The 72,089-nt window shown below is 30.5% G+C and overlaps 2 protein-coding genes across 3 annotated transcripts; one reads left to right on the top strand and one right to left on the bottom strand.

Annotated features, from left to right (window-relative positions):
- The first annotated feature begins 23,635 nt into the window (after positions 1-23,635).
- Positions 23,636-52,571, top strand: MS3_00007221 (uncharacterized protein). Of its 2 annotated transcripts, XM_051215476.1 has the most exons (12): positions 23,636-23,726; positions 23,805-23,972; positions 26,542-26,725; positions 29,068-29,182; positions 32,076-32,277; positions 33,546-33,708; positions 34,678-34,812; positions 42,674-42,813; positions 47,540-47,631; positions 48,737-48,888; positions 51,205-51,322; positions 52,310-52,571. In XM_051215476.1, exons 2-12 carry the CDS (start codon positions 23,897-23,899, stop codon positions 52,445-52,447), a joined length of 1,515 nt encoding a protein of 504 aa, XP_051073677.1. In that variant the 5' UTR covers positions 23,636-23,726; positions 23,805-23,896; the 3' UTR covers positions 52,448-52,571. The 2 variants fall into 2 exon arrangements, with proteins under 2 accessions (XP_051073677.1, XP_051073678.1); XM_051215477.1 differs by lacking the exons at positions 23,636-23,726; positions 23,805-23,972; positions 26,542-26,725; ... (4 more) ...; positions 51,205-51,322; positions 52,310-52,571 and adding exons at positions 29,527-29,700; positions 36,810-36,891.
- Positions 52,572-52,846: 275 nt separating this feature from the next.
- MS3_00010091 (uncharacterized protein) lies at positions 52,847-71,331 on the bottom strand (the record flags this gene model as incomplete). The annotated part of the gene is made up of 12 exons (XM_051218427.1): positions 52,847-53,053; positions 53,692-53,809; positions 55,593-55,744; positions 56,138-56,229; positions 57,730-57,869; positions 58,551-58,685; positions 60,761-60,923; positions 61,522-61,723; positions 62,659-62,773; positions 66,735-66,918; positions 68,803-68,977; positions 71,236-71,331. The coding sequence occupies 12 exons, from the start codon at positions 71,329-71,331 to the stop codon at positions 52,847-52,849; spliced, it is 1,779 nt and encodes a 592-aa protein (XP_051073676.1).
- Positions 71,332-72,089: the final 758 nt, after the last annotated feature.

Genomic DNA, 72,089 nt, shown 5'->3' with positions numbered 1-72,089 from the left:
ACTTTTATCTTATGAAGATCTTAACTGAAATTGGTGTCGGTTTCTTCCTTAACAGTTCAAAACTTCTTCAACTTTGCAAGAATAAACGAGTAAAATGTTTTTTTTATGAAATGCTTGTTGATAAACTTAATGTGAATATTCTTATATTAAACAAATCGACGGGACATCACAAACAGAATGGACAGCATAAGATAATCATATATGCTAGTTATCGTGCTTTGATATGAAAACTAAGGCCCAATCAAGTCTAGGCCGATCTCTGCGTTGATGATAACGTAATAACTGGTTTCATTTTTCAAAAGTGCATTTGATGTTACACTTTACTATGAGTATTAGATTGTAATCTGTAATGAATATACCATTTTCCTCAACCAGTTACATACAAAATATCATTGAGAGTTATACTTGATTACGATAGGCTCATCTTTGAAAAATGCTTTCAGCATAAAAATTACCTTTAAAAGATATCACTCCAGGCAACTTCCTCAGCACGCGTTATCATTGGTAATTAGACCGGTTAAATCTGTATTCTGCAACTACTTGAATCATCAATAAACATTATTGTGTTAGATTAATATAATGAGAATGGGCCGTTTTTCATATCACTGAATAAAATTTTTCGACATAGTTACCCAATAGTTTAAAGGATGTGCTAGAGGAAAGAAAATTAGATTGAAAAGTGCCTGTCAGGATTGATGTACTGATAAAAACGACAGAATCCTTCGATTGAGAGGTAAAAAATGCATGTAGTTATCGTCAGTTTGGGAATATGTCATTTGATAATATAAAATAAATTGTACACACTTAACAAGGTATGCGTTTACGCTCTGGTCGTTGGAATGTATATTCAAGGCTATTGTTACAAACATTAGAGAAATTTTTGAACTTGTATACTGAAGAATTAAAAGTTACTAGTGGCATGAAAATACTGATTTGCAGCTTTGATTTCGCAATAACTAAAAACTGCGTAATAAAAGACCTCATAATATTTTAATCAAGTTCTTCGAACATCCAAATAATCGAACTCAGAATACATTAGCATACAATTTCATATAACATAGAAAGAAATGGCGAACAGCATAAATATTTGGTAAAAGAATACAACGATTAGTTGTGGTTATGTATTAACTATCTAAAATTTGATTAAATTACGAGACGTGATTCATTACTTGATTGAATGCAATATATAGGTCAGCACAAGTTTTGGTGTTAAGAAACCACGTTGGGTTTCTTGGTCACTTCGTTGATAAGTTTTAAAAAAGCTGACATTATTTGAAACCAGGTCATTTCAGAGCACTGTAGATAGTTTCTAAGTATCATATGTTCAATTACGTATTAAATAATATTGATTTCAGATTCTTTAAAGTTTGCAACCTCTTTATAAAGCATAATGAATAAGACTGTGATCTTTGAATGAGTAGAACAATCTCAAAAATCTTGTAATTAATTGAACGATTACAGCAAACGAACCAATATAGTTGCATAAGTGAACTGCAATTTCATTGAAAATCAGTTTGTCTCAAACAACGATTTAAAGATTCAGACCACTAATATTATAGTGTAATCAATTTTGCACGATAAGAAACATTAAGGCTTTGTTTGTTGTAATTTACGTGTTACACTTTCCAGAAAATAGTTGTTCTATAAAATAAAACGAGTTTTTATCAATAGTGTGCGTTACCCATCACTTTCAACATAATATCTTACGATGCAGATTTATTATACAGACTAACTATAAGACATTGAAGTAACCATAAAATATCAGCACGCCTGAGGACTAGATTGGTTTGGGATACTACTGTCAGTATGAATACGATTTCGGTTGCGAATAATCATAAAGCGTATTTCCTGTTAATGAAGAAGACCATAAATAATCTGACATTTATTAATAGATTTAGACACATCACTAGTGTATACGGCTTAAAAAAGAAAGTTAGCTTACACAACTAGAGACAATTCAACTTGAAACATAGATGTTTGTGGTCCATATTGACTTCCACAGTTGTGATAGGTGTATTATTCATCGACAGCCAGTTGTTCCACAATCCATGATCAGCTTACATGAAATCAGGTTAGGCCTTTATATTTGTATGTGCATCGTAGAAAGCTAACTGGTGTTTTAAGTACAAGAAAAAAGGAACAACACCTTATCATCCTTTTAGTCAGACAAATAAATAAACCAGATGAGCTCTCAAACACTATGAGAAGCGATTTTCAAACAAGAGATCATAGAAAGAGGCTTTTGCCTAAAAAATGTTCTGCTATCATGGTGTTGCAGTGTTCATGTACTAACATGACATAGCTAATGAATTATGGGGAATATAAATGTACTTTTTTACACAACCGGTAAATAAAGAATTTCTCTTAGATTCAATAATCTTGCTAGTCTACATCCCAGAAATTCATATAGATATGCCCATATACTTCGGAACAGCATAAAGAGTAGAAACAGGATATTGATGAAACACTACTGCCTGGAAAAATAATATGACTGAAGATCGAATAGTAGATAAATTACATCAAAAACCAATTGATCCATGTAGTAAGTAGCAAGATAATTGGAAAAATTCAAATATGAAGGAGAAAAAACAAGCAACTGAAGTTTGTCTATAGTAGTTCATTATAGTATTCTTAAATGTGTTTTTTTTGCTCAAATTCAATTTATCTGTGCACAATATTTTTAATTGCTCTAATCTATAAATACTTTATTAAAAAAAAGTTTCTGTTCAATTTCTATGCAAATCAAAATGAGAAAGAAATGAACCGATTTGAGCTTGTTTTCCTATATTGAATAGCTCATACGGTAACAATAATATTTTTTTCTTTATAACTTTTGAATTGATTTTTCTAATAATAAGGCTTGATTTCAACGGTTTTTTCTCTGTTGATTTAATGAATGAGGAATGCGTTGAAGTTATTGCTTCATAGTGGATGAACTGTTGTATTACTGAATACATTAAGCAAGTTGATAAATGATTTTCTCATGTTTAAAATCATTTTAGTTTTACGATTTGGTTAAATTTTTAGTTTTTAGTTAAGCCAAAATGAAATTAAAGTTTATCTACATCCTATTGAATGATATAATTTCAGTAGGCTTTCAACTATCTGATCAAGTTCTATTTTATATTAACTGTTTATTCTTATTATTTAAAAAAACATGACTTAAATGTATTCAATCTTAACAACCCACTGGTACTTTCTTGTTGATGACATTCAAAGTTGAATTTTGACCATTTTCTGTTGGAATATATTCTATATGGAAAGGATGTTTCAATAATTTTGGATTCTTACTGTCTGTTTTATAAATTTTCATTCTTTAACAAATAAGATGAATATGTTAGGATTTTGATCATTGGTTAAGAAAAGTAACGTGGAAAGACATACAAACAGATAAGATAATATTGAATTTATCAATAAACATTCACTTATTTAAGCTATTACTTAGAACTAAAATAGAGAAATGTAAGTTACATTAATATACTGAAGAAAAAATTAAGGGTGGATAATGTTTATCACAGTAGACTAGAAATCATTGTTAGAACAGACTAGATATCTGTCTGTAATTAGTTTATTTCATAAATTACAAGTTTTAACATACTACTTCTTGATGTTGAAGAGAAATTCATGAACCTACGATTAGATTCGAGGAATATGTTTGGAAAATCTTGTTTATTATATCATCTTTTTAAGTGATTCTTTTTCATTTCATACATTATACTAAGATTTACCAGTGACATTATTAACTACATAGTTTAATTATGTAGTCATTTCACTGTAGTACAATCTGTTAACTAGTATTTCTGACCTCATATCTTTCTTTATAGGACTTTATTTTCAACATAAAAATACTTATCATTATAAACTAAGAGGTTTTTTTGTATTGTGTCTTCTTCTTGTTTTTATGATTTACTGTCCTGTTTTGTATTCACCTTTATTGAATGAGGACTGTAGAACTGTATTTATAATAACATTAACAATAACATTAGGGAATTCACGGTTGATGAAAAGCTTCAAAATAAAATGAATTCATTTCATTCTGTATAGTTTAACTCGTTTACATTTATTTTAGATTACATTCAAGAGAAATGACTAATCATGAATACAGTGGTATTTAAAACAATATTACATTGAAAAATACAACGTTCTACGGGATTAAAACATTAAATCTCATAGTAATATTGGTTCTATTCACATGGATACGTTTTATAACGAGCCCTTGAATGAATGAAAATATATGACTAATGATCCCGAATGATTTAGGTTGAAGTCAATTCTAATGAGAATAAAGGAGTTAAATTTTCTTATTTTTTCAATTTACAAGAATGTGATCACTTCACTTTATTTTACTAGTCCTGTAAAATGTATTTATTATCTGTTTACTTATCATTTTCTCTGATTATTCTGCTAACAAAGTATACTAGTACGAATCGTTGTAGTTATTCGTTAAATTTCCCATTTGTTATTCTATTCGTTTGATCAATTTATTGATAAAATTCAAAAACGTTTTAGTCATAATATTATTTTCAATGCATCATTAGTAGGAACTGATGTTAATTTGGGAACTGTTGCAAACTAGGTAAGGTATGACTTCTATTTTGTACTTTTCTTGATTCAAGGAAATGTATTTAGAAATTTCACGTGATACACGTTACATAATATTGTTATCTTCAGTAATATTACTGGATATTTAGTGCTTCACTACACTATATAATATTTTATAGACCTCAGTTCTTTATTTTGAGTTTGGAAAATATAGTCACTAGTAAGTATCAATCCGTCTTTTACTGAATATATATGAATTAAATTCAGATATACACCTCAACAAATTACCTATTCTTTCAATTCAATTCACAATCACAATCGCTCTTCTTACGCAATAAAAATCTAGCCTTCAAAATAACTCACCGACATAACAATTTGTTTATATTGATTTGAATGTATCTATGTTTTGGCAAAGTGAATTTGGGATTGGTTGGGGTTAGGCATTAACACTGCCGGATACCGACTCAATGGTCTAGAGGTGAAGCGTTCGCGCATAAAACCGAGGGCCCTGAGTTCGAATCCCGCAAGGCTGGATCTTGGATGTGCACTGCTGAGCAGTCTCACAGTAAAACGAAACGGTCATCCAGGTTTTTAATGATGGTCTGACATCAATCGGTTCATGATCTCAATCAAGAATTTGGGAAACACTGAAATTCGTAGGATCGAAAATACATTTTGTAAACAGTTATTTTATAAATCAAAATGAGCCTAACATATTTTATTTTCATTTATAACTAAGTAATATTCATTAAATGAAGTTAAGAATACTACGTTTTCGCTGTTTGTATTCATAACTGAACAGTCCTGTCTGGATTGATACATGTATGATAGTTAAAAGTGTTACTTTTATATTCCATGTGTCCACAAGATAATTTTATGTATTGTAACGTGAACACCAAGATTTTATTTAAAATATTTGTCTAATACAAATTACATTCTTATCTGATCAAAGCAAAATGATTATATTTCATCTTCTTTAATGTTTCACACAACAATAACTTAATCCGTCCATTATGATTATATAATAAATAGCCTAATCACTGATTTAGAAAAAGACGATGGAAATGGATAGGACATACACTACGCAAATCGTCAAACAACATCACGAGACAAGGCCTAACTTGGAATCCTGAAGGAAGGCGGAAAAGAGGAAGGCCAAAGAACACATTACGTCGGGAAATAAACTCAGATATGGAAAGGATGAATAACAACTGGAAGGAGCTGGAAAAGATTGCCAAGGACAAGGTTGGATGGAGACTGCTAGTGAGCGGCCTATGTTCCTTCACGAGGAGTAAAAGGTGTAAGTAGGTAATTAATCACTAATTAAAAAATGACATTTATTTTCTTGCTAAAATATTAATCGATAAATTATTATAGACGATATCCTTTAAACAAAATTCATGTAAAACATGTTTGTCTTGATCATATTTAATATTCATTCAGCAATTTACAATAATTCTAAAACTATTACTAGACTTTAATATGCTCTTAATCAGTCAGTTTATTAAACCTTATGAAAGATTTATAAAAGTAGGTTTTAATGACTCTGCTGATAGTATTTAAGCCTTGTCTAAAAATTTAGACATTTTGAATGAATTCATTGAGATTTTCGGAATAAATAATCAGAGAATTAAGTTTATAATTTTTATCCTGAATGATGTAGATACATAAATTGATTTTGCTTGGTTAAATTCCAATTTTTCCCTTGTTGTCAAGTAGAAGATTTGAACTAAAGTAATGTTCTACAAAATAATATAATGTCATAAAAAGACCCTGTGCGTTGATTTCCATGCCTAAACGTAGAAGTGTTCTTTGACAAAATAGTAATCCTAAATTGTGATTGCTATTCAACTTCATGAAATGTTTAGTGCTTGGATATTCTTGATTGATTTGCTGAGGACCCTAATGTAATCAGGTCTTGTACTTATAAATTTAATAAAGTAACATTTATTGTATCTCATAATTTTTTAGTAGTTTAATGATGGAATCAATTCCAAAGTCTCAATCAAATATAACTGAATGGAAAGAAATATTTGCCGATTGATTAAGTACATATTAATCAGTATAACTGTTAAGTGTGTACAAAAAATTCAATTGCGATAGTGTGTTCATTAGTTAGCCATCAAATAATAAACCAAAAAGATTCAATTTATCAAGTAGCCTACGTCCGATTCAAAGAACATATTCCGAAAAGTTTAAGGTTAAATGGATTGAACGCATTCAACAGTGCTATCGCAAGACATCTCCTTGATACAGGACATAAAGCTGATATACTGAAGTCCTTCAAGGTGATTAACAAACAATCAAACTCGAACCTTTTGAAATTCGCTAAAGCGTTAGCAATCAAACGCTTAAAACCAGATCTATGTATACAAAAAGAGACAGTAATAAATCTTCCTTTACCCTGGTAACAATAACCCCCACTCTTTCTATTAATTTGCTCCTATTTATTTATTTATTACGTCATTATTCCAACTCTTTCTGAAGTTTAAATTACATCATACATAATTGACTGATTTCAATTCATATTTTCTTTATTACCATTAATCTATTTTCATGAGTTCTAATCACTATTTCAATGTTCCAGAACTTCCCCTCTCTAACTTTATTTATTTATTCGAATCAAACATTTTATGAGCTCATTAACTCTATCTGAATCTTCGCTACATCATCATACACATGTATTGATCCTTAATCACACTCTTATGTATAAATATGTCAATATCTGTAATAATTTGAATTTTCAAATAATTTAGGTTGTAAGCAGCTGATGAGAACCTAACGAAATAAAATGAATTCATATTATTCTGCACCAATCTTTGTTCTTGCTCTATTTAAGATAATAAAGGGAACTATGTGTATGAAATAATGGTAGATGTATCCATCGAATACATTGAAACATTAGGGAGTTCTAACTGTTAATTGTTTCATAAATATTAAAACTTAATTGGAAGTAGTAATTACTTCCTAATTGAATACTTATCGATAATACTTGTTTTGAATAGCCAGTAACACCTTGATTCAAATTCTAATATTTTATAACAATCATGTAAAAAAATAATATACATTAGGATCATTAATTTGTACTAATATTTGTCACTCTTATAGTTAGTAAGGCTCATTTATTCCTTAAACAATTAAATGATTAGAAGAACTAGATATGTATAGGTTTCTAGATTCTTTAACTCTATAATATGTCTAAAATTAACAAACAGAAGAAAAATACCACTACATTCAATTATAGAATATTTTATCTGCCAAATGCAAAAAAAACAACAATCTGAGTAAATGTACTTACTGATAATAAAAACAAAGTAGATACAATTTTTTGTGGATTTGGATTGATTTGTATTGACAATTATTCAGTTGCCAATTTGATTTTTCATATATACATATTTATTACTAAGAATGATTCATTTAAGATTTGTATGAATATAATAGAATCTAAGTGAATTAGAAATCAATAAGACATGAGTTTTTAGTGTTTAACAAAAATTAACTGATATATTCACATGATTCAAAGGTAGTACTTCTTAAAAGTATCCATAGTAGAATCCAATTCACATTTTTCAGAAGAAATGTGAAAAATGAGAAGTTAAAAATGAAATTTTAATACCAAATGGATATTTGGATAATATAAGAAAAAAGACAAAGGGTGAATATAAAAACTTTCGTTCTCATTGGTTGGTTGAGTAGAATCATGGAAGGAACGTTTGGTACTTTTAAAAAAAATCTAATTATTACTGACGTAAAATTCAGTAAGATGGATTTATAAACGTACGTTCGTCAGTTTAATTGTTCTTAAGTGGCTGATTACACAGACAGAACGTAGGAGGATTCATGTTTGAACATTCATATACATGTAATAAATGGCTGGAAACGATGCAATTGTATCCGTAGATAATAATATTCTGTTCTACGGAATTCATGGTTAAAAAAACACATTACATCTAGTTTTATGTAAAGTTCATGACGATTTCCTGAATGCCAGATTATTACTCTTACTTCTCAGAAACCATATACATATTTAAAACACATATATTAACCACTTCGCATCCGTAGTTTACAGCCATTACAATCCTTTCGTTTATTGTACTGATTACTTCAAACTGTTATTACTACTATCACCTTCTACTCAATTTTTTTAAAAATCATTCTTTTGCACTGCCCTCCTGCTTCCTTTATTTTTTCTCTATACTTTTTATTACATACAAATTAATTTTTGTATTATTCAGACAATTCTAACGGTGTTCATTGTAACTTTTGGTCTTGTTTCAATATTTATTTTTGTTTTACAATCAACATCTTTCGAACATGTGGTTTTTATTTTTCAATAGTTACTCCTTTTGCATACATTGAAATCGTCAAACTTTACTTTGTCTCACCTTTGCCAACATAAAAGTGTCTGATTTGACTAGCATCTTACTATGTGACATGAGCAAACTGTTGTAAAACAGTGTACACAGAACTATAACTGTAGAGTCTTTAGTTGACTCAAACGTTCCTATTTTGAAAAATATTTCTATATATAAGCGTTTGGCCGGATATGTATTTACTCATCATCCGTTTTTCAGTGCTTAGTAACTAAGACGTATCTGGTGTTTTTGAATAATTTTCCATTCATTGAGTAGGTACGTGCTGAATCTGTGATTGCCCTCTTAACTGGAGACTTTATTTCAAGCTAGATTTTCAATTACATTTAGGATTTTATCTGTCATTTAGGGATGACCTACACTGACACATCAAAAAAATGAAATAAAACTTTAAGTGAAAATTACATTCTTATATTCAGCAGTCATTGACCTTTTGTCCGGAAAAATGTCTAAAAATGCTAAATGTCACATTTAGTGAACATTGAAAAACAAATAGACGATCTCACATCTGTATATTAAGGAAATCATATTGAAAGCTGTTTCCCTAATGCAGGTATCATTACCAAGGTTTGACTTGATAATCCCAAATAAATTCAACATTGCACTCGTTCAAACTTGTTTTTGATTGGTTGCACCTAATATTCTTGGTTTATTTCTTTGTACTATTTAAACCTGGGTTAATTTAATTTGGTTATTTATTCTCTGAAGAAGTAGCTTACACTGAGTCACGAAAGTCAAAAAATTTAATTTTTCTACTCACTGAGATGTTACAAACATATTTTTATTTATGTTTCCTTAATGTATTTAAAAGCAATAGTAGTGAAATGATTGATATACTGTGAAATTAGAATTTACTTTGCTTTAATGATATGATTCTTAGGTTACATAATATTTTTTTATTAAAGAGGGTTTGATTGGCAGTCTGGAATTAAATGCTAAATATTTTTTGTTTTGCCAAACTCAGTAATCAATATTAAGTATAAACATCTGTCACATGCCTTTACTTACTGAACTAACGTTCGCGAAGATCGAACAGCCCAATCTATGTGTAAACCATTTAATTTAGACGTCTACACGATTCTAATCAGTATCTTTAAGTCAGATGTTAGTGTAATTAGGTTGTATTAACATTAGTTATGTTTTTCCATATTTCTTTGTTTAGATAATTTTAAACATGATATGATTCCAGCTGATGGAATGATGAAACCTAGATAGTGTTGGACGACTATTTCAGTCTTATTTTATGAAGATGCTCATTTAAAACTGAGAATTTCAGGTGTTGGCATGAAAACCTAAGACATAATCAAATGGTTCACGTCTCTAGTATTAGTTAAGTTCTACGAAATCTTAAAACATGGTACCTGATTTAATTTATGTTAAATATTACCTTTAAAAGTAAATCATCCTTAGGGAATTTAAAAATTAATAAACTCAGTTTCAGATAATTAATTATTTATTAGTAAATTTCAATGTTTAATAGAGTATGGTAAAAATTTTGTTTTGACTGGTAGTAAAATGAGTCTACAACTCATTCTATATATTTTTCAAATTTCTATTATTGGAACTAAACAATTTCTATGACCTACAGTTATATCTTTTAACTCACTACATTCATTAGTTTATTACGTAATTAATAATAATAATAGTCTCACCTTATAGACATTTATGGCTAAATCTTCCCTCCATTATATACATTCACTAATTCTATGTAGAATATTTTTTCTTGTAACTAATAAATAATAGATGAAGTTAACATTTGATTCAATTGACAGACAAGCATATATATATATATATCTGACTAGATCTACTGAAGTAGGACAGAGACAACATTTTCAACCAATGTTATAACAACCATTGATTTCATTTTCCTAGCGAAAATAAGCCTATTGTCAGAGAAATACAAATTTGTTACACCCATTATTACGAAAGTAGAGAAGACTATCAGTATGATATTTTCTATTACGTATTATATAAATGCTATTTATTCTGAAATAAAAAGAAATTTCATATTTAATATCTCAAAGAATAGAATAGAATGACTATTGTATTAATATGAAGATTGAATTGGGAAAATGCAGGAAACTAATAATAGTTAGTAATTAAAGTTTGATTGAAGATAATGAATAAAAATCTCTTTAAGTCTGAAATTTTTAATTTTGATGTTTCTCTTAGTGACAAAATTTACATTCAAATTTTATCACGGTCAAACTAAACCTCTTCACTAACATCTAGTTTTAGAAAGAGGGAAATTGAATCGTGAATAAAACGTCATGCTATGCTCACTCAATTATAATAAAATTCAGGCAGTGACTCACCAAGATGTATGGATCGTGACCAGATCTAACTGGCGAACTACCGATATTACTCACTGGTAACATTCTGATAACAAGAACCGAAAGTCCTAAGTTTTATTACATATGATGAAAATAGTTGTAAATACAATACGGTATTAATTAAGTGAACCGACATGATACAAGAATTATTTATTCTACAGTAATAGATAATGAGTTAAATATATTATGCAACAAATCTCATACTTTCGACGCAAAGCACACAAGGTGCATATTGTCTCACTCTTAGCACACTGATACATAAATGACTGGAATAATTTAATTGAAGATGTAGACCACTAAATCTTTAACTAAGTAAAATAAGTGCTCTCTAAAATAAAAGCCAAAAGAAACAAATGCAAACCAGTACAAATATAAATATACACCATCTCGGTTGAATGAGTTGATTGTTATTCTGACTCAATAGCCCAGTGAGATAATGAATAGTGAATAAGAGGTTAGGAACTCCTTGTGAACAACAACAAAGAAATAAAGATAAATTTAAATAAAACTGAGTTCTAGTCTAGGATCACAGTGCTAACCATAATCTAAATGAACCAGAACTTTGCATTGCATTTTGAGACTCCACAAGTGCACAAACGTTTTGGTCTTTTAACACCGAGTTATTGCTGTAAAAAGAAGCATTCTGAAGTCAAATCATGATTCAGAAGGTGAACTGTTGCGTTTCTTATTAGTTCTAAAGATGTTCATTGTGTTTAACTTGATGAATAAATTTTTTCAGTCACCTGGTTACAAGTTAATTATTTTGAAAGGAAACAAATTTTGTTTATATCAACAAACAAAAAATGCTCAACAAGAGCTTGTTGATCTTTAAAAAAATATACTACTCATTATTTATCACTTCATTTTACACAATAAAACCACTGGCTATACCACTGAATACCTACAAGTGAAAATAAACAAAAGTGAATAGTGTAGTTTTATATAGCTACTTAGTTTACAATAACACTTCAACTAAAATCAACTCATGACAAAAATTGCATAGAAATTTTAATAATCTCTATGAAAATCTCAGTGAGACTATAATTTATGGACGACCTTTCGGCGACGTTAAAGTGACCCTGAGAGTGTCAACCTACTTACTAGGGCTAAATGATGGTTATAAAGCAGTTTGAACAATAAGGGTTATAATTTGCAGTTGATGGTTAGGGTTAAGAATTAGATTTATGGTTTTTCATGACGAACTGGCATCAGCTAAAATGCCAAGACGCTATTTGACCGAATGCGTGAAAGAATTTCGCTCCGAAATCCAAGACCTGTTATCCTAAATCTTATTGGTTTGTTCATAAATTATAGTCTCTTCAAAACCTCTTCATCTAACATATTAATCTGTTTGAAATAGACACTCATAATTATGAACTACCTAATAAAAATATGGTTAAGGCAAATAAAATTATAATTTACGTTATATAGATTTGAAATATACTTTTTTGTATTTTTCATACTTTTCATACTTTTTACATTGTCGTTACAATAATAATCATTATTGTATCTTTATAAAATTTTTATTACTTCAGGGTTTAAATATGTCATTCATCTTCAATCTCGAGTTTTATGCTCCATTAGAAAGCACAAAAGCATTAAAAACTAACTAACTAACCGGAGTGTATGTATTCAATATCCTATTATGCCTCTGATTTACAAATACTTAGTAAACACTTTAGAATTAGTGAGACAGAATATCTTTAGTGGATTTTAAACAAATTCACATCAAACAACATATTCGTTAAAATATTTTTAAAAATGTAAATTAGATTATTTCAGTAATTTTATTTATTTTGTAATTTTGAAAAACTAGTATTTGGGTGTATCTTTTACTTCTAAATACACAAAGTCTTTCAATGTGTTCGGGATGGATTTCTTAAGCTTCTGGTGAACTTATTACAAACGGCCTACTACGCCGGTGATTCAAGAACACTGTACACAAAATGATCTTGGATGCGATAATCTGTTGAACAATAAGTGTAGAATGTCAAAAAATTCAATTTCAGACATAATGGACATTCAATGACTCTACACGTGATTACCATTCTTGATGTGGCTAGTTTTCAAATCGTGCTAATATTCATTATCAGGTTTCGACGTTTATTTTCTTTATGTAACAACTTACAAAAATAATCTATTCAGGGGAATATGTATATATATGTCAGCGTATTTTAAGTATGCCGAAGTAGTAAATTGTTTTCTAAGTTCTCATTTGAATTATACTTTTGGAATGGGGGATAATTTTCAGGACAGGTGTTACCTGTATATTTTCCTCTTCTCTCTCTCTTTCTACGTATGAAGCCTATTAGTTTATGTTATTAAGTAAAACTTCTAACTCTTAATAAAATATATTTTCTATCAGTAGTTTGAAAAATCTTTTCATACATAATTGTCATGAATATAAGTTAAATGGTCTCAGTGAATTTGTGTTCATGTCAATCTATTTATTAATTTGTTCGTTGTTTTACAGAAAACTGGGTTTCTTTTTTGAAAAAAAAATTTAATCAGTATCTACATTTCAAACTAATTAAACAAAACTTTTGATAATAAAAATAACCTATAGTGTCATCGAATAAGAAAAAGAGAATTCAGTGAAGAAAATTTTCTTTTCGATGGATTCATTTACTTAATCTGTACATTCGTATATATATAGTTATATGGAATATATGTCTATAGAAGGATAGAAAGGATTGTATCACAAAAATGGATTCGACAATAAATAACAAATGAGGTTAACGTACTAATCAAAACTTTTATTGAATATACATTCACTTTATTTTTCATTCCTTGTTGTTGTTGCAAATGATATTCATTTTGTTTAAATGAAAATACATATACGAAATTCAAATTAGAAATAGTAGGATTATTCAATCGTTTTTTTAAATTAACATGAAAAATAAAAGATTCATTAACATAAATGTTCATTTATTTTTATATAAAACTAAATAAATAAATCATTTTGTATATTATACTTAAACTACAATTTTATAGTGAAATTTAATCAGGATTGTTGTAGAATTAACTTTTACAACAAAAACAAAAGATCCTTGAATGTTTGAACATTTAAATTGGTAATCATTATTACGTAAGTTAATATTCTTCACTGACTAATGAATTTGTACTAGTTTAAATGAAAATGTAATTTTGATAAACTAACATCGTAAAAAAGTAATGTGTTGTGAAATATCTGTGATCATATCAACTTGACTAAGTGATCAGCGTATAGAAGTCAATATTTAAAGTGGCTTGTTTAAATATCTAGGTTACCTGTTTGTGCTATCTAGATATTTTAACAAGTTATCTGTTTCCTTGTTTGTTTTAACAGATCATTATATCAAATAATCGCATAACCTATTCAAGGTGTGTTTGTTAAAATTTTTAAAACTTTTCTCTGTACAAATTACAAAAATTTACAATCGTAGACATCGTGATGGTTGGCAGTGTGGATTGAAAGGAATGATAATTATTCAGATGTCGACTTAGGAAATGGTAATATCTGACTAATCGATTACTGAATATTTATCGTCAACATCGACTAGGAAATAAGAAATAGAAACTCTCTGAAATACTTTGTGTTGCGAATTCTACATTGTACTAAAAATATAAAGTTAATAAAGTTAATAATAAATAAATAATTATAAATAATATCTTAGACAAAGAACATAATTGAAAACTGTAGTATGGTTGTTGAACGTGTGCAATTTAAACAGTTAAAATTTGTACTTAAATATTGCATTGAATTGTTATAAGAAGGTGATAAAAAACTGAAAATATGAAAACTAGTTAACTAAACTTTGAGAAATTAGCTTGCTTATCTTGAATTCTGTGTTCGACTGTACGTGTGACCGTAGTCGTGTGGTTGTTAACTTCTTCCCAGTTCTCATCAGATCTTTATCTAATGTGAAGTTATTTATTCGAATTCATTGATTAGTTTCGTCGAATAAAAATAAAGAGAACTCACAGAAGAAAATCTTTTTTTCGACGAAATTATCTACTTAAGCTGTACATACGTATTTATAGAAAAGATTGCACTCTTAGTATCAAATAAGGTTGCGCAATAATCAAGCGGTGAGAGAAGAATGTAAGGATGGAAATAATTTGACTTTGTCGATTCAGTTAGAAATATCAGTGTAAATGGTAGAACAATAATCTTTTTGAATGTTACTTCACTCTTCACAAATGTTCCTTTCAAAGAAACTATACCTATTTTATGCGACTATAATAAAAATAATAACCTTGATATTTGTATCCAAAAACGTCATCTAAAAGAGCTACTTCTACGAAGTACTCTCAACAGGCAATTCGGATTTAATGATGATTCCCACAGACAAACAGATGGAGTTCCAATGAGTTCATCATTGGATCCCCTCTTGGCCGATTGTTTCATGGCCAATCTGGAAAATACAGTACTTTGATCAATAATTAGGAGATTTCATTTACATAAGAGATACATGGATGATATTTTCATTATTTATGAAGGAGATATAGACCTCAAAGAAATTTTGAATCTTTTCAATAATTGTTAACCCTCAATTCAATCCACGTTAGACAGCAGAGGCGAACGAGGAATTTCGTTTTTTATGTCTGATTGAAAAGAAAGTCAGATGGTTGTTTACAGAGATCTATATATAATAAGCTGACGAATTCCATAGCTGGGTAACACTGAGTAGAAAGAGAAACCTTATTCACTCTTTATCCTCAACGATCAGGCGACTATGTTCTACCGACACAATAGATGATGAACTAGTTTAACTTCGACAGACACTCATCAGAAACGTTTATCCACCTAAATTCGTCTGTAGGAACTTAACACCTAAACAGCATCCAGAAAAAGCACCAACAGTTCAGAAGAAAACGTTTTTATAAATATCGAATTTAAAGGATACACGGTCGCTGAAATCCTGAATAAACAGATTGCAAAATCACTGAATAAACTGTTCTACTCAGCTAAGCTCTGCATTTTTTTCCGAAGTCGGCCTATTATTCACGGATGTGTTAAGGATAAACCCCTCTGGGCCACATCACTATGCATCTATAAACTTACTTGCTCATTTGAGACGGATTACGTTGGCCGCACAAAGAGATCACTTTCTAGACGTATCTCAGAAAGCTACCGTGTATAACTTTTAAAAGGAGAATGCGAAACAATTACTGGTTCAACACAGGAGCATCTAATCAACTATGGACACATCTCTCCAAAGGTATATTCTTTTAAAATAATCTACACAGTCAAAAGAATTTGACCGAAGGGAGGTCGAATCAAAAACACATGCACTACTGAGGCATTTGTAATCCACCGACTCGAGCTTCAACTCTACGTGCGAAAATAGTATGTCCAGCCTCTCATCCTTCCTTGGCTCTAATTCCCTTTTGTTGTATGTTTTTGATTTTTTTGTTACTTTTTTTTGATTTTTTAAAATTACTGTCTTGTAATGTTTAACCGTATTCAGTTATTATTATGCTTTAACAATTTTTCATGCTTATTATTCAGTTTTTATTATTATGACCATTATGTTTTTCGTTTTTCCTCATATATGTCAGATGGACAATTATCTTTCATTGATCTGACCCATAAACTATTTTCATCCTTATATTCTTCAGTTACCCTCCCGATTATTACGTAACCTCATTTCGTAATAAGAGTCTCGAATCAATTTATGATGCAATCTTTTTCATCCTTCTATAAACATATATGCGAATATACAGCTTGAGTAGATAATTTCATCGAAAAGAAAATTTTCTTCTTTGAATTCTCTTTATTTGTTTATGCAATGACACAATGGGTTATTTTAATTATTTAACTAGCATAGAAAAATTTTAATTCTTTTAGTATTGTTCGCTAAACAAACTATGTAATTTGTATAACACTACAAATGCTGACTTATTATTAACCTTATAATCAGTCTCAACCAAATGTTTCACAATGGAGTCACTCAACTGACTAAATATGAAATGCATCATAGTGAAAAAGTTCGTTGAAATATTTCTTTCTTCTTTTTCTAAAACAAAATATTAAAAAGATGGATATTGGCTAGCAGTGGAATACAAGACGTGCGTTTAATCTTATTTGGGACTAGCCAGCTGAAAGTAATTGCATCTCAGAGTTGATTTTCACTCTGAAACTTGAACCCAGTACTGTTCGCTTCAAACGCCATCACGTTATTTAATTAGCTACGGTATCAGGTTCTAGTCCCAGGGTGAAAATCAACTCTGAGATGCAGGTACATCCGGCTGGCGAGTAACAAATAGGACGAAACACAAGTGTTGGATTCCACTGCTAGCCACTATCCATCTTTGCTTAAAAAGACACAAAATACTGTTATAAGTGAAGACTGATTTTTTCGAAAACTCGACGACTCTAGTCAAAAATGCACTCATTTATCAAACTGAGATTGACCTTTATTGGTTGGGTTGTCACGTGAAAGTTTGGATTTTGTCCGGTTCTCCAGAAAACTAATGTTAAATTAGCCTGGCCTACAAGGGTATATTATATTATATAACTTACTGGTCCATTCGGTTATTTATCATATATTATACGGTGGTTTTGATTCAAAGCTTGTCAAAACAAAAGTGGTTTCTTTTCTAATTCCATTTCCTATATAAAACTATTTCGTTGAATCATCTGACATTCCATCTTATGCTGAAATCGCTTTTTGTTTTGCTAAAAGTTGTGAAACAGTTCAAAATAAATTAAAATAAAGCTGTCACAAATCAAGATAATTTCAAATAGTCATAATTTAGCATGTTTCTATTTATTTGGAAGACTGGAAGCGATAGTGAATTCTTTCGTAGTTTAAAACAATAATCCCCAGAATAGATGAGACCTAAATATTTATTATAATAACTCTTCAATTAAAATGTATTAGTAGTAATAATTTTGTTCATTCATTATACAAGTGAACAATAGTTTATTAATAATAATATTTAATCATATTTAAACTGTGATATTCAAAATGCAGAGCTTAGTTTGACTTCATTTTATAATGTTTGTTTGAATCTTCCTATTGATGTTTAGAACTCTAATTGATCAGTTTTAATGGGGGAATTTAAACAAACAATACAATGGAAGTCGAACTTCACCCAATTGCACAAGCAAGTGGCTTTCAGGACTCAATGATGACTTAGTAGATGGCATTTGAAGTAAACGGTACTGGGTTCAAGTCTTGGAGTGAACATCAACTCTGGCATGCGGGCATCTCCAGATGACGAGTCCAAAATAGGACGAAACGCGCGTCCTGGATTCTACTGCTTGTCAACACATGTTTAATTTGATTCCAAGCACGTCTTCAGTTTGTAAAGTATTATTGGACAAGAGTAATTGATCCTTCTTGTCGTTTGAAGGATACTTTAAAGGGATCCTATTATGACTGAATTCAAGAACGATACTCAAAATTAACTTGATCGACTTCACTTTTAACTTATAAACTTGTGCACAAAACTGTATATCGGTTGAAACGCAATTATTTATATATAGCACCAGCCACAAAAATTGTATGCACAATTTCTGGTGATTGTAAAATTGGAATTTTAAATTTTTTTCATATTATAAATTTGATTGTTTTCCCATTTGGGTTAGTTGATAAAATCTTGTGTTTCATATGGTAAAGCTTTTTTACAGGAGTAAAAATATTTGCATAAAATAACAAATAATTTGAAGTTACCTTAACAGATGTGCTTTGGTAATCTAAGTTTTACAAACCATGGTTCACTAATCAATATATGAATAGTTCTTGCTATACACTCAGTATAGTAAGTTTTAATTTACGTGCAAAATTCGAAACTAGCGATGTGACCAAGTAATATCACTTCCCTCCGAACGTTTAAAATAATATTCACCAATATTAGTTTGGAGAACAAAGGGTTAATAGGAAAAATCAACATGAAGAAATAAGCATTAATTTTCTATGGGTTTTTGGGATTACGCAACAACCCACGTGTTGTGCAGTCGGTAGTCTGACCTTTAAAAAAGTATTATACTCTGATAGAGAAATTAAAGCAATTTAGTTTATCACTTATTAAAGCAAACACAAAATTGAAAAAAACTCAGAATGTGAGTAATGCAACAAATTATCAGTAAAGAGTTAAGAAGTTTGAGTTTTGACTAAGATCATGAACCGATCAATAGTGGTGTAACATCTCCAACGCAAAATCATGGACGTGCACTGCTGAAAAGTCCCATACTAAAACGAGATGGCAGTTCAGTGCTTCCAGGTTTTCAATAGTGGTTTAACATTGATCAGTTCACAATCTTAAATAGTACAATGAAGCAATGAAGTAAAACACAAATCAATCATTATACAAAAGAAATCCATCAATTGTTTTTGAAATAACCATATGCTATATTGAAAGAAAAGTAGTATAAAAATTTTTTAATTTAAAGAACCTCACCTAATAGATTGCACAGACAATAAAATAATATTCTGCTCATTCATTTACAAACATATGACAAAAGAGCTTGAATAGAAATTTTATTCACTTAGTATTAAATGTACAGAAAATTTGAGCATGTTGTAGTAAATGGACAAATGTATTAGTAATGGGAAAGATGAAATTAAGTGAATAAAGTTTAAGTATAAAAATTTTATCTATGCAGTGTATATGATTAAAATAACTATTGTTACAAGGTAATTTCGAAATCAATAAAGAAATACAGACTCTAATTATGTAAAACGGAAAAACGTAGCGTAGAACTTTCTTTAGAAATATGTATCCGTTCTAATCGGTGAAAACTAAGGCGAGACTATAATTTATGGACGAACCAATCACGTATGAGGTAACAGGTCTTGGATTTCGGCGCGAAACTTACTCATCCACTTGACTAAATGGAGTTTTGGGACTATAGTTGATGTCACTTCGTGATGAAAATCCTAAATCTAATTTTTAACCTTAATCATCAACTGTAAATCATAATTCTAATTCCTCACACAGAATTATAACCCTCATTTGATACTGGTTATTAGGTGGACACTCTCAAGTTCAGTCTAGCGTCGCTGAAAGGTCGTCCATTAATTATAGTCTCACCAAAATCACATGTATAATACAATTTTTTACATTTGGGGAGAAGACGAACTTAAAAAATTATAGGCCCATCAATGCCACCGCAATTATCTATAGAAAAATGGAAAAAACTGTTAGTCACATAATGCTGAAGAAATCACTTCCCAAGACTCACTAATTTGAGATTTAAACGTAGTATTAGATACATAGTTTTAATGACAAGCTTTATATATTCGAAGGTTTCAACTTAGATAATTAGCACCTTCTCACAGGCAAACTCATATCATTAGGAATCAGAGACATCTTGGTTGTGTGGTTAAACTTCTTCTTAGCCATGACAAAGTTATGTCAAACTTTATTAAATACTCATCCAGTAAAAGTTTCATATTATAAGTTAGTGTCTCAGATTTTATGTAAGTGGTCACCAAAATTGTTTCAGAATTAGTGAATTTTCGCTACATACAAGCAAGCTTAGAGTACTGTGTTCATTTTCACTTTATATTCTTATTGACACAATGAATTTAGTCAATAAAGTGACTAGCAAGGTCTCATTTAGGTTCTTTTCATTGAATTTAGATCTTACTAATGCTAAATATGGTTGCGTTTGATCTGATGATGCGTCTCTCAATTCAATTAGTGATAGACTTAATACCCATATATTTCTAAGGTTTATCTTTTTCAGAGCTGGTCACAATACAGACAGAGAAGTCGGACGAACTTCTGGATTGTTTGTTGTTTGACCCTCACAACAGTGATTTACATATTTTGTTTTACGAAGCATGTATTTAACCATCGCTAGAATGCTTTACTTTAATTCTGAAAACTTTTCAAACCAAAAAAGATTACAGTCTGTTTTACACTTTGTATTCTGAGGAGTAATTGTATTTTAGACTACATATACAAAAGTTCTAAGCCAAAACCTTATTGTGTACAAAACGGAGGATCAAATTAACTCGAGTTTGTTTTCCTTCAAGATATTTAGTTATTTTTTAAATCTAGCTGTGGAGTCTTCTTTAAGGAATTATTGACTAATATAATTCTCAACCCAATATTAAAGGTAAATATTTTTCGTTTTTGATCTAATCTCTATATGAACTGTTGTTTATATTAGATTTTCTAGAGTATGAAACAATTTAATTCAGTCAATCCGTGAAAAAACATAGCCGCTATCATACGTACGATGCGCCAATAATTTCCTTTCATCTTATAATCTATGAAAAACATCTATACACTAATAGTTATACCGTAGTTTACTAAATAAATTGCAGAAACTTCAAATATGTGAACATTATTACTGAGCTAAGTAAGCTAGTGATCAGCCAAACTCTAGCCTTCTGAATTTCTCTGATGCTGTCGCCATCAGGCGTCAAAAACCTGACCTATGTGTTCAAAAGGAGACGGTTGTTAATCTTTCCTTGCTTTGGTGACAAATATTTTTTCGCTGCACCCTAAATTTTTAAAAAAACTCTTTCTTGCATTTATTTTATCATTGATTTTTATTTTTCATCTATCTTTCAAATTAATAATCTCTCAACTGAATTCTACTCACTATATTCCTATCAATGTTTATTCATTATGTAATCAATTGTTTCTAACCCTTTTGAACTGTTGTTACAGTTAATGCTGTAGAATATTCTTTCACATAAGGTATATATTTACAATATTCAGTCTATTAATTTCATTTACACCCATGATATACTTGACGAATATGTCTTCAACTTAAAGGTAGCATTGTCAACCAAAACTCTTTTAGATTTTATTGACCAAATGTATTACAACCATTTCAGACATCACTATATATATAACCAGTAAATTAATTACTTTTCAACTCAAGAGGAAATTTCACAGTATAATACAGTGAAAAAAAGACTATAGTTTAAAAGTTTTATAAATATAATAATAAAAGTCTACAATGTCATGTCACACATTGATCAATTCTACAGTTCGTACTGACGTGTATGCTACTGATGTCGACAGTTATAAGTAGTATGTATCATCAATCAATAGTGGAATGCCTGGTTGCGGAGGGCGTATAAAATCAACAAAAAACAGAACGAGAACAGAAGATGATTGCTACGGAAACAAAGGAATAATGAACTTTGAGAAGATTGATTAACATTTAGTACATGAAGTAATTACTGTATGGTTCACAGATTTTATTAAGAGATTTTTTAATTTTGTGTTCAAATACATTCGATTATCCCTACTTGTTTTGCCCTTCACTACAGTACCACTAAGATGTAATAAAAACTTCGCTCCAATCAATAACTTACCTTTATAAGCATTCTAAACAGTTACCACTGTTACCACTACAACTCGAGATATTCTATTGTTTATGGGGTACATAAAATAATAAAAATCCAAGAGATAAATTTCTCAGAAGGGGTTTTGTGAAGATTTTAGTAGTTTCAATGGTTGAAATCATGAGCTAATTGAAGATAGACCACTATGGAAAGCCTCGAAGCACTGGACAGCCGTTTCGTCTTAGTATGGAACTCCTCAGCAGTGCGTATCCACGATCCCGCCCTCGCAAGATTCAAAACCAAAACCTATCAGTCTCGCGCGCGAGCGCTTAACCATTAGATCACTGAGCCGGTTAATGTCTAATTTGGACCAGTCCACGAAATTTCACCATCGTCCTCCATTGTCTTCAGTGAGATGATAGGTCTGATAGAACTGTCAGGTCCTGGGTTCGAATCTCGGGTTGAGCGGGATCGTAGATGCGAACTTCTGAGTTGTCCCATACTGGGACGAAACGGCCATCCAGTGCTTCCAGGTTTTCCTTGATGATCTAGCTTCAATTGACTCATGATTTCAACGATTGAGATAAATTTCTAATCATTTGATAATTTTGATTTTGATTATTACCCTGAAGAAGTCCAGACAAGTTAGCTGGACGAAACGTTGGAATTAGTTAAATTCCAATCGCTGAGAATATTTCAAATATAATTTTCACATATAATGGCTTCTCTATACTCGGCGCTCAATTACTGTCAAACTATTCGTTCTAATCTTGACGAATATTCGTATAAACATTTATATTATAATTAAAGAATTCACTACTTACATTGTATAAACTTATCAAATCAGAATATGTTATCGATAGTTATAAACATCATAATTTTATTCATACAGAAATGCCTCGAAATTTTCCATAGTTTAATTTACACAACTATATGATATAAAAAAAATATAATTAAATTCATTTTTACACCTTTATATTCTGTGTTATTTGGAAAATATTTAATATTATGCTAATTTACGTTATATCAGCTGTTTATTCTTCACAGTTAAATGGACATAAATGGTGCTTAAAAGAATTGAATAAATTTTCTCAACAATGTATATATATATATTGTTGGAACTATTTATCGCATCTTTCTATCTATCTAATTTCATGTAATTTCTACTTACAATGATATTATCAGAAAAGACAAAACGTTCACTTTCTAATGGAGATTTAGAAATAAGTCGAAAGGTAATGTTGAAGACTAAAACTTTATATTTCTGACAAAACAAAACAAAAAAAATAACTAATTATTTTTTATTAATTTAGGGATTTTCAAATGCCAGTTTACATAAACCAACTGATAATATAAAAGAAGTTGATGAATCAACATTCAATTCAAGTTTTGGTATTGTATTAACATGTTTGGGATGTGTAGTTGGATTTGGAAATATTTGGAGATTTCAAGAATTTTAGCAACTTATAGTTATGATAAAGGTAATATGTTTTATATATATATATATATATATATATATATATATATATATTGTATAAGGATCTAAATTCGCTTACTTAGATTTAAGAGTTTTCTATAAACTAAGATTGTTTAATTCAGTAGTTTTTAATAAAAAAAGAGGTTTCCATGTTATATTTCGATTGATATTGAATAATACAGATTTGTAACGAAACTTTGAAACTGATTATATCAGAGAACATTAGACTGAGATAAATGATACATTTCAAGTAAGAATAAAAGATGTGAATACAATGAATTCAAATAACAAGTAATATCATGTCAGAATATAAATGATTGTTTATTGATTTATAAATTTTCTTAACACTTGTTATTTAGTATTAAAGACTCTTTGTTTTACATGGTAATATAAATTTTAGTATTTTGATGGTGTTTTGTTCTCTGAGCTGGATGGTTTGGTTGTTAAGGTAAGAGACTTCTACCTGAAGTTTTCAGCTGATGATATCGTTCAGAAGAACGATGAAAGCTCCGAAATCAAATCATTCAGCTCAGAGAACAAAATTTCGTCAAGGTCATCCACCTGAGCTACAAATCTTCCCCATCATTTCAAAATTTTAGTATGGTGGAAAACGTTAATATCTCTTTTATGATATTTGTTTATGCGTATTCGGATCATAGAGAGTAACTATGTATATAAGTTTAGTAGAAAATAAAAAAGTAAATCAAAATCTAAACGTGATTATTATTTCATGATTTTTAAAGCTAAGATCATTCAGTACAGCCAAAATGGAACAATTATTCATAATAATATATCTTGTTAACGGAAATTTACCTAAATCCATCAGACTGAAGCAATCGCTATTCGGTGGACCTTTACATTCAGAAGAAATGGGCTCAAACGCTCCTTTTACACTGGCTAACTTCTGGCCTAATTATTTAATAATCATCTTTATGATATGGTGATGTAATTTGAATAATGTTCATTTTTACAGCTTATACTGATCTTGTTCACACACCTTATCATTACCATTATTATTATAACACCTGCCAACGTTTTATTCAGCGTCCACCCTACTTTCTATTTCGTACCCAATTCATACTATCCCATGTTGGAGAAGATTTGAAGTTCGGGTGGATGATTTCGATGGAGTTTTGTTCTCTGAGCTGAATGATTTGGTCACTCAGAGAACAAAACTTCATCAAATTCATATTACTAAATAAATTATGTGATTTCTGATTTGTAATTACATTATTATTAAAATAAAGCCAGAATAAACATGGATGCCGAATGATATAAATTCATTATATTTCGTGGTTTCTCATCAGCTGCCCACAACCAAATATGTGTTAAAATTTCGCATTGAAGTAGGATATAGTGTGAAACAATTGAAATTGAATTGGGATGACGACATTTACCAATAATAACCATATAGATATGTTCAAGAACCGGTTGAAGGTCATTTGGTGTTAGAGTAAAAAATATAAGTGGTAGGTGATGTAATAATTGAGTGAAGTTCAATGACACACAAGATAAATTGTGTGATGATTTTAGAGGTAATGAAGGGTTTGCAAAAGATTCCTGGAATTTAAAACCTGGTAACATGGGTTGTATAGTAACTGAACAGGATTTGTAGAGTTGACATAGTTTAAGAGAACCGAGTGAGTGGAAATGTATGAGTGAATCGGTGGTTTAAATGTACATAAATAAGAATTCGGTAATGAAAGAGAAATATAACAAACTAAACATTAGCAAATACAAACTAATGACCAAAAATTGAATTATCAAGGTAGTAATAGGATTCTTACTGTCTCTTTCTGAATACACAAATCAGGTTTGAGTTCATCAATACTATTAACTACAAACGTTTAAGCAAAATAAATTTATACTAAATGAACTTTACAATCTAATAATCACTAAAAGAAATTATGGCAATACTATAATTTATGGACGAACCAATCAGATTTACGATAACAGGTCTTAGGTTTTGGCGCGAAATTCATTCACCGGTTTGGTTAAATAGAGTCGTGGCATTATAGCTGATGTCATTTCGTCATGAAAACCCTAAATCTAATTTCTAACTCTAACCACCAACTGTAAATCATAAAGCTTATTCTTCAAACTGCTTTATAACGTCTCTTTAGCCCTAGTAAGTAGGTTGACACTCTCAAGGTCACTTTAGTGTCGCTCGGCGGTCGTCCATAAACTATAGTCTCACCGAAAATTAATATAAACATATTACTATGTAATATACACCTAGTATAGCAATATTTATTCTGTATACACTCATAATCATCATAATCATAAACCATTTATTCATTGTTTGTATAAAAAGTCATTTTTATCAGTTAAAACTTTATTCAATTTATTTTTCACAAATTGTTCATTATGGTGCCATCACCTGATATTTAAAAAAATATAATAATACTTTTAATAATTTCCATATTACCTATTTATTTGAAATATGGTTTCCAATTAAAATCATTTTAATTATGACCTTTCTCATAGTTACTGTAATTATTTATCACAATATAAAATTTGGTTTTCACTTTTTTTAAAAAATTTTTTTTATTTATTTATACAATACATTTTAGGTTCATTAACATTTTATATGGTATGGGTAATTGTGCTTTATTTATGGTCTGTTCCAATTGTAATTGTTGAGTATACATTGGGTCGTTTTACACGAAATTCTGTGGCTGCTTCATTTCATAAATTTTTTGGAGATAAATTTGCATGGATTGGTGGATGGATTACATCGGTAACATTTTTTCTAAGGTTAGCTTTATTAATAAATATTGAATTGACCTTATTTTAACTGAAATAGTAATCATAATCAGTAGTGAAGTAATAAATTACTGAAAATAATCAGGCATTTTTGTTAGAGAATTAGATAAGTATACAGTCCGTAAGAGCTTCGAACAGTTCACTCATATGTATTTTCAAAAGTTGGGATCAGTGCTAAATGTTGTTGGAAATAAGAAAGTATTAAAAAGATTAACATTTTTGGTTTACTCAAATAATTACAATGAAAGTAACAAATTGTTACTGCTATCTTGTTTCAGTTCACTGATACCTTTAGCAAGTTACAAATAGTAATAACTTCATGCTATTAAAATAAAAATAATCGGAAATGCTTCACATCATTGTATTCAATAATCCAGTCACCAAATGTTTTGATATAGAAAGGTAAATACCTTTGTAGAATAGTATCAAATAAACAATATTAACTAGCATGAGAATTATTTGTGGTGACTAAGAAATCGAACATAACCAATAAAGTACTACAAATCTGTCAATATTCAACATAGTTTTGTTCGGATTAACAAACACTATGATTGTTATTTAATTAGAAACGTGAATTAGTGAAGATTAAATTCGTACAATTAACATAAATCACTAAGAAAGTGATCAAATCATGTGTTTGTCCAGCTTATCACAATTGAGACTATATGAATCAAAAGAAATGAACAACTTTCAACACTTAAGGAATGAACATAATTATAGTGATAACACAAATGAAGTTTGTTATAACAATATAAGAGAAGAATCTCAGGTTTTGAAAAAATCTAGTTGAGTCATGATTTAAACTGAAGGACAAACATTATGTTCAATAAATAACTCGATGAAGAAGTTTTAAGACAATTTAACATCACCTTTTCATGATATTATCATAAAATAATAATTATCTCATGTGACCTAATTATTTTACTCATAAATTTTTCTCAATAAAATAATATTGAAAAAGATATCTGATGGGTTCCATTTAATGAATAAAGTCTACAATATGTAGTCATAAATTAATCACGTGTTATTTTATGATAGTCTCACCGTAGTTATTCATATTCAGAGAATGTTTGATCAGAAGAAAACAAACGCGATAAAATAACTTTAACAATGTGTTTCATACGTACCATATAAAAGAAAATACAACTACTTTATGATTATGTTTAATTTTCTAATTAAATAGTTTAATGAAATAACTTCTCGCTTATTATTTTCTGTAAAATTGAGATATTGAATCCTTTTTTGTATGAATTTGAAATTACTGATAATAATACTGATACTCTGAGATGTAGGTACATCTAGTTGACGAGTCCCAAATAGGATGGAATGCGCGTCCTGGATTCCACAGCTGACCACTAAATATCTTTGCTTATAATACTTATGAATTAGGGCAATATCGAAGCAATCCGCACAGTAAGTACATATACCAATAAGAGACTGATCAATCGCAGTCCTAAACACCAATGAGTATGTTCAAGTAAACATTACCAAATGAATTTAAATCAAGATCTATTTAAGTAACATTAGGAGTACAGTTAATGGTATTTAATGAATGTGTCATTTTTGTTCTTAATGCTAGAAAGCAGGTGTTGTTTAAACTGAATTGCAAGCCATTTGATAATTATTCAGGAAATTGAAATAAACATTCATTTGAGAATCTGCTGTTTTTAATGTGAGTAGATAAACATAAAATACTTAGCTTAACCAGTTTATCTGATCACTCATTATGAATGTGGTATATAAGATTTTTTATGGAAGTTGAAAATTGTTTTTACAAACATTGATTATCGAGGTTTTCACTGTAGAATGCAGTATACATATAAGTAAATTAATTCAATTTCAGATAGACAGGTTATTTGGAACTAGTTCTTACCATGTGCTAGGATCAACTGGAAAATGACTGAAAACCAGGAAACACTAGGTGACTATTTTATCCTAGTTTGTGTCTTACTAACAGTATCTGCAGACAAAATTAAACGAGTTGACTGAAGTTGGAACTTAAAGCACTGGATGTCAACCTAATGATACATCTATTGTTAGTTTGTTTTGAAACTACATAGTTTTAGGTTATTCGGTTATTGAGTTCGTGGATAACCACTGATGAAGAGTCTGATACAAGACAATTGTTCCCATCTTGTTATTAGTTTAACATTCTCCAACTGGCCTGGGATGAAAACTACATTCAGAGTAAACAAACATCACGAATAGTTTATCTTAATTTACGCATATACGTCATTTTGATATATCTCTGTTCTTGATTCAGTATTAAATAGAATTTTCAGTACCGATTTAACTTATTCATCTAATTCATCTGTTGATTTTTTAAATTTCAGTGCTTATTATCCAGTGATTATTGGTTGGTGTTTATACTACTCATATATGGCTTGCTTCATTGGTTTACCTAAAAGTGAAATGGAAAGCAAAGAAAGATTTAATAATTTTGCCAGGGTGATTATTCTGGAATTTTAAAAAAAAAACAGAAATAAGTGTAATTATGAAGTAATGTTCATTTTTACTCATATAGATTGTGTCATTGTAGGCGCCAACTTTGAATACTTAGAACATCTTAATCTTAAAAATTAACAGTCCACTACAATAGCAGATACAATTTCAAATTGTTTCGAAAATTTAATTCTTGTTCATTTATCACCTGGAAGTTTGACTTACCTGAAATGGTTATCTGTTGTTTGCACCATAAACATCTAAGCAAACAGTACATAATGAGTACAGTGTCTTCAAGCTTTTCGTTATATCTTTTAAAATTATTACTACTGATCACACCAACGGATACAAGCAGACCAGATACATTTCTTCTAATTCTTTCAAAGAAATCACGACTCAATTTTAATAGTTTAATTTCATTTACTCGTACTATTTTTTTCTATTCACAAACCAAAAGCCATTCAAGAAGCTTGTGGTGAGTATTACCTTAATCCACCAGTTATTTTGCGAAAACTGTGAAGAACGTAAGTTTTAAACGAAATCGACATTAAATAAACATACATTACTTAATCTATTCTAAGCGATAGCAATTGAATTTTGTAACAGATATTATCAATAATATCAAGGATAATGTAACAAAAACAACATGATACTGAATGATGTAATCAAAATCTACTGAATTGTTGCATTTTTTAAAGAACTTCTTATGAATTTCTAAATGTAAACATGAATATATAAGGCGAGACTCTAATTTATGGACGAGCCAGTCAGAGGCGTTTGGAGGATTTCAAGTTTACGGCGTCAACTTCAGTGCTTGATGCTAACGTACGATCGGTTCACAGGGAATTTTGTACAAAACGTGATAATTGAGCAGCTCCAACAAATAAAACGGCGAGACTATAAGTTGTGGATGAATCAATCAGGTATAAGATAATAGATCTCGGATTTTAACGCGGAATCCTTCCATCCATTTGGCTAAATAGATCTCTGGCATTATAGCTGATGTCAGTTTGTGATGAAAATCCTATACATAATTCCTGAGGCAAATTATGACAATTATCGCGAACTGGATAATAAAAGCACCTGTAACACTGGCTGCAGCCAGCTACTACAATATATAAGGATGATTCGAGAGCCTACAGACTCCTGCGTAGGCTTGGTTATGTGCATCGTGTCGTTATTCACAAGTGGAATTTTGTGCACTCGACAACCGGAGTGCACACAAACAATATTGAAGCTATGTGGTCGAGGCTGAAAGAGTTTTTGAAACTTTATCATGGCTCCGGAGGCCGACTATTCTGTAGCCGAATGGATGATTTCCTCTACTGCATGCATTACGATTTTAGAACCTCTGAACCTTTTTCTAACTTTGACAAGTTTTTTAACCACGTATAAGAAGTGTATCCACTATATTTTCTTGGTTTTGTATGATATATTTTTACTCTATACCTACTGTTCGTTAATTGACTGATATTCTCAAGGTCAGTTAAAATTCTTTCAAAGGTCGTCTGTAAATTAGAGTTTCGCCACATACTTTCTGAATTATAATTAACATTTTCAACTAACAAATGATTTCGTTAAAGTAACACAAATTCAGGCCTCAACAACACTGTCATTGTAATTAAATGTACATGGGGAAAAATTGTTAGAGCTTTCGAATTTGTCGACTTATCAAACATTTTCCACTTATCTACACATTTATTTGCAATCGTTTTCATTAATAGATAACTACTATTCCTAAAGAAATAAAATTCAAAATCAATTCAGTGATTTATGGAGCACATAAATGAGTAATGGTCAATCAGTGTAAAAATTAATTAGTCAATAAATGTCTCTGTTTCAACTCAATTCACTTAAATATTACGTTAACTAAAAAATAATTTAATATTAGAAGGGGTCTTTGTGGATATTATAGTAATTTTAATAGTTGAGATCATAAGTCAATTGCAGCTAGACCACAATGGAAAACGTGAAAACACCGTCTAGAGGTTAGGGGTTCACGACCGTTCGGAACAGATAGGTCCTGGGTTCGAATCTCTCGAGGCTGTATCGTAGGTGTGTACTACTGATAAGTTCCACAATAGGACGAAACGGACGTCCAGTGCTTCCAAATTTTTCATCGTGGTCTAGTTTCAACTGACTCGATCTCAACTATTAAAAAAAGTGATTGTTACTATGTTCATATTTGTGATGTAAATGCATCATATTATTGGTTGTTTCATGAATATTATATTTTGTTAGATTATTTTAAGGAAATACTGTATAAATAAAAGACAAAATTTCCTAAACAAATAAAGTTGACTAATTCGAACTAGCATGGAGTAATGAATGTGTACTGCTTAGAAATTTCAAAGTAATAATAGAATAGGTTTTCAGCATTTCTTTTATTTTTGAAGATTTCTCAGTTGTTAAAATTAATTCCCGTTGAAGTCGTATTATTTGACAGTTATATCAATGATTTTCATCTTGAAAATTTTCCCATTGAATAAAAGTATATGACTAGAACATAACTTGAACTTCGTTCATTTACAGTTAATGGAAAAACACCAATGAGTATCTGTAGGAATGAAGTCTAGAATAAAATACGATAATTAACTATGGATCCGATATAACTATTAAGTAATATCGAATTCAGTTATAACTATTGATGATCAATTCAATACTCCATGCTAGATTTGACTTCACTAAATATGAAGAATTTTGCTATTTCATTGGTTGTGTTTGTAATAAATTTGTAGATCGAAGTATAATATTCATTGGGTAATCAATGTTGTAGTTAGAGAGGAATCTAATAAAATATCGTATTAACTTCATATTTTTGTAAATAATATAAGCACATTTTCAAGTTTGAAACTATTATTGTAATTGTTCTTATTATCACTTAATGATTTATTTTCAGGATTCATATTGGCCTGTTCTAACACAATGTATGAGCGTAATCATGGCAGCAGCCTGTATATATGGGGGTATAAAATGGATTGAAAAAGCAAACAACATACTTGTTCCTTTCCTATTGATTATTGTGATGTTTACATGTGGGTGGTCATTGACTCGAACTTATGCAGAAGTAGGAATTAAATTTTTATTCACACCTACATGGAGTAAGTTGATCAACTTCAATTAACTAATAATGAAATTTAGAAGATAATCTTATTACTTAAAAAGTCTACGATACACAGAATAATCACTTCTAAATCAGTAAAAACATAATCCATTAAAACAATAGTATAGTTTTAGTTCATTATCTCAATTGTTTTATGATTAATTGCCAAAACGTTGCTTAGTCTCGATGTTTTAAATTCACTTGATGTTGTTTGATTATATATTCCCATTGTTGTTTAGGTCTGCAATTGATCAGTCTCTTATTGGCATATCTTCATACTGTGCGGATTGCCTCGATATTGCTTTAAATCACAAGCATTATAAGCAAAGTTGGATAGTGGTCAGCAGTGAAATCCAGGATGCGCATTTCATCCTATTTGGGATTCGTCAACTAGATGTAACTGCCTCCCAGAGTTGATGTTTCAAGATGTATGAATGAAACAGATAAAAAAATTCTACGGTAAACAGTTAACTTAAAATAAATGTGAGCAAATAAAACAGAATTATCAAAATATCGTCAAGACGGTATACAAAGGTGTGCGTGGAGATCCATTTGATAGACAAATTGATATTTGCAAGAATTATAGACTTGAACTGATTGATCACTTGGCAGTAGCTATTGTCATATAGTCAAGATCATAGTGCTAGTTATCAACGAATGACCAATTTAAGTTAATTACTCGTAATAATTCAAATTAATAGGACGTTTATTATCTACGTACATGTTTAAGTACTAGACAGAACTAATATGATAATAGTTTTTATTCTTGTTTATCATGTACAAGATAACTACAATATCGTAGCAAGATCAATATTTTGGATGATTATCAATTTCATCCTTTTAACTTGTTACTTTTTTACTGATAAATTAAGTTTTTACTTAGCTCATCGAGAGTAAAAAAGTTTTCTTTTTATCCTATAACACAAGTGTCATTTTTTTAACAAACAAGCTGGTGTCTGTTTGTCTGTTCAGACGTCAATCTGAAGTTTATTTATTACTTGTTTAAAATTGTTGCTTATTGCCATGACACGCTTATATGGTAACAGAAATTCCCATATTTATAAAAAAAATATGATTGAGCAATATTCTCGTCGAATAAGATGAAAGATTCATCAGTAATTAATATTTCACCGTTTCATCAAAAACGAGGTAGGTTTTTGTTTTTAGATAAAGTGAATTCACCTCTCACCTTGCTACTCATAGCTTGCTTAAAGCTATTTATTAACCACACCGTTAAATTGATGTTTATATCCATATTTCATTCAGGTAGTTTAAAAGATCCTGAGATGTGGATTGCTGCAGCAAGTCAAAATGCCTTTGATACAGGTGCTGGTATTGGAGCACTAGCTACATTTGCCGCATTTATGAGTAGACAGCGTGGAGCGGTAAGATATGGTACAATTATTCCAATGTTAAATAACTTAGTCAGGTAAGTACATTTTGGCCTTGTATAAAAGTAAATTGAAAAACTAAATTGGTGAAGTGAAATGATTTCTGATGGTTTACTTAGAGTTATTATTATGTATTGCTTGCATTTACTAAATATTCAAATAAAAGTTACATCGCGACAAATCACATGTCGAATAATTTGTGCTAGAAATAAGGCTTTAGAGTCTCAACGGTTTAAGGACTTTCAAGTTTTATTTTCTCGGAATATGATTCTAGGAAAGAATAAATTTTACTCGATAACTTAATTTATTGAGACAAGTGATTTTTCCCTGAAAACACAACATAAGATTGAAGAAATTCACTGAACAAGTATGAATGTAAGCAAAATAATTTGTGGTATTCAACTTTAGGAAACGAAGTTCATAATATATTCTGAATACATAAGTTAACACAAAAAATCGTTATCTTATATAATTTAAAACTAATACTTGTTGTCTTAGAGTATTCTCTTTACTCTTTAATATACGGTTCGATTGCAGTAATCGAAAGTGATAGCTATTAAATATTCTAGGTTCAAATCGATGGTCGCTTATAAAGCGCAAACTAATTCTTTAAACATTTGTGAATCATAATCTTGTCATTTGACGATAAAACAAATATGAACCTAAGTTTTTAGTAGCAGGAAGAACTATTTATAATTTGATAATATACAGTACTAATCATCTGAGCAAATTAATATCTGAAGGACACATTTAGTAGATTTACAGAGTTGTTCTGATGTTGATGACCTAGAATAAAGTTAATTCAGGTTCATACGTAACACAATAAAAAAATAATGAAAAGAACTGTGTAAAACTGCTGCTATAGTGTGGTATGTGTCATTGCATAATTGTATTTTATAGTATTAAAATTTCATATTTGAACCGTATGGTTCTACTTTAATATATCACTGTTTCTAAAAGTTATTTTCTACAAAAAGTATACTAGTTACTTCTTTTATATTTTATAGCTTCATAAGTTCGATTACAGTATTTTCCACTGTTTTTGCAACATTGATACAAAATACACCAACATTAACGCGTTTGGGGATTGTAAAAATCATGCAGCAAACGGGACCTGGCAGTACTGGATTGACATTTATTTGGTAAGTATATTTTTGATTGAAACTGAGTAAATGACTATGCATCAATGACAGTGATGATTGTGTGTAACTCCGTTCCCAAAGACTATACATTTCTACTTCAATAAACAGCCAAAATTTAAATGAATGAAACACATGGCTACTATATAATTATTATTAAGTGTTGGACCAGAAAGGAAGAAAAGTAGATTTATCACTCACTAAGCAGCAGTGTCAGAATTTTTGGGATACGCAAGTTTCTGCTCCAGGACTGGCCTGCGTCAACACCTGAACTAAGGATAGTGAGTTAAGTAGTCAAACGCGTTGGCATATTCACTTATCTTGGAAGTTTGATCAGCCGTAATGGGTTGGTGTCTGACGAAATCTCAGCACGATTCGAAAAGCTCGTCTGGCTTTTACCAAATTGCGTCACCTATGGCAAAGGTGAAATATCCGTCTATCAATTAAGGGATGAGTATACTGCGCAGCAGTTCGCTGTGTTTTACTTTACGGCTGAGAAACGTGGTCATTAAGAGTAGAAGATACTCATAAGTTAATATTATTTGACCACAGATGCCTTAGAAATATTGCTTGCATCTGTTGGGATAACCGGGTAAGTAATAGTGAGGTTAGACGTAGAGTATTAGGGAATGATGGTAAATCAGTTGATGAGGATGTGAATCTTCATCTACTGAGATGTTTATGCCACGTGATGCGTATGCCTGAACACATATTACCATGATGCACAATGCTGACTAGTGTTGGAGATGGTTGGAAGAAAGTAAGGGCAACCAAACTGAAACGTGGCATCAGTGCTTGAAGTCACTAATTTCTAGTCTGAGCCATGTTGGTTGATGCAGACTACTTGGTTGTGGTCCGCGTGACTATTGTAACCAATGGTTGGAGACTCTGTATGACATGATTGAGAATCGATCACAATGGTGTAGGTGTATACACTCTCTATCTTCCCTTAAATTATGAGATAAAAACCGCTTCATATCTTTCTTTCTACCAACTAATTCTTTCTTTCTATACTATGTCCTTACATGAAATCTTCCTTTTATGTATTACATCATTGAGTTCGTCTTGCTGTGCTAATGAGGTATGGCAACTTGGACTGATGCATATATGTGCCTGGTCCTACGTTGTAACTGAATGACATTCCATATTGAATTGGCTGCAAATAAACTAATTAACTCTGAATAAAATATGGGTAACTTAATGTTATAACGTGAAAAATAAATGCTGCTGACTAAGGGTAGCGAATTATTGATCGGACCAAAGACGCGCAAACACGTAGAACGACCTAGGGTTCTGATTGGTCTCGCTTCCCTATCTAACCCAGCCAGTTGAGTCCAGAACACAAGTCACAGCCTCGGAGATATGAATCACTATATTTCAAACATACTTTGTTTATATACCAGTCAAGCAGACCACAACGTCCCACAAAATAGAAAATAACATTGTACAATAATGGCCAGTAGGAAAATGACACGTTAAACAAGTATTGACCAATAAGATGATACCATTTCATGTCCAAGGATAGCATTAGGCTTAACAGGATAATTTTTGGGATATTTTCCTGAATATCCCAACACTTAACGATGTTTTATTGACACATGTTTTTATGCCGTTAGTTTATCAATGCATATATCAAGTAATAGCTTTACAATCAATAAAAGGAATATAAGTTCTTCTATGATAAAAAAAATACAAGATTTCATCATTAGTTCCTATGTTAACCATTTTGAATTATTTGTACTTTTGTTTCACCAGTAAACTTATTGAAATAAGTTTGACAGTTGTATTGTAAACTATTCAAATAAATTCTGACAAAATAATGATTTCTAATTAGTTTATTGTTTATTTATTCTATTACCTTCATATTCAAATATCTTAATAATTTTAATATGATTTTAAAGTAGTTTAGAATTTAATAAAACTAGAAACAACTTTAAGTATTATTAATCATATTTGGTTAATGTATGTATGGAGATTAACTAAAATTGGTCTTTTTAAAGTTTGATATCAACTAGAGAACTATAAGAAATTGGGAAATTGATTAGAATCTTTGTTCTTAGAAGGAACTCATTCCAAGATCACAAACTGTTACATTTTTAAATTTGGTTAAACGAACAAATATATCTCATGCGGTTGTTCCTTAAGATAATGGAAAGTAAACAATAAACGATCACATTTGATAATTATAATACCTTCATTAATCTGTATGTGATATATTTTGTTACGATTCTTTAAATAATGTTTTTGTGAATCAACTACCAGTTAATAATCACTAGTATATAACTGTTTGTAGTGGAGCAATTTATTATTGATAAACAAAATTGGTGACATTAAAATATGTTGTCGTTATATTTGAAACAGTAAATAAATGATGTTGGCTTTCTGTTGACTTTCTGTTCTAAGATTCAGATATTTAAAGCCAAATATTTTAATACTTTTAATTTCAAAGTTATCCCTATGAAAATAAAACGGTCTTTAGGCTCGATTAACGACTGATATTTATAATATTAAATTGTCAATAAAATAGCTAGAAAAAGTACACTGTTCTGTAAGAAACTTAGATGTTTGTATTTTGAATGATAATATATTTAGATATATAGTGTCAACATCTATAAGTAAGGATAATCATCTGCAATTCTGTTCGTGATATGTACACTTGGGCAGCATAGTGTGATAATGAATCATTGTATGTACTCAACATCATGTCATCTGAGCTGCAGTCAGTGGGAGAACAGGCAGAGACGACGAAGAGGCAACGACGAGTGTCCAAATATTTTCGGATCCTTACTGTTCCGTTCAGTCGGACAGCGCACAAACGACTGTCTACTGGGATCCACTCTAAGAGAGCTAGTTCTGCCCTAGGAATCAATGCTATGCCTACGCCGGCGAGGCCACGGGAAGCAGAATCAGGGCTTCCAGATACACGAAGTGTGAGGTCCAATGAATGACGCTACTCGGATTCTGTATGCGCGTTTCGGAGACGCAGCACACATCGATGGCGCGGGATTCTAAAGTCTTAGCTAAGGAAGCCTCCTGTCCTATTTGGCACAGTGTTCATACGTTAAAAGCTCCTACGTGTAGTTTAGAGCGTGGTTTCAGGAGACCAGGAATAGCGTTCCACGTACTCGAGTCGTTTGCCCTAGCGGTGCGAGGTGATAAAGAGACGTGAGGAGGGTTAGTCATGGAGATAAGAGAGGTATTAGGAGGTGTAGGAAGGATTTGAATGTGACCACCTTGGTCTCGTGTGCTGTTACGGGTATGAGGGCTGATATCACTTCCCGGCTGCCCACACCGTGGAAGGGTATTTCTTGGGGAACCTGAAAAGGAATTCGGATTAACGTCGGTCTTAACGGCCTGGGAGCGTGACCGCAGAGCTCAAGGGACAACTGCTTGAGGCCGTTCGCGCACGGCCTTTTCGTGGAAGGTTTTTAATGTGTTAGCTCCGTTCTTCAAAGGGCCTTACCGCCAGAGACGGAAATCCGTGAGGTAAGGTGAGGTGTGACATTTTTAGGATCGACCTTTTCTAACCTCACCCCTCCTTGTGGGAAGGCAGCATCGCTGCAGATGCTGGTCGTCCGAGGGAAAGACCTTACTGCTGTCACACCCCTCTACAGTCAGCAGTACGACTTCGCCCTCAGACCTTGAGTTGCTGCTTTTAGTCTTACCGTTCACCAATCGACCTACCTGGCATGGTAGAACCTACAGGAACATATGTTTCAGCCAATGTATCTCGGTTGGTTCATCACGATAGGCAAGCCCGACCACCGCGTCAAGGTAACAGCTTCGGTCGGGACGTACTCAACATAGTTCTAATTATATTCTAAATTCATCAAATTGATGTCAGTTTTGCGTTCTCTATTTGTTCTCGTGACTTATATCTTGGATATTATCATCCTGCCATCGCATGAATACATGATTTACCAAATACAATATACAAAAAACGAAGCTTTCTGAAGTTGGTCTATTGCTAGCTTAAATATTTTACGACTTTGAATAAGGTAAAATAACATTATCAAGCTTATAACTAAAAACCAGTGATTATTTTGTAATCTGCATTCACTCAACTACAATCTCACTAAAGAAACTAATGGATAATAGGTTACGACACATGAATTGTTTATATATTTAATATGCTTAGGTAACAACTTGGAAATTAGTACATTTGACTATTGCGACTGATTCAGGTTAGTAAACAAAAAACCTCTTAGACAATTGAAATACAAATCAGTACTTTGGTAGAGTATGATACAAAAGATACAGCTTACCTCTGAGCACCAGAAGTTTATAAACACAGAAAGAATACTTGTGAATCACTCATGGTTGTTAAGATAAAAAATGTAGTATTTTGGCATTATGGTTGATAAAACTTGAGTAGTATTTTAATATTGAGATGCTCAATATTTAATGAAAATAAAATAGAAATAAAACCATCTGCTCAATATCATGATAGAATAGGTTTATTGACTATTTAGCCATGAAGACATTAGTTCTAATGTAGAAGAGTTTTTAAAGAATACTTATTTATTCAATAAAATACACTCAATATTGTTTTATTCCCTTGACAATTCACAGACAGAAAAAAAAGAATAATAAAATAGTATATTGGCTATTGGCTTCTTTTCGAATTTAGTACAAAAGTAGTTTAAAAATGCAAATGGTGAAAACGGAATAGATTATGCTTACAGTAAAGCAGACATCACGTTACTGTTTGCGAAAAAAATCACTTAAAAATTCACTACTTAAATATCTAATCGGTAGCTACGCATTTTTCACAGTATGTTGATATTTTCTCATAAATACTTTAGAAGACCTCGTTATAAACAGGCATAGATCTCATATCAAATTGATTCACTTTAATCTGCTTCTCTAATACATATCAATACTCAAACACCAACTGATGATGCAGTGTGAAACAAAAATTACAGAAACATTTATCTTTAGAAGAGCAGACAGACAGAATGAGAAATTTCATACACATAGTTCCCTTTAATATCTCAAAGAGAGCAAGAAAAAAGATTGGTGCAGAATAATATGAATTCATTTTGTTTCGTTAGGTTCTCATCATCTGCTTACAACCTACAAGATTTAAAATTCAACATTATTACAGATATTGACATACTTATACATAAGAGGGTGATTAAGGATGAATAAATGTCTCATGGTGTAGCAAAGATTCCGATAGAGTTAATGAGGTTATAAAATTTTGTCTCGAATAAATAAAGTTTGAGAGGGAAAGTTCCAGACCATTGAAATAGTGATTAGAACTCATGAAAATAGATTAATGGTAGTGAAGAAAATATGAATTGAAATCAGTCAGTTATGTGTGATGTAATTTAATTTTCAGAAAGAGTTGGAATAATGACGCAATAAATAAATAAATAAATAGAACTAACGGAATAAAAGGGGGGTATTGTTACCAGGGCAAAGAAAGATTTATTACTGTCTCTTTTTGTATACATAGATCTGGTTTTAGACATTTGATTGCTAATGCTTCAGCGAATTTCAGAACGTTGGAGCTTGATTGTTTATTAATCAACTTGTAGGACTTCATTGTATCGACTTCGTGTCCTGTGTCAAGGAGATGTGTTGTGATGGCACTGTTGAATGCTTTCAATCCATTTGATGTTAAACTTTTCGGAATATGTTCTTTGAATCGGACGTAGGCTCTCCTTTCTGTCCTACCAACGTAACTGTTTTGGCAGATACATATGATTTTGTATACACAGTTGGTGGTAACATGAAAGGGATACCTGTTGACCTTTGATTGTGTCAAAGAACATGTTGATTTGGACAGGACAATCAATTTTGCTGTAGGATAAGTTCTTGTCAGTTCAGTTTTTAGCCTCATATTGATTGATCCTGTGACATTATCACCTCTAACTTTAAGTCGAATAAAAATAGGCTTTTTATTTGCTGTATTTTCTTTGGGTTTTTTATCTTCAGGTCTGCTATATTTGTTAATAAATTGTCACGAAGTTAAAAGATAATGAAGAGTATGTTATGTTAAACCATGAAACGTGAATGGATATCAAACACAGTTCTTAAAAATCTAGGATGCTTCCAATATAAAGCTAAACTGCTGACTGTATAAATTAATGACATTTTTTATCTTATCTCGTCTAATATAATTTTTCAATTAGTCGCATGAGTTGTTATAAGTAAAAACAAATATTCTAGTTAACTCAGTCAGCAGTCTCGAAGCGCAATGCTGACTAGTGTTGGAGATGGTTGGAAGAAAGTAAGGGCAACCAAACTGAAACGTGGCATCAGTGCTTGAAGTCACTAATTTCTAGTCTGAGCCATGTTGGTTGATGCAGACTACTTGGTTGTGGTCCGCGTGACTATTGTAACCAATGGTTGGAGACTCTGTATGACATGATTGAGAATCGATCACAATGGTGTAGGTGTATACACTCTCTATCTTCCCTTAAATTATGAGATAAAAACCGCTTCATATCTTTCTTTCTACCAACTAATTCTTTCTTTCTGTACTATGTCCTTACATGAAATCTTCCTTTTATGTATTACACCACTGAGTTAACTGCTTCTATGAATCCGGTGTTCATTTTGTTTTGGTAATGATTCACATATGTGCCTGGTCCTACTTTGTAGCTGACTGACCAACTGAGTCATTAGTCTTCTTAGACTTTGTATATTGAACTATGAACTTTTGAATATACATTTGATCGAAATGCTTAGTTTACGATAGATTATAAATACTAAACTTTAGAACTATGTATAAACGTTAATTAAGTCAGATAAACTTTAATTCGAGTAATAAACATAGATTGTTAAGTAGTTTTATAGTGACATTTTGTATCACTATTATAAGTAGTATGATTTATTATAACTCGTGATCATTAATTTACTGTTTGACTGTTGATCATTCTCGTGAAATATTTTTGAAATATCTGAGTTTCCTACCCCCCTATAATAAAATAATAAAATGTTCATAGACAATAAAATATTGGATTCTGTTTCAATGATCACGTATTCTACTAAACACAAATCAAAATATGATTCCATGAATAAGTACATAGATGATATATAAATGAAACATATTTACTGATTCTCTATACTGTTACACTGATGTGTTGTTCATTATCAGTTACCGAATATATAATTTGATATTTCACAATGTAATGTCAATAATTTGCTTTAAATGTGATACATCAAATAGTTATAATGATTAAATGTAATACAAAGTAGTCCTATTGTGGGACTCCTCACCAGTGCTTACAGGTTTTCAATAGTGGTGTAACATCAATCGGTTCATGATCTCAACTAAAAACTTAACAATCTCCACAACCCCTTAACTGACAACATATTTTTATTAAACAATATTCGAAATAAAATATGTTGTATTTATAACTTGCTTTGGTCTTAGTATCTATAATAGTTAAAAAAGTAAATCATAAATTGTTGTATAAATATTCTTAGTGGAGATTAGTAGTGAAATCCAGAACACCTGATATCAGCTCATAAGTTCAAACAAGCTAATCAAATGAAGTACAGCAGACTAAGAAAAGACGGGAATTACAACCGAGTATAAATAACAAGGATTTTTTTAAGTATATTTAAAGTCATTACATCTTATTGTAGGTTCATGTTGTAATTTCTCTGTAAGGTATGTTAGTTTATATCACAAGTCTTATAGAAAGAGACTACATTTATTAATTTCTTGATATAAATACAAAGAGAAATTATTCTCTATTTATTTTGTATTCAAATAGATAGGAGTTGTCTCTTAGAGAATTAAATTATGGCTTTATGATCGATCATAGATTTTTGTGATCACTTTAGATACCTGATGGATATTTGTTTCATACTACTCTATTGTAATTGTAAAATTTATTTTAAACAGGTTTCCAGTTTTATTTGAGAGTTTGGGCGTATTTGGAAGAATAGTTTGTCTATTGTTTTTTATTTGTCTTACTGTTGCTGGATTAAGCACTACAATTTCAGACTTGGAAGTTTATACAATGGTATTGGATGACTGTGGAGGTGAGAAAAAAATATATATTTCAGTGTACGATAGTATTTTTTTTGATGATATATGATTTATTTTTCGTTGTTAAGTTTTCTAGTTGCTTTTGTGTTGTTTAAATGAATAAAATGTTAATTTCTAATTATAGTTTAGCTAATTATAAACTATAACTGATGTACATAGTTACATGTACAAACTATCCAGTAAACGGCAGCTATCTGATGCATATTAATGAGTGGAAACTAATTGCGACCAAATATTTAAAACATATAAGTTATTTGATTTATTTTTGGATTATTAAGTTCCAAGTATTCTGTATAGGCTGGTATAGAAAAGTCTGAAATTTGGAAAGATACTAATTAGCCTGAGATTTCTTAATTATTTATGTGAATAAGAAACAGTCGGTTACTCGCATTTATAATTCTATTTAGCAACTACTACTAATCCTTTGACTACGAAAACATAGAATAGACAGTAAAACATTTGAAGAAAGGTTGAACTCTATGTGTTTGTACATTTTTGTTCTCGTCTTAAAGAAAATCATTCATGTAATAAACTGCAATATCATAAATACGATTTGATTTATATATAATAACAACTCAAGGTTTATTATTCGAAAGAGGATTTATAGACAAAAATTCATAGTCTTCACAAGGAATTACTGAAACAAAACAAATTTTCAGTCGGCATTTAATGTGTTAGTTCTTATTGTCTGATCCAATTGTGATAAATTCCACATATGTTTAGTAGAAGTCTAGAATTTGCTTTTTAATAATCTAATTGACTAGAATGATTAAAGATTTGTTCTTATTTGGTGAGACTAACCATTATGTCGCTTGAGATCAGACTATAATCTTGACTATCAATACATCTATATTGTAGCTAGTTATTTTCAAAGTTAACATTTCGTTAGAACATTCGCGTTCTGAGCTATCTTTTAAAATTTTTATATTAGACGTAAAATATAATACTGTTCCAGATTAAGTGAATGTTTTATACAGTACTCTCAGTGAAAAGATATATAATGAAAATGACAATCAAATATATCGTCACAAAAGTTAATATAAATTATTTTTAAAAGAGGTAATAAGAAAGTATGTAACTGTAAATGATTTATATCTTCTTATATGACGGTAACAATCAGACTAAAAATAAATTATCTAGACTAGACACATATTTGTGTTTCATTACTTCAAATGTTATTTTAAAGCAAGTTGGATTAACCAATGTTCGAGAAAACCACATCTTCATACCTATAAACATCTTCCAGAAAAGGTGTAGATAAGACCGACAACAAATCAGTCTCAGCCTATCTAGTCTTAAATAGAGTAAAAAAGCAAAATGATCACATTTTAATTAGCTAGTAACTTAATTATACCAATCAAACATTGATTCCGTTAAACTATAGAAAAATAACTGTAAAAATATGTAGACAAATTTGAATCGATTCTCGTAATTTCGGCAATCTTAAAGGCAGTAAACCAATCGTCATATTCATTTTGAGGTAACTCTAATATCCATAAACACATAATCACATACTCTCTTGATATTAGCTAATTTTCAACTGCGAAATATAACAAAGTATAATAAACAGAAAAAGTTTCCTGTCTTACAAGTGAAAAGTTTTTCTTAAATCTTAATTATTTCTCGTAACTTTGAGCCAGAAGCATAAAACGGAACAGTTATTTTATGCTCATTTACTACCTTTTGATAGTTGATTAATAAGTTTCAGTGTTATCATCTTTTAGTGGTTTTATGCTGAAAATGTAAAGAGTATTATAAAAAATTCACGAGATCATGCCAAAACGTTGTAATATGCTGTCTGTTATTTGAAAGGAGTTAATCCAATTATCACTTGGTATTTTTATCTGATATTGTTATGACTTTATGTCCGGCTTTTATCACTTGATTTATCCACCAATCAAAATACGACTTATACAATATTAGCACTGTACCAAACCAATGATGTTCGACCGGTATGGGCAGTTTAGCGTCCTTATTGGTCCTATGTCCGCCTAGCCCGTCCACTTGAGTCCAGAACACCAAATACCAGCTTCCAATATGCGAATCGAATCATTTATTGCAGACATACTGGGTTTTTATATCAAACAAACAGACCGCAACGCACCATAAAATAGGAAATAACCTTGTTCACAATGCAGCCAAAAAGTGGCTTTGAACGTGGGAGGCAGTAGTTAATGAACTGAGCATAATTTAGGGACTGTAAATCGTATAATAATAAATAAACAAATAAATAAGGAGGATATAAATATACATAATCTAACTATTGAATAATTATACAATAAGAATATTTATAGAATATTAGTCCATTAATAGTCCTAGAAGTTACCTGTAATTTATTATTCGCTAGGATATAACAGACATTTTTCAAGTTGATCTTTTTTTTCACATAAAACTATTATGATAATTAAATGGGCTAAAATTGTTTGAGATACTTTGAGGAAAAAAGCAACAGTTTTAGATCACCTCCGTCATTTTATTACACCTTTAAATACAGTTATATTTAGATCATCCTATAAGATAGATAACTTTTATTTTAATGAGTGGGTTGTTTACAAATAAGTTAAACATGAATGACTATGAAACGAACTTGAAAAGATATCTGAAAAACCGTAATAATTCACAACTGTTTGCATAAGAAAAATACATTAAACCATGTAATAATTGATTGTCTAGAATGGAGGGATACTAAAATTATCCCCAGAGTTTATCCATTTAAGGGAATAATAATAATTATTATAGTAATGTCATTCAATTTTTTTGTAGTGTTTAAGTAATTGGATCATTAATAAACTGTATAGATAATGTGTTAAAAGAGATTGATAATAGTAGTAATGATATTAAGGGTACATATCAAAACAGTGTTTACAGATGTTTAGATGGTGGTTGGAGGTAGTCAACAGGAAACCCTGGACCCGGGTTTCGTGCTACTTGGCACTCGTCAGCAAGGTGTACCTGTAATCATGAGGGAACTGGTGCTCCCTGGCGTATTCGATCTCGTGTCATCCAGCATCACAGTCAGAGACGTTACCACTGAGCTATCCGAGCCGTGACTAACCTCCTGTAGGACTCAAATGTAATCACAATTGATTGATAGATGTTCAAAGCAAATCAACAAAAAATGACTGTTATTGTGAAGTATTAATAGGAGAAAGGGAAGAAAAGCAAAACTGAGAATAAAAGATTATTATACATAATTTTAGTCGTAAAATGTTCAGTTGATATTATTTACATCATACTTCATAAACAGAGGTGTACTAACTATGAAAGCTTCACTAGAACTCCATGTTTGATTATGAATACTGATCTCAATATTGTCTCGTCGAGTGGGTACATAATACCAACTGGTTATTAGTATGAAAATATTGTTTGTTCAGTCCGCTTCCCAAATATCATTTTTACTAACTAATAAATCGCAACAAAGTCATTTTTGTCTTGATTCTGTTAGACACTTATTATCTTCATACACTTCCTTAAAATTTTATTCCCATTATTGATATTGTCGGTTTGGTTTCAAAACATGCACATAATTTATTCGTCTATCAAACCAAATAAATCAAAATCAAAAACGTTAAGTGTGGGTGTTCTGGGAGACAAGTAGAGTTCTTATTAACTTCAACTAAGCAATAAATTAATCTAGGCTACCATGACCTACGTTCGTAAACGACAGAGTGGTATTTATGATCAAGCCTTAATGACTATCAGGTGTGTATTTCTGTGTTTTAGATATTATCTAGTTATTGAACTATATGCTTCGAAATCCAGGTTGAATATGTCATTTAGTCACTTTCTAAATGAAAGATATCCCAATATAGTTAATATCTTATAGTATATATAAATTTACCAGTCACTAAATTAACGTTACAAGATGATATAAGCTTTCTCATCATTAATAGTCAAGACAAATTTATCATATCAAAGGTTATATTATAAGCTGATTGAAAAATTGCTTTTAAATAAATTTCATATTATTTCAAAAAGTATGGAATGAATTTAGTTTATTTAAATCCCTTATGTGTTTTGTACGGATAAGTTGTGGAAGTATAATATAAAAAGATATTACTATTATTCAAAAGAATAAGCAGAATCGACTAGTTTTCTAATATTCAAAAGTAAACTTTTCTCCTGCTTTCTGAAATTCTATTGTCAACATATGTACCCTAAGTAAAATCAATTTCTGACAAATGTAATTTATAATCTCAATAGTTGGGATCATGAGTCAATTTAAACTAGGCCACCATGAAAAACCTGGAGGCGCTGGAAGGCTGTTTCGTCCTAGTATGGGACTCCTCAGCAATGCGCACTCACGACCCCGCCCCTGCGAGATTCGAACCCAAGGCCTGTCGGTCTCGCGCGCGAGCGCTTAACCACTAGACTACTGAGCCGACATCTAACGGTGTTATAAATTAAAATGATTTCTACAAAACGTCTTCTTTTTAAACTATAACAATCAGATGGCTTGAGATTTACTTGGAAATGAGTACCCGAAATTCTCTTGTACGGTTGTGACTAATAGTGTTCAGATATGCCTGTGATATAACTGTTTTATCTGTTTTTCTATGAAGATTAAAATGTATGGAATCTATTTCAATTAATATGGTTATATTAAAGCTATAAGTATATGGAACAATTTTTTAAAATATGTTTAACATTAAATGTACCGTTTAAATTGAAATATTTGTCTGAATAAAGTAATACGAATCTAACTTTCTATTTCTATAGTTAGTCATAGAAAGTCTGTTGCAATCGCTTTAATAGCAAATATATTAGTTGGACTTCCATCAGCTTTAAATCTTAATATTTTAGCAAATCAGGTAAGCAGTAATTATAATGAAATTTTACATTAATTATTACATAACTTTTAAGTGTAAAATCAATAATCAAACGTTTTATTATGAAACATTCTCAGGTATATGATTAATTTGTTGGTACGAATATCTAAAGGTGAACTTGACAATTAGTCAATATAAGCACTTACATGTTGTTTACTATACTTAAAAATATCTATATTACACGTTTGTTCTATAATTCACTGCATTCTTAGCAATATAAACATAAGTGAAATAATGTATGAATATGAGATTAAGTAGTTAGGATACTAAGAAATTTAGACAAAATCTCTAATTAAATAAGAAAGACTGAATGATAAATATATAATACGAAATGATTATCATTAGCGTGGATCTTTATTTCGGGCTGAAACTTTGATTTTTATTTATCATCTTAACTTAAAATAATCTTTTTTTTAAATTTTTCCCATCCTTTAGAAGTATTCCAATCTAGTCACCTAGATTAGTCGTCACATTGCAACTTTATCGGTAGCATTAGACCTGAATTAAGAAGGACTTGACACACATGACATTGATCACCGTCCATTGATCAATCAATTGTTATTTTGACTAACTTTCATCTGATCTAAACATGAACAATTCATAATAGTACAGATCAGAATTTCAAAAATTTATTGATTCCTATAGGTTTAGAGATAATAATTTCATCTGAAGAGGAATGTATAAAACGAAAATAATAACATTTCTAGCATCATTGACTGATGATTTTTTTTTTGCATAATGACAACAGAATCTTTCCATTTAGATAATTAAGTTGACAGACTATAACAGTTTCAAAATAATATCCTAAATCGGATTTGTAAATTGAGCATTGTATCTAAGTTTTTTGCATACTCTTTGTAAAAAAATCTAGAATTATTAATGTTGAGCAATCCAAATCATTTTCTTATCTTTACAGAAAGAAAAAAATTCTGTAACAGATGACTTCTAAAATAGTTTTAACCCTGTATAATTTTCGCTAGATAATCATGTTTGTTGCTAAGTAGAATTTATTCAAAATGTAAGTTAGTAATTTATATTATTTCTGTAGATATTAGCTTTTAACTTTGTTCTTTTTTTATTATTTTAGGATAATGTATGGGGTATTGCATTGTTAATATCAGGTATACTGATGGCCAGTTTAGTTATTCGATACGGACCAATGAAGTATCGTCGATATATAGTTAATGAATTTGGTATAGATGATTGGAATTTACCGAAAGTATGGATATTTATGATAACGTTAGTTACATTTGATTAATATTGGTAGTAACAGTCAGTAGATATGACCCAAAACAACATAATTTATACACTGTAATATTTTTTTGTAAACACGTTCATTGTGATGGCAATTAATTAACGTCTTGTAATGAAATACATTAATGAGTATGATATATTCACAAACACTGAAAACTATCAACTTTTGAATGTAATATAACCATAAAATCATTTACATACATGGAATTCACATTATACATTTAAATTTTATTATTTAACTGACCCTAATTATCAGAATGTCAATTTTCAACTTTATTTCAACATGATTTAGTTGAATGAATAAATAGAAGATAGAAGAGTGGGAGTTAGGATATTTCAAACATTTTTAATATATGTATATAAATACATATTTTTGAAGATAAATGATAATATTCCCTGTAAGACTTCAAGTTGAAAAGTAGCACATCTATTTGAGATGGTGGAGAAGATTTGTATCTCAGGCGGATAATTTTGATGGAGTTTTGTTCTCCACCATCTCAAAATCATATGAGCGTAGTAAGCTTTACGTTGTTTGAAAATGGGAGAATTACGCCAAAAAGCTAGCTTTCACTCGTGAACGACTGTATTTTCTCCACGAATGTCTTTGCAACACGTTTTGTCAATAAGTGTAGGATACAGACCTCCAATCGAATGCCCAATTAGATGGAGATAGCTGAGCAAAGTGGAAGAAAAACGGTACACCTAATAACCATGACCAAACCATCTAGCTCAGAGAAAAAAACTCCATCAAAAACATTTTCTAATTGTAATCTCCCATTGAATATCTATTAAAACATTTCTGTGATCTCATTCACTGTGTAAGTTAACGAATATTTACCAGCTCTCATATTTGCAGCACGACTGTACGGAATAGCTTTAATTTTTGACGAGAATTTTCAATTCCAAAGACGTGTGTTATAATAAAAAAATTTTAATTCAAGAAGGGTAGTGATCCAACAGTTTTATAGCTATCAGTCTCATTTAGTGTTAACTCAAATGACATTTATCCTAAACCAAGGGAGAATTCACCGTTGTTTGTGCTATCTAGGGAAATAGTTGGTTGCGCTGTAGTTTGAAGATTGGCATTCATATTAGTCTGTATTGATACACTCTCTATTTGAGTACTAATAAAAGCCTTGGGCTTATTAAAACCAATATGACTACAACAAATATTTCGATACTACTGTGGTGCGTGCTACTTATATAGATATAAGTAGTACATGACGCGAGTTAAAACGTAATGTATGGCAGCAGAAGATGAGGGGAAGATCAAGAAAAGAAGAGCGAGAACAATGGAATTTGTAAGAAAACGCATGAACAATGGAATGGGAGACATTGGATTGGTGTTTGCAACAGAAACAGTCCAGTTTGATATGATGCAATAATATTCTGCAAATTGACGATTTACTATAAGGTATTCAGATTTTATTGAGATAGTCTGTAAATTTTGTGCTAAATACATTCGATTGTCCCCACCCCTGTTCTTGTTCACTACAGTACTGCCATAGATCTCTAATTATTCATTTCATATATACTTTTGTGTATTTTACACCATAACCAACTTTTCCACAAAGATTCTTTCTAAAGTAATTCAGAAATCATCCTTTTCTAAATAATGTACCCCTAGTTTTTCTATTACCAATTGGTATCAGTCAACATGGTTGTGGCTGTAAACTGGCTTTCATTTAGTTATCATTTTCGAAACATAACATTACTATACTTATTTCATAGACTGAAATATAATTTGTGAACACAGTAATTTCATCAAAATCGGTACACAGTAAACATCCAAGTTAATTCAAAACATATTTTCATTCTAAAAACATTTAACAGATAACACTATGATTATCGAAGTCTAAACATAGGGATTTTACAAAAAGAAATTTCAGTACAAAAGTAACTCAGAAAGAGCACACAGAGGATAAGTTGAACATAAAACGGCATTTCCCCCAAAAACGATAATTCAATATATATTATAATACATTATTTTATGGTAAATTGTTTAAATTCATATGATTATCTAATATGTAATATCAGAAGGGGTTTTTGTGGATATTATATTAATTTCAATAGTTGAGATCATGAGTCAATTGAAGTTAGGTTTTCCACGGTGGTCTAGCTTCAATTGACTCACGATCTCAACTATTGAAATTAATGCATAATACATTGAATGTCTTTTATTTTAAAAATGTAAACGTAAAAACTTTAATTCACAACTGAAATTGATTATATATTGCACAATTATACATTTCTTTTAATTACGTAACATTAATCAATTCTTTTTTTCATGATAAACATTAGTATTCTTGTACCATTACAAGGAATCATTCTAATTATTTGGTGGATTTATGATATGATCGCAAGTGATCCACATTGGTATATGTTCACGTATGAATCTGTTACATCGTTGTGTGTTGAAGTAAGTTATTAAATTTATGTATAATAGCCTTGAAAATTATCAATGGTTTTAGTTAATTCCACATCTATTTTTTTCAAAGAATTTTAGAGTTATGGATCTGGCATCGACAATTTGTTTGAGTTGATTGGTTGGTGTTGTTGAATTGTTGAATTTAAAAAAAACTGATATTTAGTTTTCCTTATAAAACAATGATTATTGTTAACAGTTTAGTAAAATATGAAATTAAGTCGATAAAATCCCAATGTGATCATTAGTCGTAGTGACTAGATATTGTGATACATTTTACTAGATTTAAAGTAATTGAAAGCATTTAATAATTCTAGTTATTTCCCGATAATCAACACTCATTGAAATATACGAAGAGGTATGAGATCTCTCTCGTCTAGTTCCCTATAATCGAAGCATGATCTTAGACAGATGTATATCGGTTAAAATTAACTATGCCACAATAATACCGGTTGACGAAAAAAACAAGCTGAATTGCAAAGTATTTGAAATAATAGTAAAATTGATAGTAAAAATGACTGAAGATAGAGACTACAGGACAAAAAATCCTGATGTGTTTGTTGAATAAAAGTTTGGAACAATATTGAACATCAGAATATAGAAGAAAAGAAAGAATGAATCTATCAGTCGATCACGAGGCATATTACCTATAGCTTCCAATAATGGTTCATTATTATAGCTATCACAATAATCAGACAGTTTTTGCCTGTCAACGTGGCTCAGAACGACAGTCATTTATTTTGTGAACTGATATCGTGCCTTGATGTATCCAACCACCCTCCTCCAGCCTTCTATTGTCAGTACCAACGAGTATGAAATCTGGAATAAGCATGTAGAATATTCTCTATTCTAAATATTTGAAACGCACATAAGCCTCTCTTTTAAGCAACAGACTAAATGATATTAACAACTGTGTATTATTTATCAGTAATGTATTCATAAAATCGTTTTTTCTTCAAATCTCATGTATATTCAATGTAGTGGATGATTTTGTTAGCTGCATTGATCGGGATTAATGTAATTGCATTATGGCGAAAGTGGTCAATATTTCCTGTTGCTAAAACATATGGAAACAATCCTTACGAACTAGACTTTTTGAAAACGTTCACTGATTTATGATTTTTTGTAGTGATACATTAGTTAAAAGTAGTACATATTTTTAAGTAAAAATATTGTTAGATTGAAAAAAGGTTACTAGTTTTTGTACACTTGCCTTCCAATTTTTATAAAGAAAATTAAAAAGAAATTTCTGCTTAAAAAATCTTTATTCTATCGTTGAGAGAATATAAACTTTATACATTTCTTTTCACTCACAGTTATGGATTTTTTTTAAAGGAACCTATTAGATCCTTTAGATCCTTTAGTATCATTTCATAAGTGTTGATTGTATAACCAGTAGTGAAAAAAACTAAGTTAATGTGACTAGAAACAATTTAATTGGTAGAGTCATTGTCAAATTAGGGGAATATACAATGCTTTATACTGATCAATATCTTTTTGCCAAGATTGAGTTTTCACTTATAACCGAGTACAAATAGTGCTACCATCAATATTATTAAATTCTTTATTGTTAATACTAGTATTTTCCATTTGTTCGTCTGTATTTTCATAAGTTGCTGGATTATACGGATCACAACCATGAGCTTTATTTAAAGCTTTACTGAGTATATTTGTTCGATAAAGTATCCAGTTTAAAATTAATAGGCCAATCACGGCGACGAACCACTGAAACAAAAGATTTTAAACCAAAGATAGGATACATTGATATGTGAAAAAATTCTTTTAACAAAATTTACTTGTAATCTTCACTGTAAAGTTTGATGCCTATTATTCAAGTCATTATGTGAAATCTTGGTTGAAGTAGTTGGAGTCGGACAATTTTGCTTAACTGAACAAGCAATCAACTGATTCAGAGTCTATAAATAGTATATACATTTAGCATACTTTCAAAAGAAAATCTAAAACGCGTATTTGCATTTAAGAGTATATTTATTACGAGACAACTGGTTTGGATTCTTCTATATATATACAAGCAGGACGTCTATTTGATTGTTATTATCATAACGGAGTCGAGAACAAATTATCTTGCTAGCTGTTTCTATATACTAAGAAAGGCTTAGAAATGTAGTTCTAAGGTAGCATAATTCTCAATCAACTGACATTGAGACAAACAAAAAAGCACCATTTGAATTTTGCCTCTTCTCAGTTGATAGTGAATAGTAAGTTTTAGTATTTGCGAAATTAATGACTGGATTATTTTCATGAATATTTATAAACAAATTTTTGAAAACATTATATCACCTCATCATTCGAGAAAACTCAGTAATGTATAAACACAAAATACTCATACTCGGTTGACATACTTCTAACAATGTTGTTAACAGTGATGTCCAGTTTAGATGATACCAATTTGGATCGGTAGTTATGGATTCATACATCCACCAGCCTAATAGTACAACTGATTGTAAGGGGACTAAAAATCTAGAAAAAAAACATACGTTTTTGAATAAACGAGACCTGATAAGTTCAAAGCAAGAACATAATGAGTTTACAAACCAGTTATTGAGTTTTACAAAAGGGAACTTTTCTTATCATACACATACTGAATCACTAAAAACATATCCATTAACGCACTAGTCAAGTATATTCTTAGATTAAATTGGTTTGTAAATGACGGTTTTATGCTGTATATATATATATATATATATATATATATATATATATATACGTTTTGATTTGTGTTTGTTGTTATCGCCCGCTTCTGGCTGTTTGCGGAATATACTTTCCCATTCCAAGTTCGGACGTCTTCCTCTAGTTAGAGGGGCTGGGACGCATCGAATAGGTAGCTTATTGGTTTCGGTCACCGAGTATTTGTTTCCGTTCGCAGTCTAAGTGAACTCGTAACCGCTTCAAACTTAGCACATAAAAACACAAGTTTATTCTATGATGTAACTATGATGGATGGCAAACATCTTGGTAAATCTTATGCGCATTCATAAGTGAGGATTGTTGAGTAATATCAAAATAAAATAAAACAACTGTCTATCACATTTTGAGCTTCAATAATACTTCAGATAATTTTGATCAGTGACAAAATCTCTTTCAAACATACCATCAAATAAAATCTATTTAATGGACGCAATATTAAAATTACTCTATGGTTATTCTAATCATTTAAATTTATATTCTATAGAATATATGTAATCTATGTAAGATGTAATGGATTCTAAAATCTTTCAAGATATGTCTATAATATTTGTTTGAAAGCATCGAAAATACTCATTACCTTGAATTTAATGTCAAGGAAAATTAAAAAAGAATATTTGAAAGTCATTTATCTTACTGAATTAAATTCTTAACAATGCTTATATAGTATTACTTACTTGAATCTTCCCATTGATATTTAAGACTGCAGTTGAGCAGTCTCTTAAGGATACATGTGTATACTGTGAGTTATGCCTGAATACTACCTTAATTCATAATCATTCTAAGCAAAAATGGATAGTAGCTAGCAGAAAATAATACCAAATGTATTTAAACTTCACCTCATCGCACGAGTAAGTGTCTATCAGGACTCAGTAGCTAAGTGGATAACGTGATGGGGTTTGAAGCGAGTTCCAGAGTGAAAACCAACTCTGAGATTCAGGTACGTCCAGCTGACGAGTCCCAAATAGGACGAAGCGCGCGTCCTGTATTCCATTGCTGGCCACTATCCATCTTTGCATATAATGTTTATATAGATTAGTAAACCTGAATTCATGCAGTAAAACCATAAGTTTATTTGAATAAGCTTAGATTGTCAACGCAGTAAAACATGAGATATTATGTGCTTATGTTCTTATTATTATGATTATTATTATTATCAAATTACGTGAAAGATGCAGTTAACAGTCATAACTATCCACTTAAATCAATTAGATAACTGGAAACATTGTTGAAATATATGCTGCATTAGAAAATAAGTAGCCTAGATGTTTGATAATAAAAAGCTGATAAATAAAACATTTTCACTGCTAGATATGTGTATTACATTAATGTAATAAATACACGGCTATGTGAGTACTGATAAAAGTTAATATGACAAGCCATTTGTAATGGATGCAGTCATGTAATTGTCTGACTGACTGACTGACGCATATACATCATTTTGACAAATATATATTTAAGTAAACTATGTAGACTATTGGCTGTATTGTCCATAATAGAAGTTAAAGCTGGCATTAATAATTTTATAAAGTGTTACTTGTGCAGTAAAGTAACTTACGCTATAAGTGGAACCCAAAAAATTGATAAATGACAATCATTTATACCAAATTCATTAATAAGAACACGTCGATAACGATTTGGACCATAAACAATAACTAATAGACAAAATAAAAATCCAGAAATTACAAGTCCATATCCCCATGTATTATCCTAAATTATAAGAAAAATGAAATTAAATTTTGAAATGTAAAGGATTTGTGGTTAGTTTAAAACTACTTTTTCTTTAGTATGCACCAGGGAATTAGACAATCATTAGAAAACATAAAGCACTAGACAGCTATTTAGTTCTAGTATGAAAATCTCCAGAAGTTCACTCATAATATTAAGGTGGGAGCTTTTACTTTAGACCAATGAACCGGAAACTAGTGTTTTATATATTTAAATTAAATTGATTCGCATTATTGTACAACCATGTTCCATCGCCTCCTACTAGGCATAGTATGACTCCACTAATCATGGCATCGCGCTAGATTTTCAGGTATCATCTCTTGAAATTAATTACTATTTAGTATATTTTTTCGCACAAACAATACACGTACTTACTTGATTTGTTAAAAAGTCAAGATAGATTGCTGAAGGTATACCAATAAGAGCTGATGCAATTAAAGCAATAGCAACGGCTAACCGATGAGGTACTGAAAATAAATAAGGATAAGAGTTGAAATCAATTTAATTATTATTGAAAAAATTGAAACTTCGACTGAATTTTATGAACTGTGCAAACACGACTGTTATAGTCTACACGAATCAGTCCCATTTATATTATTTACAATGATGACTTTCTTTACTTGTGGTCAAATCAAAGGATTTTGGCGGTCGATTCCTAGCTAGGAATGGTATTTGCTTCACTGTTCAGACAAACGTTTTGTAAAATGACAAGATAGTTTTATTAGCATGAATTACATTAAAAATATTGTGAGGAAAGCATAAGAAAACTCCTTCTGCTATTTACAATGACAATCAAGCTATTCATTTTATAATCATATAAAACTATACTTTTTGATAACTCAAGGTAAATTATGTAATCCGTAGTATTTCCTTTAGTGACAAGCATAACTAATAAGCTAAAATCTAATGTTTTATGCATATTTTGATCATTTTAGATAATACAGATATTTATTCTAGTAACCGCCTTCCAGAATTTGCACGTCTTATATGATTCATAAAATGTGCAAGTCTGTCTATTCATTTATAAATTATTAGCATGATGTCACATTCAGTTCGGATATTGGCACGCGTTACATTTATATCTTACCGATGAATTTCCAATTCTAACAGTTTAAAAATTAAAATTTAATAACACTTTCACAATGTGAATCGAAGCTCATTTGATACTTCTATGTATCCGCTATAAAAATGAGATGCAGATTTATGCACACATAAATGCATAAACTAAAATATCGTAGCAAACAACGAAAAAGTTCTACATTTAGTGATCATGTGTAGTTAAATTGGTCACGTTCATGACAAAAGACAATGGACTAATTCATGTTTACATCCCTGAATAAAAATTGGTTCTTAGAAATTTAACTCAAGTTCGATTGCTTTTATAAACAATGTCTTATTCGGCATTATGAAGGAGTAAAAGTATTACCCTGTGTGACTTTAACAGTCAGTTTTGTATAAGATGGGATAAAACCAGTTGTTAGAGTTGCGAGATCTGACTTGAAACTCAGTACCTAGGAATCATTATCTTTACTTATTTTCTGAATCAGTAACACTTCTAGTTATCTATGCATTCATAAACAAAATTGTCCAGTGATATTGAGCAAGGTATTCCACAAGAAATATCTTTTTAAAACTAATAGTTTATGCTAGTACTTATACTGTTATTAACCTGTGGAGAGAATACGCAATAAAATTTTGTCGTAAGTTTATTAAAACAGCTGTGTTTTCATTACAGCTTTCAAACTTTTGATCAATTTCTGAACACTTGTTGCAGTATTATAGTATCACTCATCATAAGTAAGCAAAAATATCCTCAATCATAAAACCAAAAAGTAAATATTATATTAGAATACTTAGGAAATATTCATATTACAATTCAGAATAATGCATGTGGAAGATATAACTATTGTCAATGACACAGTAGAATTATTTAGATAATATTAAGTTACATTTAATCATTAACTAACCATTCAATTCTTTCATTGCAAGTACACCTATCTGAGTAATTGACAGTAATGAACTTATTCCAGCACATACAAGGCATAGGAAAAACAATGCGCATAGAATTCGACCAAATAAACCGAATTTAGAAAATAAGACAGGTATCCTAGCACGAAAGTAAAATGAAAGATCAAGTAAGCATAACTTTTAGTGAATGAAGGTCAGAATGATAAAATTTAAATATTGACTTCACTGATTCATTCTCTCGTAGATTATTCTCTTACAAAATCTTTATTTTATTTTTGAGATGAACTTTTATTTATTTGTAAAATATACAGGATTTCTAAAGAGATATGACGTTAGAGAGAGCAGATATTTCATAAGGATATTATTATTTTTAACAAGCCGACAACATCTAAAGAAGCACCGAGAGCCGGAGTGAGCACTAGACAAGGTTTCATCCTGATTTAAAACTCTTTAACAGTATTTGTTCTTCATTCTGAGCAAGATTAAGCCCATGACTTTCAAGTCTGATAGCTGACAATGCATCTATAGAAATCTAAATCTTTGTTTCAAAGTCCATCTTTGAAACTTTTTTAGTCTGATCCTGACTCGAATATTTAAGTAGTTAGAATATTATTTCAATTTAAGCCATATTAATCGTCACTAAAACATTTTGCTAATTACGACAACCTTATTATACATTTGAGTTTTGCACTAAGTAACAATACGTGTCTGTACTTTTCACGCCGAATATCACAATAACTACAAATAGGCGTCAACTGAACATCAACCAGTAAAACAGATTCGAATGGAATCACTTTTTCGCCTGTATAAGAGTACTTACCAAGTAAAAGTAAGTCCTGTACTTCCAGGCCCAGAAGTCTTTATAAGTTTTACAATTGCTGAGCGAGTAACTGTAGGACTTGTTTGTATGATTGTCGAAAACACAGTTGAAAATATCATTATAGATGCATATAAGCTATAATGAAAGTGTACACACAAATGGAGGTTAGATTAAATAGAGAAATCATTAACATGAATAACGGATACAATGTTGAACGAGATTTCTTACAGGTAAAATTGTTATTAGCTATTTTTTAACTCTAGAAATCCCATAATTCTTTGAACATTATCTTTGTGTTAACTGTTATTCCAACATGATCCCATAACTCTCTTCACTCTGAAGATATTTGAAATTAAAATTACAACAAAAAGTTTATTTGTCACAAAAAATATTGATTGCAGTATGCTCAATTTTCAATAAAAGTATTTCACTCAATAACATATTTGTGACGATGATTTTAAGGTATAGATAGAAAAAAAGGCTGAAGAAAGACATATTGATTTGAATATCTTGAAAATAGATCCTCATATAGTATGACGTCTGTTGACTACATTAAGACACTTGGCTGCTAGTTAGGTCTCAAGTGAACCTCAATTATCTAAGGTTGTACCTCATTATAATGTGAATTAGAAGTACGTCACGAACTTCGTTATACCAGTTGCATATCTTTATCAATTTCAATACGATCATAATGAAATTACTCGAGGTAAACCATTCTAAAGAATTTACACAAGAAAAGGTGAATTTAATCTTGATTTTTACTTAAATAAATGATTAATTTCTGTACATTGCATGAATGTTGCCCTTGGGAACTATTAAACAATATAAAAAAATGAAAAGCCAGTATAATTCCAGCTTATGAATTTTGTGAATTTCTATCATCTAATCAAGTGAATCAGTTAAAAATCATTTTCGTATAAATTAAGTAACATGTGTTTCCAAGGAGACCTGAAATACTTCCGGTGAAAAAAATGCGATTGAGAACCACAATTATGTACTATTGGTTGTCGTTCTTCTGTACTAAAGAACTATCCAATTTAAATGATCATGTTTCTACATAACAATGCTGTAATATCACATCTTAAACATAAACCTACTTATTTGACAAGAAATTATAATTGAATCACTCAAGTAAACAGTAAATTATAGAATATTTTGTAGGTTAAAATCTTGAAGAGATAAAAAGTTAATTTTCAACGATCTATCAATTCTCTGATGACAGACTACTGCTATGGGAAACGAACTGCTTGCTCAAACAAACTAAAATCGATAGGTCCTCTTTTCTCAGTAGCTTCAACTGCGTTTACCAATTTATATGTACATCCCAAAGCACATGCATTGGGAGAACCGATAGAAGAGTACATGTTCACATTTCTGAGCATGTTCCAAAGAAATTGAGATTGAGAGGGACGAGAGCTCTCAACAGTGCAATAACCTGGGATTTACTTGACACCAGGCATATCATTGACATTCCTCATGCTTTTAAAATTATTAGCAGACAAAAAAATACTGCTTCTTCTCGGTTTGCTGAAGTGATCGCGATAAAAAAACATAAACCTGAACTTTGTACTCAAAAAGAGACAGTAATATACCTATAACTACCCTGATGATTCAATTTTTTTAGTCATCAGTTTTATTTTTTTAATGCTTAGTTTGTGTTATATTTCTCTTCCGTTACCGAATTCTTAAACCACCCCATCACACATAGATTTTCACTCACTTGATTCTCTTAAATTATGTGAACTCTTCAAATTTTATTCAATTATCATGTAACTCATTTTATCAGTTTTTATTTTCGTGAATCCTTCATTACCTCTAAAGTTATCACACAGTTTATCTTATTTGCCTCTGAACTCCCCTCAACTATTACATCACCCATCCCTTATGTTTCCTTGATTCTAACACCAAATAATTTCCGACCTGTTCTTGCACACTATATATATATTTATTATTGATAACCCTTGCCATTCCAATTCTTTACATTCACTTATGTCAGTTGTATCATACTATTTCTTACCTCAATGTAGGATTCTAATACACATATGGTTGTTAGCAGCGAATGAGAAACCACGAAATACAATGAATTCATATTATTCTGCATCAGTGATTGTTCTGGCTTTATTTAAAATTATTTTAATTACAAGAATTTTTCTTGAAAACTTGCTTTCGAATAAAATGCATATGAAAATCAAAACCTCTTCTTTACTCACCTTACAAGATTATTTATTATTGGGATAAGAAAACTGTAAGCTACTATTCTAGAATCTCTTGACATAAATGTAGAATAGGTTGTCATTATACCCATACCAGAACTTGTATCAAAAGCATTTTGACCAGCAGCTGCAATCCAAAGATTGGGATATGTAAAAGTGCCTGAAAACAAGAAATTAGACATCAAATTTGTGTTGTACTTAGCTTAAATTCAAAAGTAAAAATGTATATTATATGCTCTTTTGTCCGAATTTGATTAAATAATATAATGAACACTTGATGCCAAGTATCTGTAAAGTTGTTAATAAATAAGCTTTCGGAATAAAACTGTCTTTAATTTCTTTCGTGATGTCCAGATAACCGCAGGAAACACTAGGACGTTTTTTACTTTTAGTTATTTTGCCTCTCAATAAAGAAATTTATATATAGTGACGTTATTTAATGTCCGAAATCAATGTATCAAATAAATTACAGGTCAGTGATAGGAAAACCATAAATGATCAAGAACCTTATCTCTAGTTCTCCTGTGCAGTAAAACTCAATTTTAATTTCCCAAGTGATATTTTAGTGAACCTGTTATTGAAAATGTGAATCCTTTTAACTGCATTCGTATTATTTTAGAATGATTTTCAATGTGAATTATAATATACTTGTAGAAATGACGTAGGCATGATAATCTATACGTTATTCTCCTGAAGAGAAATTAAAACTGAATTAAAATAGAGTAGAAATAATCAGCTGCAAAAGTTATTTGACTTACTCCAAGATGGAGTGAATAAAAATGTAATACCGATTTCTGCATATTGTCTAGTTATTGCCCAACCGAACATGAACACAATTATGAATAGCAATAGTGGGACAAGAATAATATTGGCTTTTTCAATCCATTTAACTCCACCGGCTAAACAAATACCACTTAAGGCGACTGCCAGAAACTGAGTAAGTACTGGCCAATAGGAATGCTGTATAAAAAAATAAAGTGAACTTTGATGCATAAAGATTTTATCAGTGAGTAGTGAACTAGAAAAGAGTTTAGTCTATGAAACCCATATTTTTTCTTGCTAAAACAACCAAGACATGAATATTTCAGCAAGCTGGACAAATAATTGCTATAGGAGCTTTTTATTAGAATAAAACTTAAAAATTTGAACATTTCTGTGGACTTTTATGTCCCTAGTTCTACATTGCTGACCGAATTCGAAGAAATAATCATCGAAAACCAAGAAACACTGAACAGTTTCTTAATTATGGTATGGGTATATGCAGGAGTTTTCATTCAAGATTGGAATAAGATTCTAACTCAGGACCTTCAAGCCTCTTAGTGAGTCCTTATTGTTCAGACCACTGAATTGATATCCAGCATCCTTTGTTCCGAACATTTCGTTTTAACAAAGAAAGTTACTGCTGTCTACAACTACACACCACTCCTTGGTCGAAGTAACTTAAAGTTTGTATAAAGAGAAAAGTGGAGGAAATATTCATCGTGAAATAACTTAGCTTGCTAAAGCCGAAATATTCACTGTACATGTTAAAAATCGTTACACATTGGACACGGTTAATTATTTGATTAGTTGATCTCATCTTATACCATGATTATATCAATAATCGGTTGTCAAGTTTGACTATACCCATCGTGGACAATTATTATGGCCAGAGGGACTTGTTTTAATAGACAGTCAGCAATTACTTAACGTCATTTAACGTGAATTTTTGATTTAACTACATATAAAATAAGTAGAACTGTACAATTCACAGTTTGGACAAAGAGATATGTTTTTATTTCTGCAATCGGCTAATTAAGTATATCAACAGTAAATTTATATTATACATCTTCAAATATTTATCAAACTAAGACACAAAAATTCATTTCACTTAAAGTATTAAAACATTGACATACTTCTGCAAAATTATTGAAAATTGATAAACCTTCTTCTTCTGTTTTCGGTAAAGAATACACACAAGATATATAGAAATAATAGATACACCATCCAAGTACAACAGGATAATAACAGCTGATTAAAAAGAAATTACAAATAAAAGACTAAGCTTAACAATATGATATTTTCTGTATAAATCAAAGTTTGTAGAAAATTAAAATTTCAAAATGTATCAAAATCTAAATTAGTCCATGCAAATTGTTTTGTATAGCTCGAAAACAGTTGCCATCAAGAAGTGTTCTCGATTTGTTACGGTGAACAGATATATGTTGTTATGAGAAGTCACAAAATAGAATAAAATTATTTACAGCTGCTTCATAGCTATCAATTGATCATCAACTGATGCTATTTAAAAGACAGGATTAAGTTTCGAAGAAACGATTAACAAAGTTACTAATTTATTTAAATATAAATTATCAGTATAGGGTTGTTGAGAATATTATCTTTTTGATTAAGATCATGAACCGATTGATGTTAGACCACCATCAGAAACCTGATAGCACCGGACGGCCGTTTCGTCATGGTATGGTACTCCTCAGCAGTGCGCACCCACGATCCCCCTAGCGGGATTCAAACCTAGAGCCTCCGGTTCTGCGTGCGAACGCTTAACATCTAGACTAATGAGTCGGCATCAAACGGTGTCAATGTCTAACTTCAACCAATCCACGGAATTGCGCGACCATCTTCTATTGTACTGAGGTAGATACCTGTCTCTACCTGACATGGATTAGCTCCACTGGTCACGACTTCTCACTAGAACTCCAAGAATTCTCTCACGAAGCTAATCACTAGTGACCACGTGGTAATTATCAGTATGGAGTTATGGAGATTATTATGTTTTTGATTAAGATCATGAACCGATTAATGTTGGACCATTATCGAAAACTTCAATATGTCCTATCAAATGGATCTCTCTAATTTATGATTACACAAACTAAGAAAAATTTAAGTGGAAACGTTTGCTTCGATTATATTCTACTTTGCATTGATCACTTAAAACGTGGTTGCCTCCCCTATGTATGTTTTGTAAAAGTACCTACTAGAAGTGGCTAAGTTTAAATCAGCTGTTTAATTTTATCATGATACAAATGTATTCATTTAGAATGGAGTAATTTAGTAAAATATACACATATTAACTCTCAAAAAAATGTATTTATCTATTTATTTTATTGACTGATGTTCTATATAGTTAGCGGAATAGTTTGTTTGGTAGTGTAGGTCAAGAATTTGACTAATTTCTACATATTAAGCCAAAATAACTGTGAATATATATATATATACAACCTTTATATCAAGTGTACACTAATTATCGACTTCAGATTCTTGTTATTACAAAACATCGTTTCATAACATAAATTTCATTACATCTATCTTATTTTTACACTTTATACGTAGTTCATAGCACCTTTCCTTTAGTTTAGTGTCATTATTCATCGATCTGATATACCAAACTATATACTTAGATATTATAAAAGTTAATCTATTAGTTGGTAATGATATACTAAAAGTAATCTCATTCAAATGACTCAATTTGTTTCTGTGAATGAATCTTACAGAATGTACCACTTTTATTATGCAGAATTATTTCTTGCTAAAAGTCTATTTAATAGTAAGTTGGTTTAATTGTAAGTTTGACATTTAATTCATTTAAACTATAGAAGTATACTTTTCAAAATATATCACATCGCGCATAGTTTCAGTGAATGCGTTTTAAATACATCTATACGTAATACATTTCATTTGTTAAGATTCAAACAGCTTAGCAATCGGATTTATAATGAACTAATTTAGAACAATATGCATGTATATGTAGTAAATGAAAATACAGTGAATTTATTAAGTTCGATCCTAATTATAAAGTAAACTGCTTGGTATGATAAGTGAATGAATCAAACTTTATTTTATTTCATTTTTTAATGTATAATAAAGATTTGGTTGTTTATGACTGTTGTTGGTTAACTTTTTATGGTGATACTGAGAAACGTTGATTATGAAAGTGAAAATAACGTTAGCCAAGTCTTACTTGGTATGTATCATGAGAGTTGAAACTCTATTTTCATTATATAATTAATGGCTACTGATAACTATCCTAGAATAGAGTTTACCTGAATGTGTCTTGCATACAATAATTCACGTTCTTCGCAGCAATACACTATAAATATCTTAATGTGAAGATGGAGAGCTTCATTTGTTTATTTTACCAACTTCATTCATATCATACAAATTTGAAGAAAAGCAAGTTGTATGTGATTATACGATCTGTCTGTTATAAAATAAATAGGTTTCTAGAGATTTCTGGTTATACTTATTTTGCAATAACGATAACTTTCAAACTAATAATACTGTAATAAAAGCAATTCAAGAGGTAATTACACATCTTTTTGTATGTCATCTTTTATGTGTATCTTGACTGAACACCTTCGAAGGTTAGTAGCGAAAAATTTTTTGTGTGCATTCAGGAGCCTGAGGATACGAAGAAAATGGACTTTTTCTGGTTTATTCATCAATAGTAACCTAGTTTTTATAAAGAAGCTAGGCTACTTGATATTGTGTTATAGTATTGGATACAGAATTAATGAATAAATCTAATGTAATTTAGAAAAATCTATCCTAAAATACATCATAGACTCAACGGTTTATTTGAGCAATATCACTAAGAAGCCAATTATAAATTAGTAAAATATGGATGGTTCGTAATCGTTCAAACAGAACTCGTAGTATACACGGATTCATTTAATCTATATAGCGGATCTGTCAGTACTCTAGAAATCGCTTTGACCCTAGAACCAATACTCGAGAATATTTCGAACAAAGAGTCACAAAAAATACTTTATAGTTTGGCAAAACAACAATGTCTTCCTCCAAATGTTTCTAAAGAAGAATTCGGAGCTCTTTGCGCCTTATAAAAGGATAGAACGATTATCATTATCAAAGCTGACAAACACAATGCAAAAGTTGTCACGATCTGAAGCGTACACAGAAAGGGGACCACAAATATACAACTACAGAATCATATCGTGAGACTGGTTCAAAAAAATCATTTAATGGTTAAAAATGAAGTCAATCAGAGACAAGTGAACTTTCAGAAGAAATGAGACCTTAAATAATTATTCAAATGAAATATCTTGAATTGGCTTTGTAGTTTAAGCTAACTAAATGGTATTACAGAAGAATTCCAACGTATTTTGAAAACATGCAAATTAAAGTGTTCCGTAAAACAACAAGCACTCTTCGAAATCCTCTGGTTCGAGTTAAAGAAAGATACATTTCATATCTACATATACCTTCGTTCACATGTTAGGTTGTGTCGACCATTGTCGATTCCATATTGTTGAGTGTTCTCGTGAAATCTTAACTCGTACTAAGGAACACCTGATCTACACTAAAAGACCGCTTAGAAATCCCGTGGAACAGGTAACTTTACAAATTACTTCGGCAGTAGCAGTGCAGACCGTATTTAATAACTATCAAGTCAACATTAAAAATATCAAAATCATTCTGAAAGGTTCTTCCAACTATATAAATGGCAAGTAGCGTAGGTGTTTTGAGTAATAGTAGATCCCACTTCCCTGAATAGGAAACAGTGCCTGAAATTTCATGCAACTTGAATCGGTTATCACAACAGCAATAGCTAATTTTGTTCATTTCCCACACAATTGACTCACGTGCACACCTAAATTTTCGTTGTACTACTTCATACTACTACCTCCTCATTTTTTACCCTCATTAGCATACACACAAAGTCATCCTGACCTAAAGTGACATGACATCGCCAGTAGATCTATTTTGATCGATTTAAATGTCTCACCTTTCTCCATTATACTATATAAAGTTAATTTGATTCAGTTACATTTTTCGTACTCTGAAGAAGTGGCTTACATTAACTCATGAATCGTCAGAAATTTAAGTTTCTATTCATTTGGACTTTACAAATAAATCATTATTTTATTATTAGTATACACATAGTCATTTTAAGCTATTTAGATCTGTTTAAATAATTTATTTTATGAAAGAGGAAATATGAAAAAAAACTTACCTCAAAAAGAAAATTACTGTCACCAACCATGCACCTAGCCAGAAGAATTTTTGTCCAAAAAATTTACAAAATGCCAATGGAACAGAATTTCTAGTAAATCTTCCAAGTGAATATTCCACAATAAGAATCGGGATAGACCAAAAAAATAGTATTATAATCCATATAATATAAAATGTTAATGCACCTACAAATATAAGACAAGATAATTTAAATCATAGAAAAGACTTCAAAGGTAATGAATGAAGAATATTATTGTGAATATACTTTCTCATTGTATAGTACACATACAAGTCTTCCTTTATGCTTGAAATAAATGACTTGTTTCTAATGATAAATTAAAGGATATAGAATTAGTATTCTAAATTCGATATGAAGTTATCTAACAGGTAAAGTACCATAAATTATGTAATAAATCGTTACAGTAGAATAATCATTTAAGGCAATTAACCCCTCCGATAAGTTTCGATAGTGTAATAAGAAGATGAAGATTATCAGAACTATGTGATATTTTAAATCCACTTGGTATTGAATATTTTCATTGATGTTTGGGACTGCGATTGATTAGTCTATTATTGGCATATGTCCATATATGATATATTAGCGCAATACATTTCGAACAATCCGATCACACATAATACACTTGTTAAGAACATTTATATATAAAAATAAAAGGTCAACTAGACTAGAAATGGAGGGTAAGAGGAGACAAAGATAATAAGGAAATAATGTGAAAACAAATTAAAACCTAATCACTCTGGATAATAAGCTAATATTACCAGGGTAGGTTTAAGGTGAGAACAATGCATTTTTGAGTTCACAAAGAGTGTTTGAATTTTCGTATGGCTAAGGCTTCTATAAACCTTAGTATGCGCCCACTTGCACTTTTGTACAACACCACAAAAGCCGAGTTAAGATCAATCTTTTGACCTGTTTCAATCATACGTTTGAAGAAAATTGAACTCAACCTTTTTCGGTAATCTGTTTGAATGTCATAAGTTATTGAAAAGATGGAGTCAATTTTCAAGGCTTATTCATTATAAACATGTAAATAAATGATTATATCATAGAATAAATTAATATATTAACTATGAAAAAAATAAGGAGTGATAAGTAAAATATTACCCATAGACATGATCTTGGACCAATAAAATATAAAAGGTATTTTAAATGTCCAAGAAGTCTACTCATAAGGAAACATCTATCAAGCAGTACATGTCAGCTTAACCTATTTTGGAATCAGATCAAGTGACTAACATTTTTATTGTCTTCAGGATGGAGAGTTTAACACTAATTACTTTAAATATTTATAAGGTATATATTAAATCTATTTTAAATATTTCGTAAGTTTTATTCTACTTCGAGTCAAATATATATGAAGTCGCTTCTAATTTTGTTTATCTAAGCCCATACACACCATAAGAACAAATGTTACTGGCATCAAAATATTTCAGTAATATCATATCTATTTAATATAATATCAATATACATTAGTTGAGTTTTAATGTACATAATATTAAGTAGGGTAACAAAATACATGTATATACTTCATGTCTGATCCATTATGCCGGATTTACTGTGCAAAAGTTGAGAAATGTATAATGATGCAATATTTTAGTGGTGCCATGTTCTCTGATCTATAAGTTTTGGTTGAAGAGCTTTTATTGTTATTATGGATAACATCTTCAGTATCTACTCGATTAAGAAGTGAGTCTTTCAGTTATTCCACAAGTTTCATGCCAGTTCATTCTGACGACTATGTTTTTGGTTAGCCAGTTTCGTAGATTTTGTTGTTTGTCTTGATTCTCACATTCATGTTGACTTTATTTGTCGGCTGACCTATGATCTTGTGATTGGTTGATCCCTTCCTTATGGGTTCATATAGCGGATTTATGTCGATGTAAATGTTAAATACTAATTGATTAAGATGACAATCCTAGAAATTCTCCATCGTCTTTGAATTCTCTCCTATCCAGAATTTCGACACTTCTACAGTTAAGAGATGTCCATGGCCACCAATATCATAGATTATTAGTGACATTTTGTGGTATTTATTAGAAGGTACACTTACCACCGGAAGTGCTATTAGTTGCTAAAATACGTGGAAAGCGCCAGATATTTCCCGTACCTACAGCACCTCCAATACATGATATGATTCCACCAATAGCAGACTGAAACATAGACTTTTCTGCTGTAACTTGTAGCTTGATGGATGATGAAGACGTAAAAGAGGTCCCATCCGTGTTCTAGGGGATAATGATCATAATATCAAAATGTTACTAAAAACAGTTCATTGTCAATTTATAATATGCAATAGCTAATGGAATTATATTTTTTTCATGAAATTAACTGAAACCATTATATTGAAATACAAAGTAGTTGAAAGTTATTATAAACAAATAATCTCAATTTAAACCAAGTTCCAAACTTTATCTCTTAAGCCGCTGATCCGTTTCTAATTCAAAATCAGATTTTCTTTCTGTCATCCAAATTAAATGATTTCTTTTAAAGATAGACGTTAGCGATTAGTGAAACTTCTATATTTCTAGTTGACAATTAATATAAAGTAGACAATTTAAAGTCCTCATGGTGCGCAATAAATAATGAGTTCTAGTCTTTGCAAATATGCTGGAGCTATAACTACTAATCTATAGAGTCTTGGTTTGTATTGCAAAAGAAATATTTGACAGTCCTTTTGTTATTAAGATCAGTAACCAATCAAAGCTAAACATTCACTTAAAACCCAATAGTGCTGAACAACTGTTCCTTTTTGTATAGGACCCTTCAGTAGTACACATCCTCGAATCCTCATCGAAAACGTTTTTCTAAACGTTTCAATTCATTTTAATCTATACACATATAATGTTAACGAACCATACAGTTAGTACCTAATTTTCACAGCAATCTTCGAATTATTTTCTCGTTTTAACATCTACAATAATTTGTTAATATCCTAATTAATTTTTGGGAAATTCTATTAGGAATAATCTGTTATATTAGCAACACAATTTTATTCATTTATTTCTATTTATTTATTGCGTCATTATTCCAACTCTTTCTGAAGATTAAATTACATCACACATAACTGACTGATTTCAATTCATATTTTCTTCATTACCATTAATCTATTTTCATGAGTTCCAATCACTATATCAATGTTCCGGAACTTTCCCTCTCAAACTTTATTTATTCGAGACAAAATTTTATGACGTCATTAATTATCGAAATCTTTGCTACACCATGATACATTTATTCATCCTTAATCACCCTCTTATTTATAAGTATGTCAATACCTGTAATAATGTTGAATTTTAAATCTTGTAGGTTGTAAGCAGCTGATGAGAACCTAACGAAATAAAATGAATTCATATTATTCTGCGCCAATCTTTTTTCTTGCTTTCTTTAAGATAATAAAGGAAACTATGTGTATGAAATTTTAAAAAAGTTTACTTTTCTAAATGTTTCTCTACTCTCTGTACAATGTACCAAATAGCATTCATCTTACTTAAAAATTATTTGACTTCTTTAAACAAACCAAGACAACCTAACATCCCTAATTATTTTGTGATCAACTGTTTATGGAATCATACGAACCAAATGGTTCAATGTTAATCAGTCAAAGATTATTGTTCCTAATGTTTTCAGTCATAATGCATCTAAGTGAATAAAATATGGTTTTTTTATGTGATTTGAATAAATTTGACAAACAAATTCTGATGTTTAATGTTGTAAACATTATCAAAGTATAAAAATATTTATCATTAAATGTGTTATGTAAAACTATCTTTTTAATATGTAGCTATTTTGAATGTCACTTTTATCATGAACTGATAACAGTTTACAAATTAATAAAATATAACAAACATTAAATGATCGTTGTGTATTGTACTGATTTATTATCAGATGTATCAATGATGTATCATAGTGAACTTGATTACATTATTGATGGTACTTAGTGAACAGTTTGGAAGATGTTACAAGGGCGAAGATGAACTTCTACGGTATTTATGTATGAGGAAGATACAATAGGTAGTTTATATACAATCTCTACGTAATAAGAGAAATTAAGACATTTAAATATCACCACTAGCTCATAAACACATTATAGCCGACCAGGGTTTTATACAACTCAATATGTTGAAATGATTCAAATGATCAAAATATTAGAGAATAACGATGATGTTAAGTACTCTGAGTAAATTAACCAGCTATGGTCAGTTGGAGCTTGTAAAATGATTAGGGGGTATTTCTCATTAAGCGTATACTGGCAAAAGTTTAAAGAATGTCTTAACTGTAGAAAACACTAGTATGGAGAAGTGAATTATTGCTTAGGTGACTTGTTTATTTGGTCAAATTCTACCTAAATCTGTTTTAAAAACTGTTTGTAATAAGAAAGGTTTATAAAAGAGCGCTTCATTAAACCGTGCTTGGATACTGGATTGAATTAAAAATATTAATCAAACTATATATTTGTATAAACAGATATATTATGTTTTAAACGTACTTGTGAACCAATTTCATTGAGATCAAATTTATCCGTATTGTAGCTAGTATTAATTGATTCTTTTTCAGCGTTCATGATATTCAGTGATCTAGTCATTTCTAATAGTATTAAACCGTAGAATAAATGAACTAACGCCTCTGTTTATATTTCAAGATAATTTAGTGTGTATATTCTATTGCTGATGTTATTGGTCAGTCATTTACAGTATAACTTAACTCAAATAATAAGTGAATAATTTTGGTATCTTAGCATATATATAAAGCCGGCTTTATTTTAAATTCCACCTTACTAGATACTCTATAGATTGTTAAGGTATTTTAGCAGTGAATTAGTCAAACTATAATACAGTGATCATGAGTGTCCATTTTTCTTAGTTGAAATAGACCATAATATTTATTGTTTTCTGTAGATGATGCATACAAATGCTTGAAATTTCCCCTTATTTTATTTGTAGTGTTTGTTCACATGCCTCTATTTCAGTCTTTATAGGTCCTAATGTATGCTACAGCAGATTCACAAAATAGTTGTTTAAACTCGAATCCTTGCTGTACTAAGTTTATCTTTCAACCTAATTCATTTTTGCAAGTATTTTCTACTCGGTTTTGTAATTTTGTTTATTAAACTTCACCAAATGTAGGCTGCCAACGAAACCTAACCAAAGCTGATAAATTCATTCTATTCTAGATAAACTGTTGTTCTTTAACTTATTAAGTTACTAAGACTATTTTTATAAACGGCTTTTCCTGTAACAAAATTAATCGCTAATAATTCATTTTAGATTAAGATCGGATCCTTCCTATTTTAGTCTGATATGATCAAAACTCACAGAGGAACCTCATTTCTTAGAATATTCC

This window comes from Schistosoma haematobium, chromosome 1 (genome assembly GCF_000699445.3).
Source record: "Schistosoma haematobium chromosome 1, whole genome shotgun sequence".
Taxonomy (NCBI): Eukaryota; Metazoa; Platyhelminthes; class Trematoda; order Strigeidida; family Schistosomatidae; genus Schistosoma; species Schistosoma haematobium.
Note: the sequence above shows the minus strand (reverse complement) of the source record. Positions and strands in the feature narration are given on the sequence as shown.

Coding starts and splice junctions, on each gene's coding strand:
- MS3_00007221 (XM_051215476.1), top strand. CDS start 23,897: ATGTTTGGGATGTGTAGTTGGATTTGGAAATATTTGGAGATTTCAAGA. Junction 33,709..34,677: donor ATGTTAAATAACTTAGTCAG/GTAAGTACATTT, acceptor TATATTTTATAG/CTTCATAAGTTCGATTACAG. Junction 34,813..42,673: donor ACTGGATTGACATTTATTTG/GTAAGTATATTT, acceptor TATTTTAAACAG/GTTTCCAGTTTTATTTGAGA.